The following is a 72,089-nucleotide window of genomic DNA, read 5'->3' as shown; positions in this document are numbered from 1 at the left end:
AAGTCGAAAGAGTAATGCGTCCTCAATTGTAAACATAAGCAGTACAGTCCTCACTTACAGGCTTTCTACACAAATTTTGAGCTGTATAAACAAGAATTCCTAATATTTGAAAGCAAATTCAAGTGAAAACGCTCCCTAAAGTGCCCGGAGTTGTAAATATTATCAGTTTGCTGGTCATTTCACGGCTTTCCACTGGTAATGTCTGTGATTACAAACGGCAGGAAATGTAGGAAGAATCAATTTACTTTAATTTCAAGGGGTTCTTCCAACTTTTCAATCATTTCTGGAAACTCTAATTGCGTATTTTAAGAGTTTCACCACAACTAGAGAGTTTTCTTACAAATATGTACTGGAACCGTCAGGATTTTAACAGAGTCATACAAAAGTCGCCAGAGTAATGCGGCCTCAATTGTAAATATAAGCAGTACAGTCCTCACAGGCTTTCTACACAAATTTTGAGCTGTATAAACAAGAATTCCTAATATTTGAAGCAAATTCAAGTGAAAACGCGCGCTAAAGTGCCCGGAGTTGTAAATGTTATCAGTTTGCTGGTCATTTCACGGCTTTCCACTGGTAATGTCTGTGATTACAAACGGCAGGAAATGTAGGAAGAATCAATTTACTTTAATTTCAAGGGGTTCTTCCAAGTTTTTAATCATTTCTGGAAACTCTAATTGCGTATTTTAAGAGTTTTACCACAACCAGAGAGTTTTCTTACAAATATGTACTGGAACCGTCAGGATTTTAACAGAGTCATACAAAAGTCGCCAGAGTAATGCGGCCTCAATTGTAAACATAAGCAGTACAGTCCTCACTTACAGGCTTTCTACACAAATTTTGAGCTGTATAAACAAGAATTCCTAATATTTGAAAGCAAATTCAAGTGAAAACGCTCGCTAAAGTGCCCGGAGTTGTAAATGTTATCAGTTTCCTGGTCATTTCACGGCTTTCCACTGGTATTGTCTGTGATTACAAACGGCAGGAAATGTAGGAAGAATCTATTTACTTTTATTTCAAGGGGTTCTTCCAACTTTTTAATCATTTCTGGAAACTCTAATAACGTATTTTAAGAGTTTTACCACAACTAGAGAGTTTTCTTACAAATATGCACTGGAACCGTCAGGATTTTAACAGAGTCATACAAAAGTCGCCAGAGTAATACGGCCTCAATTGTAAACATAAGCAGTACAGTCCTCACTTACAGGCTTTCTACACAAATTTTGAGCTGTATAAACAAGAATTCCTAATATTTGAAAGCAAATTCAAGTGAAAACGCTCCCTAAAGTGCCCGGAGTTGTAAATGTTATCAGTTTGCTGGTCATTTCACGGCTTTCCACTGGTAATGTCTGTGATTACAAACGGCAGGAAATGTAGGAAGAATCAATTTACTTTAATTTCAAGGGGTTCTTCCAACTTTTTAATCATTTCTGGAAACTCTAATTACGTATTTTAAGAGTTTTACCACAACTAGAGAATTTTCTTACAAAAATGTACTGGAACCGTCAGGATTTTAACAGAGTCATATAAAAGTCGCCAGAGTAATACGGCCTCAATTGTAAACATAAGCAGTACTTCTCACTTACAGGCTTTCTACACAAATTTTGAGCTGTATAAACAAGAATTCCTAATATTTGAAAGCAAATTCAAGTGAAAATGCTCCCTAAAGTGTCCCGAGTTGTAAATATTATCAGTTTGCTGGTCATTTCACGGCTTTCCACTGGTAATGTCTGTGATTGCAAACGGCAGGAAATGTAGGAAGAATCAATTTACTTTAATTTCAAGGGGTTCTTCCAAGTTTTTAATCATTTCTGGAAACTCTAATTGCGTATTTTAAGAGTTTTACCACAACCAGAGAGTTTTCTTACAAATATGTACTGGAACTGTCAGGATTTTAACAGAGTCATACAAAAGTTGCCAGAGTAATACGGCCTCAATTGTAAACATAAGCAGTACAGTCCTCAGTTACAGGCTTTCTACACAAATTTTGAGCTGTATAAACAAGAATTCCTAATATTTGAAAGCAAATTCAAGTGAAAACGCTCCCTAAAGTGCCCGGAGTTGTAAATGTTACCAGTTTGCTGGTCATTTCACGGCCTTCCACTGGTAATGTCTGTGATTACAAACGGCAGGAAATGTAGGAAGAATCAATTTACTTTAATTTCAAGGGGTTCTTCCAAGTTTTTAATCATTTCTGGGAACTCTAATTCCGTATTTTAAGAGTTTTACCACAACTAGATAGTTTTCTTACAAATATGTACTGGAACCGTCACGGTTTTAACAGAGTCATACAAAAGTCGCCAGAGTAATGCGGCCTCCATTGTAAACATAAGCAGTACAGTCCTCACTTACAGGCTTTCTACACAAATTTTGAGCTGTATAAACAAGAATTCCTAATATTTGAAAGCAAATTCAAGTGAAAACGCTCGCTAAAGTGCCCGGAGTTGTAAATGTTATCAGTTTGCTGGTCATTTCACGGCTTTCCACTGGTAATGTCTGTGATTACAAACGGCAGGAAATGTAGGAAGAATCAATTTACTTTAATTTCAAGGGGTTCTTCCAAGTGTTTAATCATTTCTGGAAACTCTAATTGCGTATTTTAAGAGTTTTACCACAACCAGAGAGTTTTCTTACAAATATGTACTGGAACCGTCAGGATTTTAACAGAGTCATACAAAAGTCGCCAGAGTAATGCGGCCTCAATTGTAAACATAAGCAGTACAGTCCTCACTTACAGGCTTTCTACACAAATTTTGAGCTGTATAAACAAGAATTCCTAATATTTAAAAGCAAATTCAAGTGAAAACGCTCGCTAAAGTGCCCGGAGTTGTAAATGTTATCAGTTTCCTGGTCATTTCACGGCTTTCCACTGGTATTGTCTGTGATTACAAACGGCAGGAAATGTAGGAAGAATCTATTTACTTTTATTTCAAGGGGTTCTTCCAACTTTTTAATCATTTCTGGAAACTCTAATAACGTATTTTAAGAGTTTTACCACAACTAGAGAGTTTTCTTACAAAAATGTACTGGAACCGTCAGGATTTTAACAGAGTCATACAAAAGTCGAAAGAGTAATGCGTCCTCAATTGTAAACATAAGCAGTACAGTCCTCACTTACAGGCTTTCTACACAAATTTTGAGCTGTATAAACAAGAATTCCTAATATTTGAAAGCAAATTCAAGTGAAAACGCTCCCTAAAGTGCCCGGAGTTGTAAATATTATCAGTTTGCTGGTCATTTCACGGCTTTCCACTGGTAATGTCTGTGATTACAAACGGCAGGAAATGTAGGAAGAATCAATTTACTTTAATTTCAAGGGGTTCTTCCAAGTGTTTAATCATTTCTGGAAACTCTAATTGCGTATTTTAAGAGTTTTACCACAACTAGAGAGTTTTCTTACAAATATGCACTGGAACCGTCAGGATTTTAACAGAGTCATACAAAAGTCGCCAGAGTAATACGGCCTCAATTGTAAACATAAGCAGTACAGTCCTCACTTACAGGCTTTCTACACAAATTTTGAGCTGTATAAACAAGAATTCCTAATATTTGAAAGCAAATTCAAGTGAAAACGCTCCCTAAAGTGCCCGGAGTTGTAAATGTTATCAGTTTGCTGGTCATTTCACGGCTTTCCACTGGTAATGTCTGTGATTACAAACGGCAGGAAATGTAGGAAGAATCAATTTACTTTAATTTCAAGGGGTTCTTCCAACTTTTTAATCATTTCTGGAAACTCTAATTACGTATTTTAAGAGTTTTACCACAACTAGAGAATTTTCTTACAAAAATGTACTGGAACCGTCAGGATTTTAACAGAGTCATACAAAAGTCGCCAGAGTAATACGGCCTCAATTGTAAACATAAGCAGTACTTCTCACTTACAGGCTTTCTACACAAATTTTGAGCTGTATAAACAAGAATTCCTAATATTTGAAAGCAAATTCAAGTGAAAACGCTCCCTAAAGTGTCCCGAGTTGTAAATATTATCAGTTTGCTGGTCATTTCACGGCTTTCCACTGGTAATGTCTGTGATTGCAAACGGCAGGAAATGTAGGAAGAATCAATTTACTTTAATTTCAAGGGGTTCTTCCAAGTTTTTAATCATTTCTGGAAACTCTAATTGCGTATTTTAAGAGTTTTACCACAACTTGAGAGAGTTCTTACAAATATGTACTGGAACCGTCAGGATTTTAACAGAGTCATACAAAAGTCGCCAGAGTAATAAGGCCTCAATTGTAAACATAAGCAGTACAGTCCTCACTTACAGGCTTTCTACACAAATTTTGAGCTGTATAAACAAGAATTCCTAATATTTGAAAGCAAATTCAAGTGAAAACGCTCGCTAAAGTGCCCGGAGTTGTAAATGTTATCAGTTTGCTGGTCATTTCACGGCTTTCCACTGGTAATGTCTGTGATTACAAACGGCAGGAAATGTAGGAAGAATCAATTTACTTTAATTTCAAGGGGTTCTTCCAACTTTTTAATCATTTCTGGAAACTCTAATTACGTATTTTAAGAGTTTTACCACAACTAGAGAGTTTTCTTACAAAAATGTACTGGAACCGTCAGGATTTTAACAGAGTCATACAAAAGTCGCCAGAGTAATACGGCCTCAATTGTAAACATAAGCAGTACAATCCTCACTTACAGGCTTTCTACACAAATTTTGAGCTGTATAAACAAGAATTCCTAATATTTGAAAGCAAATTCAAGTGAAAACGCTCCCTAAAGTGCCCGGAGTTGTAAATATTATCAGTTTGCTGGTCATTTCACGGCTTTCCACTGGTAATGTCTGTGATTACAAACGGCAGGAAATGTAGGAAGAATCAATTTACTTTAATTTCAAGGGGTTCTTCCAACTTTTTAATCATTTCTGGAAACTCTAATTGCGTATTTTAAGAGTTTTACCACAACTAGAGAGTTTTCTTACAAATATGTACTGGAACCGTCAGGATTTTAACAGAGTCATACAAAAGTCGCCAGAGTAATGCGGCCTCAATTGTAAACATAAGCAGTACAGTCCTCACTTACAGGCTTTCTACACAAATTTTGAGCTGTATAAACAAGAATTCCTAATATTTGAAAGCAAATTCAAGTGAAAACGCTCGCTAAAGTGCCCGGAGTTGTAAATATTATCAGTTTGCTGGTCATTTCACGGCTTTCCACTGGTAATGTCTGTGATTACAAACGGCAGGAAATGTAGGAAGAATCAATTTACTTTAATTTCAAGGGGTTCTTCCAAGTTTTTAATCATTTCTGGAAACTCTAATTGCGTATTTTAAGAGTTTTACCACCACTAGAGAGTTTTCTTACAAAAATGTACTGGAACCGTCAGGATTTTAACAGAGTTATACAAAAGTCGCCAGAGTAATGCGGCCTCAATTGTAAACATAAGCAGTACAGTCCTCACTTACAGGCTTTCTACACAAATTTTGAGCTGTACAAACAAGAATTCCTAATATTTGAAAGCAAATTCAAGTGAAAACGCTCGCTAAAGTGCCCGGAGTTGTAAATGTTATCAGTTTGCTGGTCATTTCACGGCTTTCCACTGGTAATGTCTGTGATTACAAACGGCAGGAAATGTAGGAAGAATCAATTTACTTTAATTTCAAGGGGTTCTTCCAAGTGTTTAATCATTTCTGGAAACTCTAATTGCGTATTTTAAGAGTTTTACCACAACCAGAGAGTTTTCTTACAAATATGTACTGGAACCGTCAGGATTTTAACAGAGTCATACAAAAGTCGCCAGAGTAATGCGGCCTCAATTGTAAACATAAGCAGTACAGTCCTCACTTACAGGCTTTCTACACAAATTTTGAGCTGTATAAACAAGAATTCCTAATATTTAAAAGCAAATTCAAGTGAAAACGCTCGCTAAAGTGCCCGGAGTTGTAAATGTTATCAGTTTGCTGGTCATTTCACGGCTTTCCACTGGTATTGTCTGTGATTACAAACGGCAGGAAATGTAGGAAGAATCTATTTACTTTTATTTCAAGGGGTTCTTCCAACTTTTTAATCATTTCTGGAAACTCTAATAACGTATTTTAAGAGTTTTACCACAACTAGAGAGTTTTCTTACAAAAATGTACTGGAACCGTCAGGATTTTAACAGAGTCATACAAAAGTCGAAAGAGTAATGCGTCCTCAATTGTAAACATAAGCAGTACAGTCCTCACTTACAGGCTTTCTACACAAATTTTGAGCTGTATAAACAAGAATTCCTAATATTTGAAAGCAAATTCAAGTGAAAACGCTCCCTAAAGTGCCCGGAGTTGTAAATATTATCAGTTTGCTGGTCATTTCACGGCTTTCCACTGGTAATGTCTGTGATTACAAACGGCAGGAAATGTAGGAAGAATCAATTTACTTTAATTTCAAGGGGTTCTTCCAAGTGTTTAATCATTTCTGGAAACTCTAATTGCGTATTTTAAGAGTTTCACCACAACTAGAGAGTTTTCTTACAAATATGTACTGGAACCGTCAGGATTTTAACAGAGTCATACAAAAGTCGCCAGAGTAATGCGGCCTCAATTGTAAATATAAGCAGTACAGTCCTCACAGGCTTTCTACACAAATTTTGAGCTGTATAAACAAGAATTCCTAATATTTGAAGCAAATTCAAGTGAAAACGCGCGCTAAAGTGCCCGGAGTTGTAAATGTTATCAGTTTGCTGGTCATTTCACGGCTTTCCACTGGTAATGTCTGTGATTACAAACGGCAGGAAATGTAGGAAGAATCAATTTACTTTAATTTCAAGGGGTTCTTCCAAGTTTTTAATCATTTCTGGAAACTCTAATTGCGTATTTTAAGAGTTTTACCACAACCAGAGAGTTTTCTTACAAATATGTACTGGAACCGTCAGGATTTTAACAGAGTCATACAAAAGTCGCCAGAGTAATGCGGCCTCAATTGTAAACATAAGCAGTACAGTCCTCACTTACAGGCTTTCTACACAAATTTTGAGCTGTATAAACAAGAATTCCTAATATTTGAAAGCAAATTCAAGTGAAAACGCTCGCTAAAGTGCCCGGAGTTGTAAATGTTATCAGTTTCCTGGTCATTTCACGGCTTTCCACTGGTATTGTCTGTGATTACAAACGGCAGGAAATGTAGGAAGAATCTATTTACTTTTATTTCAAGGGGTTCTTCCAACTTTTTAATCATTTCTGGAAACTCTAATAACGTATTTTAAGAGTTTTACCACAACTAGAGAGTTTTCTTACAAAAATGTACTGGAACCGTCAGGATTTTAACAGAGTCATACAAAAGTCGAAAGAGTAATGCGTCCTCAATTGTAAACATAAGCAGTACAGTCCTCACTTACAGGCTTTCTACACAAATTTTGAGCTGTATAAACAAGAATTCCTAATATTTGAAAGCAAATTCAAGTGAAAACGCTCCCTAAAGTGCCCGGAGTTGTAAATATTATCAGTTTGCTGGTCATTTCACGGCTTTCCACTGGTAATGTCTGTGATTACAAACGGCAGGAAATGTAGGAAGAATCAATTTACTTTAATTTCAAGGGGTTCTTCCAAGTGTTTAATCATTTCTGGAAACTCTAATTGCGTATTTTAAGAGTTTTACCACAACTAGAGAGTTTTCTTACAAATATGCACTGGAACCGTCAGGATTTTAACAGAGTCATACAAAAGTCGCCAGAGTAATACGGCCTCAATTGTAAACATAAGCAGTACAGTCCTCACTTACAGGCTTTCTACACAAATTTTGAGCTGTATAAACAAGAATTCCTAATATTTGAAAGCAAATTCAAGTGAAAACGCTCCCTAAAGTGCCCGGAGTTGTAAATGTTATCAGTTTGCTGGTCATTTCACGGCTTTCCACTGGTAATGTCTGTGATTACAAACGGCAGGAAATGTAGGAAGAATCAATTTACTTTAATTTCAAGGGGTTCTTCCAACTTTTTAATCATTTCTGGAAACTCTAATTACGTATTTTAAGAGTTTTACCACAACTAGAGAATTTTCTTACAAAAATGTACTGGAACCGTCAGGATTTTAACAGAGTCATATAAAAGTCGCCAGAGTAATACGGCCTCAATTGTAAACATAAGCAGTACTTCTCACTTACAGGCTTTCTACACAAATTTTGAGCTGTATAAACAAGAATTCCTAATATTTGAAAGCAAATTCAAGTGAAAACGCTCCCTAAAGTGTCCCGAGTTGTAAATATTATCAGTTTGCTGGTCATTTCACGGCTTTCCACTGGTAATGTCTGTGATTGCAAACGGCAGGAAATGTAGGAAGAATCAATTTACTTTAATTTCAAGGGGTTCTTCCAAGTTTTTAATCATTTCTGGAAACTCTAATTGCGTATTTTAAGAGTTTTACCACAACTTGAGAGAGTTCTTACAAATATGTACTGGAACCGTCAGGATTTTAACAGAGTCATACAAAAGTCGCCAGAGTAATAAGGCCTCAATTGTAAACATAAGCAGTACAGTCCTCACTTACAGGCTTTCTACACAAATTTTGAGCTGTATAAACAAGAATTCCTAATATTTGAAAGCAAATTCAAGTGAAAACGCTCGCTAAAGTGCCCGGAGTTGTAAATGTTATCAGTTTGCTGGTCATTTCACGGCTTTCCACTGGTAATGTCTGTGATTACAAACGGCAGGAAATGTAGGAAGAATCAATTTACTTTAATTTCAAGGGGTTCTTCCAACTTTTTAATCATTTCTGGAAACTCTAATTACGTATTTTAAGAGTTTTACCACAACTAGAGAGTTTTCTTACAAAAATGTACTGGAACCGTCAGGATTTTAACAGAGTCATACAAAAGTCGCCAGAGTAATACGGCCTCAATTGTAAACATAAGCAGTACAATCCTCACTTACAGGCTTTCTACACAAATTTTGAGCTGTATAAACAAGAATTCCTAATATTTGAAAGCAAATTCAAGTGAAAACGCTCCCTAAAGTGCCCGGAGTTGTAAATATTATCAGTTTGCTGGTCATTTCACGGCTTTCCACTGGTAATGTCTGTGATTACAAACGGCAGGAAATGTAGGAAGAATCAATTTACTTTAATTTCAAGGGGTTCTTCCAACTTTTTAATCATTTCTGGAAACTCTAATTGCGTATTTTAAGAGTTTTACCACAACTAGAGAGTTTTCTTACAAATATGTACTGGAACCGTCAGGATTTTAACAGAGTCATACAAAAGTCGCCAGAGTAATGCGGCCTCAATTGTAAACATAAGCAGTACAGTCCTCACTTACAGGCTTTCTACACAAATTTTGAGCTGTATAAACAAGAATTCCTAATATTTGAAAGCAAATTCAAGTGAAAACGCTCGCTAAAGTGCCCGGAGTTGTAAATATTATCAGTTTGCTGGTCATTTCACGGCTTTCCACTGGTAATGTCTGTGATTACAAACGGCAGGAAATGTAGGAAGAATCAATTTACTTTAATTTCAAGGGGTTCTTCCAAGTTTTTAATCATTTCTGGAAACTCTAATTGCGTATTTTAAGAGTTTTACCACCACTAGAGAGTTTTCTTACAAAAATGTACTGGAACCGTCAGGATTTTAACAGAGTTATACAAAAGTCGCCAGAGTAATGCGGCCTCAATTGTAAACATAAGCAGTACAGTCCTCACTTACAGGCTTTCTACACAAATTTTGAGCTGTACAAACAAGAATTCCTAATATTTGAAAGCAAATTCAAGTGAAAACGCTCGCTAAAGTGCCCGGAGTTGTAAATGTTATCAGTTTGCTGGTCATTTCACGGCTTTCCACTGGTAATGTCTGTGATTACAAACGGCAGGAAATGTAGGAAGAATCAATTTACTTTAATTTCAAGGGGTTCTTCCAAGTGTTTAATCATTTCTGGAAACTCTAATTGCGTATTTTAAGAGTTTTACCACAACCAGAGAGTTTTCTTACAAATATGTACTGGAACCGTCAGGATTTTAACAGAGTCATACAAAAGTCGCCAGAGTAATGCGGCCTCAATTGTAAACATAAGCAGTACAGTCCTCACTTACAGGCTTTCTACACAAATTTTGAGCTGTATAAACAAGAATTCCTAATATTTAAAAGCAAATTCAAGTGAAAACGCTCGCTAAAGTGCCCGGAGTTGTAAATGTTATCAGTTTGCTGGTCATTTCACGGCTTTCCACTGGTATTGTCTGTGATTACAAACGGCAGGAAATGTAGGAAGAATCTATTTACTTTTATTTCAAGGGGTTCTTCCAACTTTTTAATCATTTCTGGAAACTCTAATAACGTATTTTAAGAGTTTTACCACAACTAGAGAGTTTTCTTACAAAAATGTACTGGAACCGTCAGGATTTTAACAGAGTCATACAAAAGTCGAAAGAGTAATGCGTCCTCAATTGTAAACATAAGCAGTACAGTCCTCACTTACAGGCTTTCTACACAAATTTTGAGCTGTATAAACAAGAATTCCTAATATTTGAAAGCAAATTCAAGTGAAAACGCTCCCTAAAGTGCCCGGAGTTGTAAATATTATCAGTTTGCTGGTCATTTCACGGCTTTCCACTGGTAATGTCTGTGATTACAAACGGCAGGAAATGTAGGAAGAATCAATTTACTTTAATTTCAAGGGGTTCTTCCAAGTGTTTAATCATTTCTGGAAACTCTAATTGCGTATTTTAAGAGTTTCACCACAACTAGAGAGTTTTCTTACAAATATGTACTGGAACCGTCAGGATTTTAACAGAGTCATACAAAAGTCGCCAGAGTAATGCGGCCTCAATTGTAAATATAAGCAGTACAGTCCTCACAGGCTTTCTACACAAATTTTGAGCTGTATAAACAAGAATTCCTAATATTTGAAGCAAATTCAAGTGAAAACGCGCGCTAAAGTGCCCGGAGTTGTAAATGTTATCAGTTTGCTGGTCATTTCACGGCTTTCCACTGGTAATGTCTGTGATTACAAACGGCAGGAAATGTAGGAAGAATCAATTTACTTTAATTTCAAGGGGTTCTTCCAAGTTTTTAATCATTTCTGGAAACTCTAATTGCGTATTTTAAGAGTTTTACCACAACCAGAGAGTTTTCTTACAAATATGTACTGGAACCGTCAGGATTTTAACAGAGTCATACAAAAGTCGCCAGAGTAATGCGGCCTCAATTGTAAACATAAGCAGTACAGTCCTCACTTACAGGCTTTCTACACAAATTTTGAGCTGTATAAACAAGAATTCCTAATATTTGAAAGCAAATTCAAGTGAAAACGCTCGCTAAAGTGCCCGGAGTTGTAAATGTTATCAGTTTCCTGGTCATTTCACGGCTTTCCACTGGTATTGTCTGTGATTACAAACGGCAGGAAATGTAGGAAGAATCTATTTACTTTTATTTCAAGGGGTTCTTCCAACTTTTTAATCATTTCTGGAAACTCTAATAACGTATTTTAAGAGTTTTACCACAACTAGAGAGTTTTCTTACAAAAATGTACTGGAACCGTCAGGATTTTAACAGAGTCATACAAAAGTCGAAAGAGTAATGCGTCCTCAATTGTAAACATAAGCAGTACAGTCCTCACTTACAGGCTTTCTACACAAATTTTGAGCTGTATAAACAAGAATTCCTAATATTTGAAAGCAAATTCAAGTGAAAACGCTCCCTAAAGTGCCCGGAGTTGTAAATATTATCAGTTTGCTGGTCATTTCACGGCTTTCCACTGGTAATGTCTGTGATTACAAACGGCAGGAAATGTAGGAAGAATCAATTTACTTTAATTTCAAGGGGTTCTTCCAAGTGTTTAATCATTTCTGGAAACTCTAATTGCGTATTTTAAGAGTTTTACCACAACTAGAGAGTTTTCTTACAAATATGCACTGGAACCGTCAGGATTTTAACAGAGTCATACAAAAGTCGCCAGAGTAATACGGCCTCAATTGTAAACATAAGCAGTACAGTCCTCACTTACAGGCTTTCTACACAAATTTTGAGCTGTATAAACAAGAATTCCTAATATTTGAAAGCAAATTCAAGTGAAAACGCTCCCTAAAGTGCCCGGAGTTGTAAATGTTATCAGTTTGCTGGTCATTTCACGGCTTTCCACTGGTAATGTCTGTGATTACAAACGGCAGGAAATGTAGGAAGAATCAATTTACTTTAATTTCAAGGGGTTCTTCCAACTTTTTAATCATTTCTGGAAACTCTAATTACGTATTTTAAGAGTTTTACCACAACTAGAGAATTTTCTTACAAAAATGTACTGGAACAGTCAGGATTTTAACAGAGTCATATAAAAGTCGCCAGAGTAATACGGCCTCAATTGTAAACATAAGCAGTACTTCTCACTTACAGGCTTTCTACACAAATTTTGAGCTGTATAAACAAGAATTCCTAATATTTGAAAGCAAATTCAAGTGAAAACGCTCCCTAAAGTGTCCCGAGTTGTAAATATTATCAGTTTGCTGGTCATTTCACGGCTTTCCACTGGTAATGTCTGTGATTGCAAACGGCAGGAAATGTAGGAAGAATCAATTTACTTTAATTTCAAGGGGTTCTTCCAAGTTTTTAATCATTTCTGGAAACTCTAATTGCGTATTTTAAGAGTTTTACCACAACTTGAGAGAGTTCTTACAAATATGTACTGGAACCGTCAGGATTTTAACAGAGTCATACAAAAGTCGCCAGAGTAATAAGGCCTCAATTGTAAACATAAGCAGTACAGTCCTCACTTACAGGCTTTCTACACAAATTTTGAGCTGTATAAACAAGAATTCCTAATATTTGAAAGCAAATTCAAGTGAAAACGCTCGCTAAAGTGCCCGGAGTTGTAAATGTTATCAGTTTGCTGGTCATTTCACGGCTTTCCACTGGTAATGTCTGTGATTACAAACGGCAGGAAATGTAGGAAGAATCAATTTACTTTAATTTCAAGGGGTTCTTCCAACTTTTTAATCATTTCTGGAAACTCTAATTACGTATTTTAAGAGTTTTACCACAACTAGAGAGTTTTCTTACAAAAATGTACTGGAACCGTCAGGATTTTAACAGAGTCATACAAAAGTCGCCAGAGTAATACGGCCTCAATTGTAAACATAAGCAGTACAATCCTCACTTACAGGCTTTCTACACAAATTTTGAGCTGTATAAACAAGAATTCCTAATATTTGAAAGCAAATTCAAGTGAAAACGCTCCCTAAAGTGCCCGGAGTTGTAAATATTATCAGTTTGCTGGTCATTTCACGGCTTTCCACTGGTAATGTCTGTGATTACAAACGGCAGGAAATGTAGGAAGAATCAATTTACTTTAATTTCAAGGGGTTCTTCCAACTTTTTAATCATTTCTGGAAACTCTAATTGCGTATTTTAAGAGTTTTACCACAACTAGAGAGTTTTCTTACAAATATGTACTGGAACCGTCAGGATTTTAACAGAGTCATACAAAAGTCGCCAGAGTAATGCGGCCTCAATTGTAAACATAAGCAGTACAGTCCTCACTTACAGGCTTTCTACACAAATTTTGAGCTGTATAAACAAGAATTCCTAATATTTGAAAGCAAATTCAAGTGAAAACGCTCGCTAAAGTGCCCGGAGTTGTAAATATTATCAGTTTGCTGGTCATTTCACGGCTTTCCACTGGTAATGTCTGTGATTACAAACGGCAGGAAATGTAGGAAGAATCAATTTACTTTAATTTCAAGGGGTTCTTCCAAGTTTTTAATCATTTCTGGAAACTCTAATTGCGTATTTTAAGAGTTTTACCACCACTAGAGAGTTTTCTTACAAAAATGTACTGGAACCGTCAGGATTTTAACAGAGTTATACAAAAGTCGCCAGAGTAATGCGGCCTCAATTGTAAACATAAGCAGTACAGTCCTCACTTACAGGCTTTCTACACAAATTTTGAGCTGTACAAACAAGAATTCCTAATATTTGAAAGCAAATTCAAGTGAAAACGCTCGCTAAAGTGCCCGGAGTTGTAAATGTTATCAGTTTGCTGGTCATTTCACGTCTTTCCACTGGTAATGTCTGTGATTACAAACGGCAGGAAATGTAGGAAGAATCTATTTACTTTAATTTCAAGGGGTTCTTCCAAGTTTTTAATCATTTCTGGAAACTCTAATTGCGTATTTTAAGAGTTTTACCACAACCAGAGAGTTTTCTTACAAATATGTACTGGAACTGTCAGGATTTTAACAGAGTCATACAAAAGTCGCCAGAGTAATACGGCCTCAATTGTAAACATAAGCAGTACAGTCCTCAGTTACAGGCTTTCTACACAAATTTTGAGCTGTATAAACAAGAATTCCTAATATTTGAAAGCAAATTCAAGTGAAAACGCTCCCTAAAGTGCCCGGAGTTGTAAATATTATCAGATTGCTGGTCATTTCACGGATTTCCACTGGTAATGTCTGTGATTACAAACGGCAGGAAATGTAGGAAGAATCAATTTACTTTAATTTCAAGGGGTTCTTCCAAGTTTTTAATCATTTCTGGGAACTCTAATTCCGTATTTTAAGAGTTTTACCACAACTAGATAGTTTTCTTACAAATATGTACTGGAACCGTCACGGTTTTAACAGAGTCATACAAAAGTCGCCAGAGTAATGCGGCCTCAATTGTAAACATAAGCAGTACAGTCCTCACTTACAGGCTTTCTACACAAATTTTGAGCTGTATAAACAAGAATTCCTAATATTTGAAAGCAAATTCAAGTGAAAACGCTCGCTAAAGTGCCCGGAGTTGTAAATATTATCAGTTTGCTGGTCATTTCACGGCTTTCCACTGGTAATGTCTGTGATTACAAACGGCAGGAAATGTAGGAAGAATCAATTTACTTTAATGTCAAGGGGTTCTTCCAAGTTTTTAATCATTTCTGGAAACTCTAATTGCGTATTTTAAGAGTTTTACCACAACCAGAGAGTTTTCTTACAAATATGTACTGGAACCGTCAGGATTTTAACAGAGTCATACAAAAGTCGCCAGAGTAATGCGGCCTCAATTGTAAACATAAGCAGTACAGTCCTCACTTACAGGCTTTCTACACAAATTTTGAGCTGTATAAACAAGAATTCCTAATATTTGAAAGCAAATTCAAGTGAAAACGCTCGCTAAAGTGCCCGGAGTTGTAAATGTTTTCAATTTGCTGGTCATTTCACGGCTTTCCACTGGTAATGTCTGTGATTACAAACGGCAGGAAATGTAGGAAGAATCAATTTACTTTAATTTCAAGGGGTTCTTCCAACTTTTCAATCATTTCTGGAAACTCTAATTGCGTATTTTAAGAGTTTTACCACAACTAGAGAGTTTTCTTACAAATATGTACTGGAACTGTCAGGATTTTAACAGAGTCATACAAAAGTCGCCAGAGTAATGCGGCCTCAATTGTAAACATAAGCAGTACAGTCCTCACTTACAGGCTTTCTACACAAATTTTGAGCTGTATAAACAAGAATTCCTAATATTTGAAAGCAAATTCAAGTGAAAACGCTCCCTAAAGTTCCCGGAGTTGTAAATGTTATCAGTTTGCTGGTCATTTCACGGTTTTCCACTGGTAATGTCTGTGATTACAAACGGCAGGAAATGTAGGAAGAATCTATTTACTTTAATTTCAAGGGGTTCTTCCAAGTTTTTAATCATTTCTGGAAACTCTAATTACGTATTTTAAGAGTTTTACCACAACTAGAGAGTTTTCTTACAAAAATGTACTGGAACCGTCAGGATTTTAACAGAGTCATACAAAAGTCGCCAGAGTAATACGGCCTCAATTGTAAACATAAGCAGTACAGTCCTCACTTACAGGCTTTCTACACAAATTTTGAGATGTATAAACAAGAATTCCTAATATTTGAAGGCAAATTCAAGTGAAAACGCTCCCTAAAGTGCACGGAGTTGTAAATATTATCAGTTTGCTGGTCATTTCACGGCTTTCCACTGGTAATGTCTGTGATTACAAACGGCAGGAAATGTAGGAAGAATCAATTTACTTTAATTTCAAGGGGTTCTTCCAAGTGTTTAATCATTTCTGGAAACTCTAATTGCGTATTTTAAGAGTTTCACCACAACTAGAGAGTTTTCTTACAAATATGTACTGGAACCGTCAGGATTTTAACAGAGTCATACAAAAGTCGCCAGAGTAATGCGGCCTCAATTGTAAACATAAGCAGTACAGTCCTCACTTACAGGCTTTCTACACAAATTTTGAGCTGTATAAACAAGAATTCCTAATATTTGAAAGCAAATTCAAGTGAAAACACTCCCTAAAGTGCCCGGAGTTGTAAATGTTATCAGTTTGCTGGTCATTTCACGGCTTTCCACTGGTAATGTCTGTGATTACAAACGGCAGGAAATGTAGGAAGAATCAATTTACTTTAATTTCAAGGGGTTCTTCCAAGTGTTTAATCATTTCTGGAAACTCTAATTGCGTATTTTAAGAGTTTCACCACAACTAGAGAGTTTTCTTACAAATATGTACTGGAACCGTCAGGATTTTAACAGAGTCATACAAAAGTCGCCAGAGTAATGCGGCCTCAATTGTAAATATAAGCAGTACAGTCCTCACAGGCTTTCTACACAAATTTTGAGCTGTATAAACAAGAATTCCTAATATTTGAAAGCAAATTCAAGTGAAAACGCGCGCTAAAGTGCCCGGAGTTGTAAATGTTATCAGTTTGCTGGTCATTTCACGGCTTTCCACTGGTAATGTCTGTGATTACAAACGGCAGGAAATGTAGGAAGAATCAATTTACTTTAATTTCAAGGGGTTCTTCCAAGTTTTTAATCATTTCTGGAAACTCTAATTGCGTATTTTAAGAGTTTTACCACAACCAGAGAGTTTTCTTACAAATATGTACTGGAACCGTCAGGATTTTAACAGAGTCATACAAAAGTCGCCAGAGTAATGCGGCCTCAATTGTAAACATAAGCAGTACAGTCCTCACTTACAGGCTTTCTACACAAATTTTGAGCTGTATAAACAAGAATTCCTAATATTTGAAAGCAAATTCAAGTGAAAACGCTCGCTAAAGTGCCCGGAGTTGTAAATGTTATCAGTTTGCTGGTCATTTCACGGCTTTCCACTGGTATTGTCTGTGATTACAAACGGCAGGAAATGTAGGAAGAATCTATTTACTTTTATTTCAAGGGGTTCTTCCAACTTTTTAATCATTTCTGGAAACTCTAATAACGTATTTTAAGAGTTTTACCACAACTAGAGAGTTTTCTTACAAAAATGTACTGGAACCGTCAGGATTTTAACAGAGTCATACAAAAGTCGAAAGAGTAATGCGTCCTCAATTGTAAACATAAGCAGTACAGTCCTCACTTACAGGCTTTCTACACCAATTTTGAGCTGTATAAACAAGAATTCCTAATATTTGAAAGCAAATTCAAGTGAAAACGCTCCCTAAAGTGCCCGGAGTTGTAAATATTATCAGTTTGCTGGTCATTTCACGGCTTTCCACTGGTAATGTCTGTGATTACAAACGGCAGGAAATGTAGGAAGAATCAATTTACTTTAATTTCAAGGGGTTCTTCCAAGTGTTTAATCATTTCTGGAAACTCTAATTGCGTATTTTAAGAGTTTTACCACAACTAGAGAGTTTTCTTACAAATATGCACTGGAACCGTCAGGATTTTAACAGAGTCATACAAAAGTCGCCAGAGTAATACGGCCTCAATTGTAAACATAAGCAGTACAGTCCTCACTTACAGGCTTTCTACACAAATTTTGAGCTGTATAAACAAGAATTCCTAATATTTGAAAGCAAATTCAAGTGAAAACGCTCCCTAAAGTGCCCGGAGTTGTAAATGTTATCAGTTTGCTGGTCATTTCACGGCTTTCCACTGGTAATGTCTGTGATTACAAACGGCAGGAAATGTAGGAAGAATCAATTTACTTTAATTTCAAGGGGTTCTTCCAACTTTTTAATCATTTCTGGAAACTCTAATTACGTATTTTAAGAGTTTTACCACAACTAGAGAATTTTCTTACAAAAATGTACTGGAACCGTCAGGATTTTAACAGAGTCATATATAAGTCCCCAGAGTAATACGGCCTCAATTGTAAACATAAGCAGTACTTCTCACTTACAGGCTTTCTACACAAATTTTGAGCTGTATAAACAAGAATTCCTAATATTTGAAAGCAAATTCAAGTGAAAACGCTCCCTAAAGTGTCCCGAGTTGTAAATATTATCAGTTTGCTGGTCATTTCACGGCTTTCCACTGGTAATGTCTGTGATTGCAAACGGCAGGAAATGTAGGAAGAATCAATTTACTTTAATTTCAAGGGGTTCTTCCAAGTTTTTAATCATTTCTGGAAACTCTAATTGCGTATTTTAAGAGTTTTACCACAACTTGAGAGAGTTCTTTCAAATATGTACTGGAACCGTCAGGATTTTAACAGAGTCATACAAAAGTCGCCAGAGTAATAAGGCCTCAATTGTAAACATAAGCAGTACAGTCCTCACTTACAGGCTTTCTACACAAATTTTGAGCTGTATAAACAAGAATTCCTAATATTTGAAAGCAAATTCAAGTGAAAACGCTCGCTAAAGTGCCCGGAGTTGTAAATGTTATCAGTTTGCTGGTCATTTCACGGCTTTCCACTGGTAATGTCTGTGATTACAAACGGCAGGAAATGTAGGAAGAATCAATTTACTTTAATTTCAAGGGGTTCTTCCAACTTTTTAATCATTTCTGGAAACTCTAATTACGTATTTTAAGAGTTTTACCACAACTAGAGAGTTTTCTTACAAAAATGTACTGGAACCGTCAGGATTTTAACAGAGTCATACAAAAGTCGCCAGAGTAATACGGCCTCAATTGTAAACATAAGCAGTACAATCCTCACTTTCAGGCTTTCTACACAAATTTTGAGCTGTATAAACAAGAATTCCTAATATTTGAAAGCAAATTCAAGTGAAAACGCTCCCTAAAGTGCCCGGAGTTGTAAATATTATCAGTTTGCTGGTCATTTCACGGCTTTCCACTGGTAATGTCTGTGATTACAAACGGCAGGAAATGTAGGAAGAATCAATTTACTTTAATTTCAAGGGGTTCTTCCAACTTTTTAATCATTTCTGGAAACTCTAATTGCGTATTTTAAGAGTTTTACCACAACTAGAGAGTTTTCTTACAAATATGTACTGGAACCGTCAGGATTTTAACAGAGTCATACAAAAGTCGCCAGAGTAATGCGGCCTCAATTGTAAACATAAGCAGTACAGTCCTCACTTACAGGCTTTCTACACAAATTTTGAGCTGTATAAACAAGAATTCCTAATATTTGAAAGCAAATTCAAGTGAAAACGCTCGCTAAAGTGCCCGGAGTTGTAAATATTATCAGTTTGCTGGTCATTTCACGGCTTTCCACTGGTAATGTCTGTGATTACAAACGGCAGGAAATGTAGGAAGAATCAATTTACTTTAATTTCAAGGGGTTCTTCCAAGTTTTTAATCATTTCTGGAAACTCTAATTGCGTATTTTAAGAGTTTTACCACAACTAGAGAGTTTTCTTACAAAAATGTACTGGAACCGTCAGGATTTTAACAGAGTTATACAAAAGTCGCCAGAGTAATGCGGCCTCAATTGTAAACATAAGCAGTACAGTCCTCACTTACAGGCTTTCTACACAAATTTTGAGCTGTACAAACAAGAATTCCTAATATTTGAAAGCAAATTCAAGTGAAAACGCTCGCTAAAGTGCCCGGAGTTGTAAATGTTATCAGTTTGCTGGTCATTTCACGTCTTTCCACTGGTAATGTCTGTGATTACAAACGGCAGGAAATGTAGGAAGAATCTATTTACTTTAATTTCAAGGGGTTCTTCCAAGTTTTTAATCATTTCTGGAAACTCTAATTGCGTATTTTAAGAGTTTTACCACAACCAGAGAGTTTTCTTACAAATATGTACTGGAACTGTCAGGATTTTAACAGAGTCATACAAAAGTCGCCAGAGTAATACGGCCTCAATTGTAAACATAAGCAGTACAGTCCTCAGTTACAGGCTTTCTACACAAATTTTGAGCTGTATAAACAAGAATTCCTAATATTTGAAAGCAAATTCAAGTGAAAACGCTCCCTAAAGTGCCCGGAGTTGTAAATGTTACCAGTTTGCTGGTCATTTCACGGCTTTCCACTGGTAATGTCTGTGATTACAAACGGCAGGAAATGTAGGAAGAATCAATTTACTTTAATTTCAAGGGGTTCTTCCAACTTTTCAATCATTTCTGGAAACTCTAATTGCGTATTTTAAGAGTTTTACCACAACTAGAGAGTTTTCTTACAAATATGTACTGGAACTGTCAGGATTTTAACAGAGTCATACAAAAGTCGCCAGAGTAATGCGGCCTCAATTGTAAACATAAGCAGTACAGTCCTCACTTACAGGCTTTCTACACAAATTTTGAGCTGTATAAACAAGAATTCCTAATATTTGAAAGCAAATTCAAGTGAAAACGCTCCCTAAAGTGCCCGGAGTTGTAAATGTTATCAGTTTGCTGGTCATTTCACGGTTTTCCACTGGTAATGTCTGTGATTACAAACGGCAGGAAATGTAGGAAGAATCTATTTACTTTAATTTCAAGGGGTTCTTCCAAGTTTTTAATCATTTCTGGAAACTCTAATTACGTATTTTAAGAGTTTTACCACAACTAGAGAGTTTTCTTACAAAAATGTACTGGAACCGTCAGGATTTTAACAGAGTCATACAAAAGTCGCCAGAGTAATACGGCCTCAATTGTAAACATAAGCAGGACAGTCCTCACTTACAGGCTTTCTACACAAATTTTGAGATGTATAAACAAGAATTCCTAATATTTGAAGGCAAATTCAAGTGAAAACGCTCCCTAAAGTGCCCCGAGTTGTAAATATTATCAGTTTGCTGGTCATTTCACGGCTTTCCACTGGTAATGTCTGTGATTACAAACGGCAGGAAATGTAGGAAGAATCAATTTACTTTAATTTCAAGGGGTTCTTCCAAGTGTTTAATCATTTCTGGAAACTCTAATTGCGTATTTTAAGAGTTTCACCACAACTAGAGAGTTTTCTTACAAATATGTACTGGAACCGTCAGGATTTTAACAGAGTCATACAAAAGTCGCCAGAGTAATGCGGCCTCAATTGTAAACATAAGCAGTACAGTCCTCACTTACAGGCTTTCTACACAAATTTTGAGCTGTATAAACAAGAATTCCTAATATTTGAAAGCAAATTCAAGTGAAAACGCTCGCTAAAGTGCCCGGAGTTGTAAATGTTATCAGTTTGCTGGTCATTTCACGGCTTTCCACTGGTAATGTCTGTGATTACAAACGGCAGGAAATGTAGGAAGAATCAATTTACTTTAATTTCAAGGGGTTCTTCCAAGTGTTTAATCATTTCTGGAAACTCTAATTGCGTATTTTAAGAGTTTCACCACAACTAGAGAGTTTTCTTACAAATATGTACTGGAACCGTCAGGATTTTAACAGAGTCATACAAAAGTCGCCAGAGTAATGCGGCCTCAATTGTAAATATAAGCAGTACAGTCCTCACAGGCTTTCTACACAAATTTTGAGCTGTATAAACAAGAATTCCTAATATTTGAAAGCAAATTCAAGTGAAAACGTGCGCTAAAGTGCCCGGAGTTGTAAATGTTATCAGTTTGCTGGTCATTTCACGGCTTTCCACTGGTAATGTCTGTGATTACAAACGGCAGGAAATGTAGGAAGAATCAATTTACTTTTATTTCAAGGGGTTCTTCCAACTTTTTAATCATTTCTGGAAACTCTAATAACGTATTTTAAGAGTTTTACCACAACTAGAGAGTTTTCTTACAAAAATGTACTGGAACCGTCAGGATTTTAACAGAGTCATACAAAAGTCGAAAGAGTAATGCGTCCTCAATTGTAAACATAAGCAGTACAGTCCTCACTTACAGGCTTTCTACACAAATTTTGAGCTGTATAAACAAGAATTCCTAATATTTGAAAGCAAATTCAAGTGAAAACGCTCCCTAAAGTGCCCGGAGTTGTAAATATTATCAGTTTGCTGGTCATTTCACGGCTTTCCACTGGTACTGTCTGTGATTACAAACGGCAGGAAATGTAGGAAGAATCAATTTACTTTAATTTCAAGGGGTTCTTCCAAGTGTTTAATCATTTCTGGAAACTCTAATTGCGTATTTTAAGAGTTTTACCACAACTAGAGAGTTTTCTTACAAATATGCACTGGAACCGTCAGGATTTTAACAGAGTCATACAAAAGTCGCCAGAGTAATACGGCCTCAATTGTAAACATAAGCAGTACAGTCCTCACTTACAGGCTTTCTACACAAATTTTGAGCTGTATAAACAAGAATTCCTAATATTTGAAAGCAAATTCAAGTGAAAACGCTCCCTAAAGTGCCCGGAGTTGTAAATGTTATCAGTTTGCTGGTCATTTCACGGCTTTCCACTGGTAATGTCTGTGATTACAAACGGCAGGAAATGTAGGAAGAATCAATTTACTTTAATTTCAAGGGGTTCTTCCAACTTTTTAATCATTTCTGGAAACTCTAATTACGTATTTTAAGAGTTTTACCACAACTAGAGAGTTTTCTTACAAAAATGTACTGGAACCGTCAGGATTTTAACAGAGTCATACAAAAGTCGCCAGAGTAATACGGCCTCAATTGTAAACATAAGCAGTACAATCCTCACTTACAGGCTTTCTACACAAATTTTGAGCTGTATAAACAAGAATTCCTAATATTTGAAAGCAAATTCAAGTGAAAACGCTCCCTAAAGTGCCCGGAGTTGTAAATATTATCAGTTTGCTGGTCATTTCACGGCTTTCCACTGGTAATGTCTGTGATTACAAACGGCAGGAAATGTAGGAAGAATCAATTTACTTTAATTTCAAGGGGTTCTTCCAACTTTTTAATCATTTCTGGAAACTCTAATTGCGTATTTTAAGAGTTTTACCACAACTAGAGAGTTTTCTTACAAATATGTACTGGAACCGTCAGGATTTTAACAGAGTCATACAAAAGTCGCCAGAGTAATGCGGCCTCAATTGTAAACATAAGCAGTACAGTCCTCACTTACAGGCTTTCTACACAAATTTTGAGCTGTATAAACAAGAATTCCTAATATTTGAAAGCAAATTCAAGTGAAAACGCTCGCTAAAGTGCCCGGAGTTGTAAATATTATCAGTTTGCTGGTCATTTCACGGCTTTCCACTGGTAATGTCTGTGATTACAAACGGCAGGAAATGTAGGAAGAATCAATTTACTTTAATTTCAAGGGGTTCTTCCAAGTTTTTAATCATTTCTGGAAACTCTAATTGCGTATTTTAAGAGTTTTACCACAACTAGAGAGTTTTCTTACAAAAATGTACTGGAACCGTCAGGATTTTAACAGAGTTATACAAAAGTCGCCAGAGTAATACGGCCTCAATTGTAAACATAAGCAGTACAGTCCTCACTTACAGGCTTTCTACACAAATTTTGAGCTGTACAAACAAGAATTCCTAATATTTGAAAGCAAATTCAAGTGAAAACGCTCGCTAAAGTGCCCGGAGTTGTAAATGTTATCAGTTTGCTGGTCATTTCACGTCTTTCCACTGGTAATGTCTGTGATTACAAACGGCAGGAAATGTAGGAAGAATCTATTTACTTTAATTTCAAGTTGTTCTTCCAAGTTTTTAATCATTTCTGGAAACTCTAATTGCGTATTTTAAGAGTTTTACCACAACCAGAGAGTTTTCTTACAAATATTCTGGAACTGTCAGGATTTTAACAGAGTCATACAAAAGTCGCCAGAGTAATACGGCCTCAATTGTAAACATAAGCAGTACAGTCCTCAGTTACAGGCTTTCTACACAAATTTTGAGCTGTATAAACAAGAATTCCTAATATTTGAAAGCAAATTCAAGTGAAAACGCTCCCTAAAGTGCCCGGAGTTGTAAATGTTACCAGTTTGCTGGTCATTTCACGGCCTTCCACTGGTAATGTCTGTGATTACAAACGGCAGGAAATGTAGGAAGAATCAATTTACTTTAATTTCAAGGGGTTCTTCCAAGTTTTTAATCATTTCTGGGAACTCTAATTCCGTATTTTAAGAGTTTTACCACAACTAGATAGTTTTCTTACAAATATGTACTGGAACCGTCACGGTTTTAACAGAGTCATACAAAAGTCGCCAGAGTAATGCGGCCTCAATTGTAAACATAAGCAGTACAGTCCTCACTTACAGGCTTTCTACACAAATTTTGAGCTGTATAAACAAGAATTCCTAATATTTGAAAGCAAATTCAAGTGAAAACGCTCGCTAAAGTGCCCGGAGTTGTAAATATTATCAGTTTGCTGGTCATTTCACGGCTTTCCACTGGTAATGTCTGTGATTACAAACGGCAGGAAATGTAGGAAGAATCAATTTACTTTAATTTCAAGGGGTTCTTCCAAGTTTTTAATCATTTCTGGAAACTCTAATTGCGTATTTTAAGAGTTTTACCACAACCAGAGAGTTTTCTTACAAATATGTACTGGAACCGTCAGGATTTTAACAGAGTCATACAAAAGTCGCCAGAGTAATGCGGCCTCAATTGTAAACATAAGCAGTACAGTCCTCACTTACAGGCTTTCTACACAAATTTTGAGCTGTATAAACAAGAATTCCTAATATTTGAAAGCAAATTCAAGTGAAAACGCTCGCTAAAGTGCCCGGAGTTGTAAATGTTATCAGTATGCTGGTCATTTCACGGCTTTCCACTGGTAATGTCTGTGATTACAAACGGCAGGAAATGTAGGAAGAATCAATTTACTTTAATTTCAAGGGGTTCTTCCAACTTTTCAATCATTTCTGGAAACTCTAATTGCGTATTTTAAGAGTTTTACCACAACTAGAGAGTTTTCTTACAAATATGTACTGGAACTGTCAGGATTTTAACAGAGTCATACAAAAGTCGCCAGAGTAATGCGGCCTCAATTGTAAACATAAGCAGTACAGTCCTCACTTACAGGCTTTCTACACAAATTTTGAGCTGTATAAACAAGAATTCCTAATATTTGAAAGCAAATTCAAGTGAAAACGCTCCCTAAAGTGCCCGGAGTTGTAAATGTTATCAGTTTGCTGGTCATTTCACGGTTTTCCACTGGTAATGTCTGTGATTACAAACGGCAGGAAATGTAGGAAGAATCTATTTACTTTAATTTCAAGGGGTTCTTCCAAGTTTTTAATCATTTCTGGAAACTCTAATTACGTATTTTAAGAGTTTTACCACAACTAGAGAGTTTTCTTACAAAAATGTACTGGAACCGTCAGGATTTTAACAGAGTCATACAAAAGTCGCCAGAGTAATACGGCCTCAATTGTAAACATAAGCAGTACAGTCCTCACTTACAGGCTTTCTACACAAATTTTGAGATGTATAAACAAGAATTCCTAATATTTGAAGGCAAATTCAAGTGAAAACGCTCCCTAAAGTGCCCCGAGTTGTAAATATTATCAGTTTGCTGGTCATTTCACGGCTTTCCACTGGTAATGTCTGTGATTACAAACGGCAGGAAATGTAGGAAGAATCAATTTACTTTAATTTCAAGGGGTTCTTCCAAGTGTTTAATCATTTCTGGAAACTCTAATTGCGTATTTTAAGAGTTTCACCACAACTAGAGAGTTTTCTTACAAATATGTACTGGAACCGTCAGGATTTTAACAGAGTCATACAAAAGTCGCCAGAGTAATGCGGCCTCAATTGTAAACATAAGCAGTACAGTCCTCACTTACAGGCTTTCTACACAAATTTTGAGCTGTATAAACAAGAATTCCTAATATTTGAAAGCAAATTCAAGTGAAAACGCTCGCTAAAGTGCCCGGAGTTGTAAATGTTATCAGTTTGCTGGTCATTTCACGGCTTTCCACTGGTAATGTCTGTGATTACAAACGGCAGGAAATGTAGGAAGAATCAATTTACTTTAATTTCAAGGGGTTCTTCCAAGTGTTTAATCATTTCTGGAAACTCTAATTGCGTATTTTAAGAGTTTCACCACAACTAGAGAGTTTTCTTACAAATATGTACTGGAACCGTCAGGATTTTAACAGAGTCATACAAAAGTCGCCAGAGTAATGCGGCCTCAATTGTAAATATAAGCAGTACAGTCCTCACTTACAGGCTTTCTACACAAATTTTGAGCTGTATAAACAAGAATTCCTAATATTTGAAAGCAAATTCAAGTGAAAACGCTCCCTAAAGTGCCCGGAGTTGTAAATGTTATCAGTTTGCTGGTCATTTCACGGCTTTCCACTGGTAATGTCTGTGATTACAAACGGCAGCAAATGTAGGAAGAATCAATTTACTTTAATTTCAAGGGGTTCTTCCAACTTTTTAATCATTTCTGGAAACTCTAATTACGTATTTTAAGAGTTTTACCACAACTAGAGAATTTTCTTACAAAAATGTACTGGAACCGTCAGGATTTTAACAGAGTCATATAAAAGTCGCCAGAGTAATACGGCCTCAATTGTAAACATAAGCAGTACTTCTCACTTACAGGCTTTCTACACAAATTTTGAGCTGTATAAACAAGAATTCCTAATATTTGAAAGCAAATTCAAGTGAAAACGCTCCCTAAAGTGTCCCGAGTTGTAAATATTATCAGTTTGCTGGTCATTTCACGGCTTTCCACTGGTAATGTCTGTGATTGCAAACGGCAGGAAATGTAGGAAGAATCAATTTACTTTAATTTCAAGGGGTTCTTCCAAGTTTTTAATCATTTCTGGAAACTCTAATTGCGTATTTTAAGAGTTTTACCACAACTAGAGAGTTTTCTTACAAAAATGTACTGGAACCGTCAGGATTTTAACAGAGTCATACAAAAGTCGCCAGAGTAATACGGCCTCAATTGTAAACATAAGCAGTACAGTCCTCACAGGCTTTCTACACAAATTTTGAGCTGTATAAACAAGAATTCCTAATATTTGAAAGCAAATTCAAGTGAAAACGCTCGCTAAAGTGCCCGGAGTTGTAAATGTTATCAGTTTGCTGGTCATTTCACGGCTTTCCACTGGTAATGTCTGTGATTACAAACGGCAGGAAATGTAGGAAGAATCAATTTACTTTAATTTCAAGGGGTTCTTCCAACTTTTTAATCATTTCTGGAAACTCTAATTACGTATTTTAAGAGTTTTACCACAACTAGAGAGTTTTCTTACAAAAATGTACTGGAACCGTCAGGATTTTAACAGAGTCATACAAAAGTCGCCAGAGTAATACGGCCTCAATTGTAAACATAAGCAGTACAATCCTCACTTACAGGCTTTCTACACAAATTTTGAGCTGTATAAACAAGAATTCCTAATATTTGAAAGCAAATTCAAGTGAAAACGCTCCCTAAAGTGCCCGGAGTTGTAAATATTATCAGTTTGCTGGTCATTTCACGGCTTTCCACTGGTAATGTCTGTGATTACAAACGGCAGGAAATGTAGGAAGAATCAATTTACTTTAATTTCAAGGGGTTCTTCCAACTTTTTAATCATTTCTGGAAACTCTAATTGCGTATTTTAAGAGTTTTACCACAACTAGAGAGTTTTCTTACAAAAATGTACTGGAACCGTCAGGATTTTAACAGAGTTATACAAAAGTCGCCAGAGTAATGCGGCCTCAATTGTAAACATAAGCAGTACAGTCCTCACTTACAGGCTTTCTACACAAATTTTGAGCTGTACAAACAAGAATTCCTAATATTTGAAAGCAAATTCAAGTGAAAACGCTCGCTAAAGTGCCCGGAGTTGTAAATGTTATCAGTTTGCTGGTCATTTCACGTCTTTCCACTGGTAATGTCTGTGATTACAAACGGCAGGAAATGTAGGAAGAATCTATTTACTTTAATTTCAAGGGGTTCTTCCAAGTTTTTAATCATTTCTGGAAACTCTAATTGCGTATTTTAAGAGTTTTACCACAACCAGAGAGTTTTCTTACAAATATGTACTGGAACTGTCAGGATTTTAACAGAGTCATACAAAAGTCGCCAGAGTAATACGGCCTCAATTGTAAACATAAGCAGTACAGTCCTCAGTTACAGGCTTTCTACACAAATTTTGAGCTGTATAAACAAGAATTCCTAATATTTGAAAGCAAATTCAAGTGAAAACGCTCCCTAAAGTGCCCGGAGTTGTAAATGTTACCAGTTTGCTGGTCATTTCACGGCCTTCCACTGGTAATGTCTGTGATTACAAACGGCAGGAAATGTAGGAAGAATCAATTTACTTTAATTTCAAGGGGTTCTTCCAAGTTTTTAATCATTTCTGGGAACTCTAATTCCGTATTTTAAGAGTTTTACCACAACTAGATAGTTTTCTTACAAATATGTACTGGAACCGTCACGGTTTTAACAGAGTCATACAAAAGTCGCCAGAGTAATGCGGCCTCAATTGTAAACATAAGCAGTACAGTCCTCACTTACAGGCTTTCTACACAAATTTTGAGCTGTATAAACAAGAATTCCTAATATTTGAAAGCAAATTCAAGTGAAAACGCTCGCTAAAGTGCCCGGAGTTGTAAATATTATCAGTTTGCTGGTCATTTCACGGCTTTCCACTGGTAATGTCTGTGATTACAAACGGCAGGAAATGTAGGAAGAATCAATTTACTTTAATTTCAAGGGGTTCTTCCAAGTTTTTAATCATTTCTGGAAACTCTAATTGCGTATTTTAAGAGTTTTACCACAACCAGAGAGTTTTCTTACAAATATGTACTGGAACCGTCAGGATTTTAACAGAGTCATACAAAAGTCGCCAGAGTAATGCGGCCTCAATTGTAAACATAAGCAGTACAGTCCTCACTTACAGGCTTTCTACACAAATTTTGAGCTGTATAAACAAGAATTCCTAATATTTGAAAGCAAATTCAAGTGAAAACGCTCGCTAAAGTGCCCGGAGTTGTAAATGTTTTCAATTTGCTGGTCATTTCACGGCTTTCCACTGGTAATGTCTGTGATTACAAACGGCAGGAAATGTAGGAAGAATCAATTTACTTTAATTTCAAGGGGTTCTTCCAACTTTTCAATCATTTCTGGAAACTCTAATTGCGTATTTTAAGAGTTTTACCACAACTAGAGAGTTTTCTTACAAATATGTACTGGAACTGTCAGGATTTTAACAGAGTCATACAAAAGTCGCCAGAGTAATGCGGCCTCAATTGTAAACATAAGCAGTACAGTCCTCACTTACAGGCTTTCTACACAAATTTTGAGCTCTATAAACAAGAATTCCTAATATTTGAAAGCAAATTCAAGTGAAAACGCTCCCTAAAGTGCCCGGAGTTGTAAATGTTATCAGTTTGCTGGTCATTTCACGGTTTTCCACTGGTAATGTCTGTGATTACAAACGGCAGGAAATGTAGGAAGAATCTATTTACTTTAATTTCAAGGGGTTCTTCCAAGTTTTTAATCATTTCTGGAAACTCTAATTACGTATTTTAAGAGTTTTACCACAACTAGAGAGTTTTCTTACAAAAATGTACTGGAACCGTCAGGATTTTAACAGAGTCATACAAAAGTCGCCAGAGTAATACGGCCTCAATTGTAAACATAAGCAGTACAGTCCTCACTTACAGGCTTTCTACACAAATTTTGAGATGTATAAACAAGAATTCCTAATATTTGAAAGCAAATTCAAGTGAAAACGCTCCCTAAAGTGCCCCGAGTTGTAAATATTATCAGTTTGCTGGTCATTTCACGGCTTTCCACTGGTAATGTCTGTGATTACAAACGGCAGGAAATGTAGGAAGAATCAATTTACTTTAATTTCAAGGGGTTCTTCCAAGTGTTTAATCATTTCTGGAAACTCTAATTGCGTATTTTAAGAGTTTCACCACAACTAGAGAGTTTTCTTACAAATATGTACTGGAACCGTCAGGATTTTAACAGAGTCATACAAAAGTCGCCAGAGTAATGCGGCCTCAATTGTAAATATAAGCAGTACAGTCCTCACAGGCTTTCTACACAAATTTTGAGCTGTATAAACAAGAATTCCTAATATTTGAAAGCAAATTCAAGTGAAAACGTGCGCTAAAGTGCCCGGAGTTGTAAATGTTATCAGTTTGCTGGTCATTTCACGGCTTTCCACTGGTAATGTCTGTGATTACAAACGGCAGGAAATGTAGGAAGAATCAATTTACTTTTATTTCAAGGGGTTCTTCCAACTTTTTAATCATTTCTGGAAACTCTAATAACGTATTTTAAGAGTTTTACCACAACTAGAGAGTTTTCTTACAAAAATGTACTGGAACCGTCAGGATTTTAACAGAGTCATACAAAAGTCGAAAGAGTAATGCGTCCTCAATTGTAAACATAAGCAGTACAGTCCTCACTTACAGGCTTTCTACACAAATTTTGAGCTGTATAAACAAGAATTCCTAATATTTGAAAGCAAATTCAAGTGAAAACGCTCCCTAAAGTGCCCGGAGTTGTAAATATTATCAGTTTGCTGGTCATTTCACGGCTTTCCACTGGTACTGTCTGTGATTACAAACGGCAGGAAATGTAGGAAGAATCAATTTACTTTAATTTCAAGGGGTTCTTCCAAGTGTTTAATCATTTCTGGAAACTCTAATTGCGTATTTTAAGAGTTTTACCACAACTAGAGAGTTTTCTTACAAATATGCACTGGAACCGTCAGGATTTTAACAGAGTCATACAAAAGTCGCCAGAGTAATACGGCCTCAATTGTAAACATAAGCAGTACAGTCCTCACTTACAGGCTTTCTACACAAATTTTGAGCTGTATAAACAAGAATTCCTAATATTTGAAAGCAAATTCAAGTGAAAACGCTCCCTAAAGTGCCCGGAGTTGTAAATGTTATCAGTTTGCTGGTCATTTCACGGCTTTCCACTGGTAATGTCTGTGATTACAAACGGCAGGAAATGTAGGAAGAATCAATTTACTTTAATTTCAAGGGGTTCTTCCAACTTTTTAATCATTTCTGGAAACTCTAATTACGTATTTTAAGAGTTTTACCACAACTAGAGAATTTTCTTACAAAAATGTACTGGAACCGTCAGGATTTTAACAGAGTCATATAAAAGTCGCCAGAGTAATACGGCCTCAATTGTAAACATAAGCAGTACTTCTCACTTACAGGCTTTCTACACAAATTTTGAGCTGTATAAACAAGAATTCCTAATATTTGAAAGCAAATTCAAGTGAAAACGCTCCCTAAAGTGTCCCGAGTTGTAAATATTATCAGTTTGCTGGTCATTTCACAGCTTTCCACTGGTAATGTCTGTGATTGCAAACGGCAGGAAATGTAGGAAGAATCAATTTACTTTAATTTCAAGGGGTTCTTCCAAGTTTTTAATCATTTCTGGAAACTCTAATTGCGTATTTTAAGAGTTTTACCACAACTTGAGAGAGTTCTTACAAATATGTACTGGAACCGTCAGGATTTTAACAGAGTCATACAAAAGTCGCCAGAGTAATAAGGCCTCAATTGTAAACATAAGCAGTACAGTCCTCACTTACAGGCTTTCTACACAAATTTTGAGCTGTATAAACAAGAATTCCTAATATTTGAAAGCAAATTCAAGTGAAAACGCTCGCTAAAGTGCCCGGAGTTGTAAATGTTATCAGTTTGCTGGTCATTTCACGGCTTTCCACTGGTAATGTCTGTGATTACAAACGGCAGGAAATGTAGGAAGAATCAATTTACTTTAATTTCAAGGGGTTCTTCCAACTTTTTAATCATTTCTGGAAACTCTAATTACGTATTTTAAGAGTTTTACCACAACTAGAGAGTTTTCTTACAAAAATGTACTGGAACCGTCAGGATTTTAACAGAGTCATACAAAAGTCGCCAGAGTAATACGGCCTCAATTGTAAACATAAGCAGTACAATCCTCACTTACAGGCTTTCTACACAAATTTTGAGCTGTATAAACAAGAATTCCTAATATTTGAAAGCAAATTCAAGTGAAAACGCTCCCTAAAGTGCCCGGAGTTGTAAATATTATCAGTTTGCTGGTCATTTCACGGCTTTCCACTGGTAATGTCTGTGATTACAAACGGCAGGAAATGTAGGAAGAATCAATTTACTTTAATTTCAAGGGGTTCTTCCAACTTTTTAATCATTTCTGGAAACTCTAATTGCGTATTTTAAGAGTTTTACCACAACTAGAGAGTTTTCTTACAAATATGTACTGGAACCGTCACGGTTTTAACAGAGTCATACAAAAGTCGCCAGAGTAATGCGGCCTCAATTGTAAACATAAGCAGTACAGTCCTCACTTACAGGCTTTCTACACAAATTTTGAGCTGTATAAACAAGAATTCCTAATATTTGAAAGCAAATTCAAGTGAAAACGCTCGCTAAAGTGCCCGGAGTTGTAAATATTATCAGTTTGCTGGTCATTTCACGGCTTTCCACTGGTAATGTCTGTGATTACAAACGGCAGGAAATGTAGGAAGAATCAATTTACTTTAATTTCAAGGGGTTCTTCCAAGTTTTTAATCATTTCTGGAAACTCTAATTGCGTATTTTAAGAGTTTTACCACAACTAGAGAGTTTTCTTACAAAAATGTACTGGAACCGTCAGGATTTTAACAGAGTTATACAAAAGTCGCCAGAGTAATGCGGCCTCAATTGTAAACATAAGCAGTACAGTCCTCACTTACAGGCTTTCTACACAAATTTTGAGCTGTACAAACAAGAATTCCTAATATTTGAAAGCAAATTCAAGTGAAAACGCTCGCTAAAGTGCCCGGAGTTGTAAATGTTATCAGTTTGCTGGTCATTTCACGTCTTTCCACTGGTAATGTCTGTGATTACAAACGGCAGGAAATGTAGGAAGAATCTATTTACTTTAATTTCAAGTTGTTCTTCCAAGTTTTTAATCATTTCTGGAAACTCTAATTGCGTATTTTAAGAGTTTTACCACAACCAGAGAGTTTTCTTACAAATATGTACTGGAACTGTCAGGATTTTAACAGAGTCATACAAAAGTCGCCAGAGTAATACGGCCTCAATTGTAAACATAAGCAGTACAGTCCTCAGTTACAGGCTTTCTACACAAATTTTGAGCTGTATAAACAAGAATTCCTAATATTTGAAAGTAAATTCAAGTGAAAACGCTCCCTAAAGTGCCCGGAGTTGTAAATGTTACCAGTTTGCTGGTCATTTCACGGCCTTCCACTGGTAATGTCTGTGATTACAAACGGCAGGAAATGTAGGAAGAATCAATTTACTTTAATTTCAAGGGGTTCTTCCAAGTTTTTAATCATTTCTGGGAACTCTAATTCCGTATTTTAAGAGTTTTACCACAACTAGATAGTTTTCTTACAAATATGTACTGGAACCGTCACGGTTTTAACAGAGTCATACAAAAGTCGCCAGAGTAATGCGGCCTCAATTGTAAACATAAGCAGTACAGTCCTCACTTACAGGCTTTCTACACAAATTTTGAGCTGTATAAACAAGAATTCCTAATATTTGAAAGCAAATTCAAGTGAAAACGCTCGCTAAAGTGCCCGGAGTTGTAAATATTATCAGTTTGCTGGTCATTTCACGGCTTTCCACTGGTAATGTCTGTGATTACAAACGGCAGGAAATGTAGGAAGAATCAATTTACTTTAATTTCAAGGGGTTCTTCCAAGTTTTTAATCATTTCTGGAAACTCTAATTGCGTATTTTAAGAGTTTTACCACAACCAGAGAGTTTTCTTACAAATATGTACTGGAACCGTCAGGATTTTAACAGAGTCATACAAAAGTCGCCAGAGTAATGCGGCCTCAATTGTAAACATAAGCAGTACAGTCCTCACTTACAGGCTTTCTACACAAATTTTGAGCTGTATAAACAAGAATTCCTAATATTTGAAAGCAAATTCAAGTGAAAACGCTCGCTAAAGTGCCCGGAGTTGTAAATGTTATCAGTATGCTGGTCATTTCACGGCTTTCCACTGGTAATGTCTGTGATTACAAACGGCAGGAAATGTAGGAAGAATCAATTTACTTTAATTTCAAGGGGTTCTTCCAACTTTTCAATCATTTCTGGAAACTCTAATTGCGTATTTTAAGAGTTTTACCACAACTAGAGAGTTTTCTTACAAATATGTACTGGAACTGTCAGGATTTTAACAGAGTCATACAAAAGTCGCCAGAGTAATGCGGCCTCAATTGTAAACATAAGCAGTACAGTCCTCACTTACAGGCTTTCTACACAAATTTTGAGCTGTATAAACAAGAATTCCTAATATTTGAAAGCAAATTCAAGTGAAAACGCTCCCTAAAGTGCCCGGAGTTGTAAATGTTATCAGTTTGCTGGTCATTTCACGGTTTTCCACTGGTAATGTCTGTGATTACAAACGGCAGGAAATGTAGGAAGAATCTATTTACTTTAATTTCAAGGGGTTCTTCCAAGTTTTTAATCATTTCTGGAAACTCTAATTACGTATTTTAAGAGTTTTACCACAACTAGAGAGTTTTCTTACAAAAATGTACTGGAACCGTCAGGATTTTAACAGAGTCATACAAAAGTCGCCAGAGTAATACGGCCTCAATTGTAAACATAAGCAGTACAGTCCTCACTTACAGGCTTTCTACACAAATTTTGAGATGTATAAACAAGAATTCCTAATATTTGAAGGCAAATTCAAGTGAAAACGCTCCCTAAAGTGCCCCGAGTTGTAAATATTATCAGTTTGCTGGTCATTTCACGGCTTTCCACTGGTAATGTCTGTGATTACAAACGGCAGGAAATGTAGGAAGAATCAATTTACTTTAATTTCAAGGGGTTCTTCCAAGTGTTTAATCATTTCTGGAAACTCTAATTGCGTATTTTAAGAGTTTCACCACAACTAGAGAGTTTTCTTACAAATATGTACTGGAACCGTCAGGATTTTAACAGAGTCATACAAAAGTCGCCAGAGTAATGCGGCCTCAATTGTAAACATAAGCAGTACAGTCCTCACTTACAGGCTTTCTACACAAATTTTGAGCTGTATAAACAAGAATTCCTAATATTTGAAAGCAAATTCAAGTGAAAACGCTCGCTAAAGTGCCCGGAGTTGTAAATGTTATCAGTTTGCTGGTCATTTCACGGCTTTCCACTGGTAATGTCTGTGATTACAAACGGCAGGAAATGTAGGAAGAATCAATTTACTTTAATTTCAAGGGGTTCTTCCAAGTGTTTAATCATTTCTGGAAACTCTAATTGCGTATTTTAAGAGTTTCACCACAACTAGAGAGTTTTCTTACAAATATGTACTGGAACCGTCAGGATTTTAACAGAGTCATACAAAAGTCGCCAGAGTAATGCGGCCTCAATTGTAAATATAAGCAGTACAGTCCTCACTTACAGGCTTTCTACACAAATTTTGAGCTGTATAAACAAGAATTCCTAATATTTGAAAGCAAATTCAAGTGAAAACGCTCCCTAAAGTGCCCGGAGTTGTAAATGTTATCAGTTTGCTGGTCATTTCACGGCTTTCCACTGGTAATGTCTGTGATTACAAACGGCAGCAAATGTAGGAAGAATCAATTTACTTTAATTTCAAGGGGTTCTTCCAACTTTTTAATCATTTCTGGAAACTCTAATTACGTATTTTAAGAGTTTTACCACAACTAGAGAATTTTCTTACAAAAATGTACTGGAACCGTCAGGATTTTAACAGAGTCATATAAAAGTCGCCAGAGTAATACGGCCTCAATTGTAAACATAAGCAGTACTTCTCACTTACAGGCTTTCTACACAAATTTTGAGCTGTATAAACAAGAATTCCTAATATTTGAAAGCAAATTCAAGTGAAAACGCTCCCTAAAGTGTCCCGAGTTGTAAATATTATCAGTTTGCTGGTCATTTCACGGCTTTCCACTGGTAATGTCTGTGATTGCAAACGGCAGGAAATGTAGGAAGAATCAATTTACTTTAATTTCAAGGGGTTCTTCCAAGTTTTTAATCATTTCTGGAAACTCTAATTGCGTATTTTAAGAGTTTTACCACAACTAGAGAGTTTTCTTACAAAAATGTACTGGAACCGTCAGGATTTTAACAGAGTCATACAAAAGTCGCCAGAGTAATACGGCCTCAATTGTAAACATAAGCAGTACAGTCCTCACTTACAGGCTTTCTACACAAATTTTGAGCTGTATAAACAAGAATTCCTAATATTTGAAAGCAAATTCAAGTGAAAACGCTCGCTAAAGTGCCCGGAGTTGTAAATGTTATCAGTTTGCTGGTCATTTCACGGCTTTCCACTGGTAATGTCTGTGATTACAAACGGCAGGAAATGTAGGAAGAATCAATTTACTTTAATTTCAAGGGGTTCTTCCAACTTTTTAATCATTTCTGGAAACTCTAATTACGTATTTTAAGAGTTTTACCACAACTAGAGAGTTTTCTTACAAAAATGTACTGGAACCGTCAGGATTTTAACAGAGTCATACAAAAGTCGCCAGAGTAATACGGCCTCAATTGTAAACATAAGCAGTACAATCCTCACTTACAGGCTTTCTACACAAATTTTGAGCTGTATAAGCAAGAATTCCTAATATTTGAAAGCAAATTCAAGTGAAAACGCTCCCTAAAGTGCCCGGAGTTGTAAATATTATCAGTTTGCTGGTCATTTCACGGCTTTCCACTGGTAATGTCTGTGATTACAAACGGCAGGAAATGTAGGAAGAATCAATTTACTTTAATTTCAAGGGGTTCTTCCAACTTTTTAATCATTTCTGGAAACTCTAATTGCGTATTTTAAGAGTTTTACCACAACTAGAGAGTTTTCTTACAAAAATGTACTGGAACCGTCAGGATTTTAACAGAGTTATACAAAAGTCGCCAGAGTAATGCGGCCTCAATTGTAAACATAAGCAGTACAGTCCTCACTTACAGGCTTTCTACACAAATTTTGAGCTGTACAAACAAGAATTCCTAATATTTGAAAGCAAATTCAAGTGAAAACGCTCGCTAAAGTGCCCGGAGTTGTAAATGTTATCAGTTTGCTGGTCATTTCACGTCTTTCCACTGGTAATGTCTGTGATTACAAACGGCAGGAAATGTAGGAAGAATCTATTTACTTTAATTTCAAGGGGTTCTTCCAAGTTTTTAATCATTTCTGGAAACTCTAATTGCGTATTTTAAGAGTTTTACCACAACCAGAGAGTTTTCTTACAAATATGTACTGGAACTGTCAGGATTTTAACAGAGTCATACAAAAGTCGCCAGAGTAATACGGCCTCAATTGTAAACATAAGCAGTACAGTCCTCAGTTACAGGCTTTCTACACAAATTTTGAGCTGTATAAACAAGAATTCCTAATATTTGAAAGCAAATTCAAGTGAAAACGCTCCCTAAAGTGCCCGGAGTTGTAAATGTTACCAGTTTGCTGGTCATTTCACGGCCTTCCACTGGTAATGTCTGTGATTACAAACGGCAGGAAATGTAGGAAGAATCAATTTACTTTAATTTCAAGGGGTTCTTCCAAGTTTTTAATCATTTCTGGGAACTCTAATTCCGTATTTTAAGAGTTTTACCACAACTAGATAGTTTTCTTACAAATATGTACTGGAACCGTCACGGTTTTAACAGAGTCATACAAAAGTCGCCAGAGTAATGCGGCCTCAATTGTAAACATAAGCAGTACAGTCCTCACTTACAGGCTTTCTACACAAATTTTGAGCTGTATAAACAAGAATTCCTAATATTTGAAAGCAAATTCAAGTGAAAACGCTCGCTAAAGTGCCCGGAGTTGTAAATATTATCAGTTTGCTGGTCATTTCACGGCTTTCCACTGGTAATGTCTGTGATTACAAACGGCAGGAAATGTAGGAAGAATCAATTTACTTTAATTTCAAGGGGTTCTTCCAAGTTTTTAATCATTTCTGGAAACTCTAATTGCGTATTTTAAGAGTTTTACCACAACCAGAGAGTTTTCTTACAAATATGTACTGGAACCGTCAGGATTTTAACAGAGTCATACAAAAGTCGCCAGAGTAATGCGGCCTCAATTGTAAACATAAGCAGTACAGTCCTCACTTACAGGCTTTCTACACAAATTTTGAGCTGTATAAACAAGAATTCCTAATATTTGAAAGCAAATTCAAGTGAAAACGCTCGCTAAAGTGCCCGGAGTTGTAAATGTTTTCAATTTGCTGGTCATTTCACGGCTTTCCACTGGTAATGTCTGTGATTACAAACGGCAGGAAATGTAGGAAGAATCAATTTACTTTAATTTCAAGGGGTTCTTCCAACTTTTCAATCATTTCTGGAAACTCTAATTGCGTATTTTAAGAGTTTTACCACAACTAGAGAGTTTTCTTACAAATATGTACTGGAACTGTCAGGATTTTAACAGAGTCATACAAAAGTCGCCAGAGTAATGCGGCCTCAATTGTAAACATAAGCAGTACAGTCCTCACTTACAGGCTTTCTACACAAATTTTGAGCTGTATAAACAAGAATTCCTAATATTTGAAAGCAAATTCAAGTGAAAACGCTCCCTAAAGTGCCCGGAGTTGTAAATGTTATCAGTTTGCTGGTCATTTCACGGTTTTCCACTGGTAATGTCTGTGATTACAAACGGCAGGAAATGTAGGAAGAATCTATTTACTTTAATTTCAAGGGGTTCTTCCAAGTTTTTAATCATTTCTGGAAACTCTAATTACGTATTTTAAGAGTTTTACCACAACTAGAGAGTTTTCTTACAAAAATGTACTGGAACCGTCAGGATTTTAACAGAGTCATACAAAAGTCGCCAGAGTAATACGGCCTCAATTGTAAACATAAGCAGTACAGTCCTCACTTACAGGCTTTCTACACAAATTTTGAGATGTATAAACAAGAATTCCTAATATTTGAAAGCAAATTCAAGTGAAAACGCTCGCTAAAGTGCCCGGAGTTGTAAATGTTATCAGTTTGCTGGTCATTTCACGGCTTTCCACTGGTATTGTCTGTGATTACAAACGGCAGGAAATGTAGGAAGAATCTATTTACTTTTATTTCAAGGGGTTCTTCCAACTTTTTAATCATTTCTGGAAACTCTAATAACGTATTTTAAGAGTTTTACCACAACTAGAGAGTTTTCTTACAAAAATGTACTGGAACCGTCAGGATTTTAACAGAGTCATACAAAAGTCGAAAGAGTAATGCGTCCTCAATTGTAAACATAAGCAGTACAGTCCTCACTTACAGGCTTTCTACACAAATTTTGAGCTGTATAAACAAGAATTCCTAATATTTGAAAGCAAATTCAAGTGAAAACGCTCCCTAAAGTGCCCGGAGTTGTAAATATTATCAGTTTGCTGGTCATTTCACGGCTTTCCACTGGTAATGTCTGTGATTACAAACGGCAGGAAATGTAGGAAGAATCAATTTACTTTAATTTCAAGGGGTTCTTCCAAGTGTTTAATCATTTCTGGAAACTCTAATTGCGTATTTTAAGAGTTTCACCACAACTAGAGAGTTTTCTTACAAATATGTACTGGAACCGTCAGGATTTTAACAGAGTCATACAAAAGTCGCCAGAGTAATGCGGCCTCAATTGTAAATATAAGCAGTACAGTCCTCACAGGCTTTCTACACAAATTTTGAGCTGTATAAACAAGAATTCCTAATATTTGAAAGCAAATTCAAGTGAAAACGCGCGCTAAAGTGCCCGGAGTTGTAAATGTTATCAGTTTGCTGGTCATTTCACGGCTTTCCACTGGTAATGTCTGTGATTACAAACGGCAGGAAATGTAGGAAGAATCAATTTACTTTAATTTCAAGGGGTTCTTCCAAGTTTTTAATCATTTCTGGAAACTCTAATTGCGTATTTTAAGAGTTTTACCACAACCAGAGAGTTTTCTTACAAATATGTACTGGAACCGTCAGGATTTTAACAGAGTCATACAAAAGTCGCCAGAGTAATGCGGCCTCAATTGTAAACATAAGCAGTACAGTCCTCACAGGCTTTCTACACAAATTTTGAGCTGTATAAACAAGAATTCCTAATATTTGAAAGCAAATTCAAGTGAAAACGCTCGCTAAAGTGCCCGGAGTTGTAAATGTTATCAGTTTCCTGGTCATTTCACGGCTTTCCACTGGTATTGTCTGTGATTACAAACGGCAGGAAATGTAGGAAGAATCTATTTACTTTTATTTCAAGGGGTTCTTCCAACTTTTTAATCATTTCTGGAAACTCTAATAACGTATTTTAAGAGTTTTACCACAACTAGAGAGTTTTCTTACAAAAATGTACTGGAACCGTCAGGATTTTAACAGAGTCATACAAAAGTCGAAAGAGTAATGCGTCCTCAATTGTAAACATAAGCAGTACAGTCCTCACTTACAGGCTTTCTACACAAATTTTGAGCTGTATAAACAAGAATTCCTAATATTTGAAAGCAAATTCAAGTGAAAACGCTCCCTAAAGTGCCAGGAGTTGTAAATATTATCAGTTTGCTGGTCATTTCACGGCTTTCCACTGGTAATGTCTGTGATTACAAACGGCAGGAAATGTAGGAAGAATCAATTTACTTTAATTTCAAGGGGTTCTTCCAAGTGTTTAATCATTTCTGGAAACTCTAATTGCGTATTTTAAGAGTTTTACCACAACTAGAGAGTTTTCTTACAAATATGCACTGGAACCGTCAGGATTTTAACAGAGTCATACAAAAGTCGCCAGAGTAATACGGCCTCAATTGTAAACATAAGCAGTACAGTCCTCACTTACAGGCTTTCTACACAAATTTTGAGCTGTATAAACAAGAATTCCTAATATTTGAAAGCAAATTCAAGTGAAAACGCTCCCTAAAGTGCCCGGAGTTGTAAATGTTATCAGTTTGCTGGTCATTTCACGGCTTTCCACTGGTAATGTCTGTGATTACAAACGGCAGGAAATGTAGGAAGAATCAATTTACTTTAATTTCAAGGGGTTCTTCCAACTTTTTAATCATTTCTGGAAACTCTAATTACGTATTTTAAGAGTTTTACCACAACTAGAGAATTTTCTTACAAAAATGTACTGGAACCGTCAGGATTTTAACAGAGTCATATAAAAGTCGCCAGAGTAATACGGCCTCAATTGTAAACATAAGCAGTACTTCTCACTTACAGGCTTTCTACACAAATTTTGAGCTGTATAAACAAGAATTCCTAATATTTGAAAGCAAATTCAAGTGAAAACGCTCGCTAAAGTGCCCGGAGTTGTAAATGTTATCAGTTTGCTGGTCATTTCACGGCTTTCCACTGGTAATGTCTGTGATTACAAACGGCAGGAAATGTAGGAAGAATCAATTTACTTTAATTTCAAGGGGTTCTTCCAACTTTTTAATCATTTCTGGAAACTCTAATTACGTATTTTAAGAGTTTTACCACAACTAGAGAGTTTTCTTACAAAAATGTACTGGAACCGTCAGGATTTTAACAGAGTCATACAAAAGTCGCCAGAGTAATACGGCCTCAATTGTAAACATAAGCAGTACAATCCTCACTTACAGGCTTTCTACACAAATTTTGAGCTGTATAAACAAGAATTCCTAATATTTGAAAGCAAATTCAAGTGAAAACGCTCCCTAAAGTGCCCGGAGTTGTAAATATTATCAGTTTGCTGGTCATTTCACGGCTTTCCACTGGTAATGTCTGTGATTACAAACGGCAGGAAATGTAGGAAGAATCAATTTACTTTAATTTCAAGGGGTTCTTCCAACTTTTTAATCATTTCTGGAAACTCTAATTGCGTATTTTAAGAGTTTCACCACAACTAGAGAGTTTTCTTACAAATATGTACTGGAACCGTCAGGATTTTAACAGAGTCATACAAAAGTCGCCAGAGTAATGCGGCCTCAATTGTAAACATAAGCAGTACAGTCCTCACTTACAGGCTTTCTACACAAATTTTGAGCTGTATAAACAAGAATTCCTAATATTTGAAAGCAAATTCAAGTGAAAACGCTCGCTAAAGTGCCCGGAGTTGTAAATGTTTTCAATTTGCTGGTCATTTCACGGCTTTCCACTGGTAATGTCTGTGATTACAAACGGCAGGAAATGTAGGAAGAATCAATTTACTTTAATTTCAAGGGGTTCTTCCAACTTTTCAATCATTTCTGGAAACTCTAATTGCGTATTTTAAGAGTTTTACCACAACTAGAGAGTTTTCTTACAAATATGTACTGGAACTGTCAGGATTTTAACAGAGTCATACAAAAGTCGCCAGAGTAATGCGGCCTCAATTGTAAACATAAGCAGTACAGTCCTCACTTACAGGCTTTCTACACAAATTTTGAGCTGTATAAACAAGAATTCCTAATATTTGAAAGCAAATTCAAGTGAAAACGCTCCCTAAAGTGCCCGGAGTTGTAAATGTTATCAGTTTGCTGGTCATTTCACGGTTTTCCACTGGTAATGTCTGTGATTACAAACGGCAGGAAATGTAGGAAGAATCTATTTACTTTAATTTCAAGGGGTTCTTCCAAGTTTTTAATCATTTCTGGAAACTCTAATTACGTATTTTAAGAGTTTTACCACAACTAGAGAGTTTTCTTACAAAAATGTACTGGAACCGTCAGGATTTTAACAGAGTCATACAAAAGTCGCCAGAGTAATACGGCCTCAATTGTAAACATAAGCAGTACAGTCCTCACTTACAGGCTTTCTACACAAATTTTGAGATGTATAAACAAGAATTCCTAATATTTGAAGGCAAATTCAAGTGAAAACGCTCCCTAAAGTGCCCCGAGTTGTAAATATTATCAGTTTGCTGGTCATTTCACGGCTTTCCACTGGTAATGTCTGTGATTACAAACGGCAGGAAATGTAGGAAGAATCAATTTACTTTAATTTCAAGGGGTTCTTCCAAGTGTTTAATCATTTCTGGAAACTCTAATTGCGTATTTTAAGAGTTTCACCACAACTAGAGAGTTTTCTTACAAATATGTACTGGAACCGTCAGGATTTTAACAGAGTCATACAAAAGTCGCCAGAGTAATGCGGCCTCAATTGTAAACATAAGCAGTACAGTCCTCACTTACAGGCTTTCTACACAAATTTTGAGCTGTATAAACAAGAATTCCTAATATTTGAAAGCAAATTCAAGTGAAAACGCTCGCTAAAGTGCCCGGAGTTGTAAATGTTATCAGTTTGCTGGTCATTTCACGGCTTTCCACTGGTAATGTCTGTGATTACAAACGGCAGGAAATGTAGGAAGAATCAATTTACTTTAATTTCAAGGGGTTCTTCCAAGTGTTTAATCATTTCTGGAAACTCTAATTGCGTATTTTAAGAGTTTCACCACAACTAGAGAGTTTTCTTACAAATATGTACTGGAACCGTCAGGATTTTAACAGAGTCATACAAAAGTCGCCAGAGTAATGCGGCCTCAATTGTAAATATAAGCAGTACAGTCCTCACAGGCTTTCTACACAAATTTTGAGCTGTATAAACAAGAATTCCTAATATTTGAAAGCAAATTCAAGTGAAAACGCGCGCTAAAGTGCCCGGAGTTGTAAATGTTATCAGTTTGCTGGTCATTTCACGGCTTTCCACTGGTAATGTCTGTGATTACAAACGGCAGGAAATGTAGGAAGAATCAATTTACTTTAATTTCAAGGGGTTCTTCCAAGTTTTTAATCATTTCTGGAAACTCTAATTGCGTATTTTAAGAGTTTTACCACAACCAGAGAGTTTTCTTACAAATATGTACTGGAACCGTCAGGATTTTAACAGAGTCATACAAAAGTCGCCAGAGTAATGCGGCCTCAATTGTAAACATAAGCAGTACAGTCCTCACTTACAGGCTTTCTACACAAATTTTGAGCTGTATAAACAAGAATTCCTAATATTTGAAAGCAAATTCAAGTGAAAACGCTCGCTAAAGTGCCCGGAGTTGTAAATGTTATCAGTTTGCTGGTCATTTCACGGCTTTCCACTGGTATTGTCTGTGATTACAAACGGCAGGAAATGTAGGAAGAATCTATTTACTTTTATTTCAAGGGGTTCTTCCAACTTTTTAATCATTTCTGGAAACTCTAATAACGTATTTTAAGAGTTTTACCACAACTAGAGAGTTTTCTTACAAAAATGTACTGGAACCGTCAGGATTTTAACAGAGTCATACAAAAGTCGAAAGAGTAATGCGTCCTCAATTGTAAACATAAGCAGTACAGTCCTCACTTACAGGCTTTCTACACAAATTTTGAGCTGTATAAACAAGAATTCCTAATATTTGAAAGCAAATTCAAGTGAAAACGCTCCCTAAAGTGCCCGGATTTGTAAATATTATCAGTTTGCTGGTCATTTCACGGCTTTCCACTGGTAATGTCTGTGATTACAAACGGCAGGAAATGTAGGAAGAATCAATTTACTTTAATTTCAAGGGGTTCTTCCAAGTGTTTAATCATTTCTGGAAACTCTAATTGCGTATTTTAAGAGTTTTACCACAACTAGAGAGTTTTCTTACAAATATGCACTGGAACCGTCAGGATTTTAACAGAGTCATACAAAAGTCGCCAGAGTAATACGGCCTCAATTGTAAACATAAGCAGTACAGTCCTCACTTACAGGCTTTCTACACAAATTTTGAGCTGTATAAACAAGAATTCCTAATATTTGAAAGCAAATTCAAGTGAAAACGCTCCCTAAAGTGCCCGGAGTTGTAAATGTTATCAGTTTGCTGGTCATTTCACGGCTTTCCACTGGTAATGTCTGTGATTACAAACGGCAGGAAATGTAGGAAGAATCAATTTACTTTAATTTCAAGGGGTTCTTCCAACTTTTTAATCATTTCTGGAAACTCTAATTACGTATTTTAAGAGTTTTACCACAACTAGAGAATTTTCTTACAAAAATGTACTGGAACCGTCAGGATTTTAACAGAGTCATATATAAGTCCCCAGAGTAATACGGCCTCAATTGTAAACATAAGCAGTACTTCTCACTTACAGGCTTTCTACACAAATTTTGAGCTGTATAAACAAGAATTCCTAATATTTGAAAGCAAATTCAAGTGAAAACGCTCCCTAAAGTGTCCCGAGTTGTAAATATTATCAGTTTGCTGGTCATTTCACGGCTTTCCACTGGTAATGTCTGTGATTGCAAACGGCAGGAAATGTAGGAAGAATCAATTTACTTTCATTTCAAGGGGTTCTTCCAAGTTTTTAATCATTTCTGGAAACTCTAATTGCGTATTTTAAGAGTTTAACCACAACTTGAGAGAGTTCTTACAAATATGTACTGGAACCGTCAGGATTTTAACAGAGTCATACAAAAGTCGCCAGAGTAATAAGGCCTCAATTGTAAACATAAGCAGTACAGTCCTCACTTACAGGCTTTCTACACAAATTTTGAGCTGTATAAACAAGAATTCCTAATATTTGAAAGCAAATTCAAGTGAAAACGCTCGCTAAAGTGCCCGGAGTTGTAAATGTTTTCAATTTGCTGGTCATTTCACGGCTTTCCACTGGTAATGTCTGTGATTACAAACGGCAGGAAATGTAGGAAGAATCAATTTACTTTAATTTCAAGGGGTTCTTCCAACTTTTCAATCATTTCTGGAAACTCTAATTGCGTATTTTAAGAGTTTTACCACAACTAGAGAGTTTTCTTACAAATATGTACTGGAACTGTCAGGATTTTAACAGAGTCATACAAAAGTCGCCAGAGTAATGCGGCCTCAATTGTAAACATAAGCAGTACAGTCCTCACTTACAGGCTTTCTACACAAATTTTGAGCTGTATAAACAAGAATTCCTAATATTTGAAAGCAAATTCAAGTGAAAACGCTCCCTAAAGTGCCCGGAGTTGTAAATGTTATCAGTTTGCTGGTCATTTCACGGTTTTCCACTGGTAATGTCTGTGATTACAAACGGCAGGAAATGTAGGAAGAATCTATTTACTTTAATTTCAAGGGGTTCTTCCAAGTTTTTAATCATTTCTGGAAACTCTAATTACGTATTTTAAGAGTTTTACCACAACTAGAGAGTTTTCTTACAAAAATGTACTGGAACCGTCAGGATTTTAACAGAGTCATACAAAAGTCGCCAGAGTAATACGGCCTCAATTGTAAACATAAGCAGTACAGTCCTCACTTACAGGCTTTCTACACAAATTTTGAGATGTATAAACAAGAATTCCTAATATTTGAAAGCAAATTCAAGTGAAAACGCTCCCTAAAGTGCCCCGAGTTGTAAATATTATCAGTTTGCTGGTCATTTCACGGCTTTCCACTGGTAATGTCTGTGATTACAAACGGCAGGAAATGTAGGAAGAATCAATTTACTTTAATTTCAAGGGGTTCTTCCAAGTGTTTAATCATTTCTGGAAACTCTAATTGCGTATTTTAAGAGTTTCACCACAACTAGAGAGTTTTCTTACAAATATGTACTGGAACCGTCAGGATTTTAACAGAGTCATACAAAAGTCGCCAGAGTAATGCGGCCTCAATTGTAAATATAAGCAGTACAGTCCTCACAGGCTTTCTACACAAATTTTGAGCTGTATAAACAAGAATTCCTAATATTTGAAAGCAAATTCAAGTGAAAACGTGCGCTAAAGTGCCCGGAGTTGTAAATGTTATCAGTTTGCTGGTCATTTCACGGCTTTCCACTGGTAATGTCTGTGATTACAAACGGCAGGAAATGTAGGAAGAATCAATTTACTTTTATTTCAAGGGGTTCTTCCAACTTTTTAATCATTTCTGGAAACTCTAATAACGTATTTTAAGAGTTTTACCACAACTAGAGAGTTTTCTTACAAAAATGTACTGGAACCGTCAGGATTTTAACAGAGTCATACAAAAGTCGAAAGAGTAATGCGTCCTCAATTGTAAACATAAGCAGTACAGTCCTCACTTACAGGCTTTCTACACAAATTTTGAGCTGTATAAACAAGAATTCCTAATATTTGAAAGCAAATTCAAGTGAAAACGCTCCCTAAAGTGCCCGGAGTTGTAAATATTATCAGTTTGCTGGTCATTTCACGGCTTTCCACTGGTACTGTCTGTGATTACAAACGGCAGGAAATGTAGGAAGAATCAATTTACTTTAATTTCAAGGGGTTCTTCCAAGTGTTTAATCATTTCTGGAAACTCTAATTGCGTATTTTAAGAGTTTTACCACAACTAGAGAGTTTTCTTACAAATATGCACTGGAACCGTCAGGATTTTAACAGAGTCATACAAAAGTCGCCAGAGTAATACGGCCTCAATTGTAAACATAAGCAGTACAGTCCTCACTTACAGGCTTTCTACACAAATTTTGAGCTGTATAAACAAGAATTCCTAATATTTGAAAGCAAATTCAAGTGAAAACGCTCCCTAAAGTGCCCGGAGTTGTAAATGTTATCAGTTTGCTGGTCATTTCACGGCTTTCCACTGGTAATGTCTGTGATTACAAACGGCAGCAAATGTAGGAAGAATCAATTTACTTTAATTTCAAGGGGTTCTTCCAACTTTTTAATCATTTCTGGAAACTCTAATTACGTATTTTAAGAGTTTTACCACAACTAGAGAATTTTCTTACAAAAATGTACTGGAACCGTCAGGATTTTAACAGAGTCATATAAAAGTCGCCAGAGTAATACGGCCTCAATTGTAAACATAAGCAGTACTTCTCACTTACAGGCTTTCTACACAAATTTTGAGCTGTATAAACAAGAATTCCTAATATTTGAAAGCAAATTCAAGTGAAAACGCTCCCTAAAGTGTCCCGAGTTGTAAATATTATCAGTTTGCTGGTCATTTCACAGCTTTCCACTGGTAATGTCTGTGATTGCAAACGGCAGGAAATGTAGGAAGAATCAATTTACTTTAATTTCAAGGGGTTCTTCCAAGTTTTTAATCATTTCTGGAAACTCTAATTGCGTATTTTAAGAGTTTTACCACAACTTGAGAGAGTTCTTACAAATATGTACTGGAACCGTCAGGATTTTAACAGAGTCATACAAAAGTCGCCAGAGTAATAAGGCCTCAATTGTAAACATAAGCAGTACAGTCCTCACTTACAGGCTTTCTACACAAATTTTGAGCTGTATAAACAAGAATTCCTAATATTTGAAAGCAAATTCAAGTGAAAACGCTCGCTAAAGTGCCCGGAGTTGTAAATGTTATCAGTTTGCTGGTCATTTCACGGCTTTCCACTGGTAATGTCTGTGATTACAAACGGCAGGAAATGTAGGAAGAATCAATTTACTTTAATTTCAAGGGGTTCTTCCAACTTTTTAATCATTTCTGGAAACTCTAATTACGTATTTTAAGAGTTTTACCACAACTAGAGAGTTTTCTTACAAAAATGTACTGGAACCGTCAGGATTTTAACAGAGTCATACAAAAGTCGCCAGAGTAATACGGCCTCAATTGTAAACATAAGCAGTACAATCCTCACTTACAGGCTTTCTACACAAATTTTGAGCTGTATAAACAAGAATTCCTAATATTTGAAAGCAAATTCAAGTGAAAACGCTCCCTAAAGTGCCCGGAGTTGTAAATATTATCAGTTTGCTGGTCATTTCACGGCTTTCCACTGGTAATGTCTGTGATTACAAACGGCAGGAAATGTAGGAAGAATCAATTTACTTTAATTTCAAGGGGTTCTTCCAACTTTTTAATCATTTCTGGAAACTCTAATTGCGTATTTTAAGAGTTTTACCACAACTAGAGAGTTTTCTTACAAATATGTACTGGAACCGTCACGGTTTTAACAGAGTCATACAAAAGTCGCCAGAGTAATGCGGCCTCAATTGTAAACATAAGCAGTACAGTCCTCACTTACAGGCTTTCTACACAAATTTTGAGCTGTATAAACAAGAATTCCTAATATTTGAAAGCAAATTCAAGTGAAAACGCTCGCTAAAGTGCCCGGAGTTGTAAATATTATCAGTTTGCTGGTCATTTCACGGCTTTCCACTGGTAATGTCTGTGATTACAAACGGCAGGAAATGTAGGAAGAATCAATTTACTTTAATTTCAAGGGGTTCTTCCAAGTTTTTAATCATTTCTGGAAACTCTAATTGCGTATTTTAAGAGTTTTACCACAACTAGAGAGTTTTCTTACAAAAATGTACTGGAACCGTCAGGATTTTAACAGAGTTATACAAAAGTCGCCAGAGTAATGCGGCCTCAATTGTAAACATAAGCAGTACAGTCCTCACTTACAGGCTTTCTACACAAATTTTGAGCTGTACAAACAAGAATTCCTAATATTTGAAAGCAAATTCAAGTGAAAACGCTCGCTAAAGTGCCCGGAGTTGTAAATGTTATCAGTTTGCTGGTCATTTCACGTCTTTCCACTGGTAATGTCTGTGATTACAAACGGCAGGAAATGTAGGAAGAATCTATTTACTTTAATTTCAAGTTGTTCTTCCAAGTTTTTAATCATTTCTGGAAACTCTAATTGCGTATTTTAAGAGTTTTACCACAACCAGAGAGTTTTCTTACAAATATGTACTGGAACTGTCAGGATTTTAACAGAGTCATACAAAAGTCGCCAGAGTAATACGGCCTCAATTGTAAACATAAGCAGTACAGTCCTCAGTTACAGGCTTTCTACACAAATTTTGAGCTGTATAAACAAGAATTCCTAATATTTGAAAGTAAATTCAAGTGAAAACGCTCCCTAAAGTGCCCGGAGTTGTAAATGTTACCAGTTTGCTGGTCATTTCACGGCCTTCCACTGGTAATGTCTGTGATTACAAACGGCAGGAAATGTAGGAAGAATCAATTTACTTTAATTTCAAGGGGTTCTTCCAAGTTTTTAATCATTTCTGGGAACTCTAATTCCGTATTTTAAGAGTTTTACCACAACTAGATAGTTTTCTTACAAATATGTACTGGAACCGTCACGGTTTTAACAGAGTCATACAAAAGTCGCCAGAGTAATGCGGCCTCAATTGTAAACATAAGCAGTACAGTCCTCACTTACAGGCTTTCTACACAAATTTTGAGCTGTATAAACAAGAATTCCTAATATTTGAAAGCAAATTCAAGTGAAAACGCTCGCTAAAGTGCCCGGAGTTGTAAATATTATCAGTTTGCTGGTCATTTCACGGCTTTCCACTGGTAATGTCTGTGATTACAAACGGCAGGAAATGTAGGAAGAATCAATTTACTTTAATTTCAAGGGGTTCTTCCAAGTTTTTAATCATTTCTGGAAACTCTAATTGCGTATTTTAAGAGTTTTACCACAACCAGAGAGTTTTCTTACAAATATGTACTGGAACCGTCAGGATTTTAACAGAGTCATACAAAAGTCGCCAGAGTAATGCGGCCTCAATTGTAAACATAAGCAGTACAGTCCTCACTTACAGGCTTTCTACACAAATTTTGAGCTGTATAAACAAGAATTCCTAATATTTGAAAGGAAATTCAAGTGAAAACGCTCGCTAAAGTGCCCGGAGTTGTAAATGTTATCAGTATGCTGGTCATTTCACGGCTTTCCACTGGTAATGTCTGTGATTACAAACGGCAGGAAATGTAGGAAGAATCAATTTACTTTAATTTCAAGGGGTTCTTCCAACTTTTCAATCATTTCTGGAAACTCTAATTGCGTATTTTAAGAGTTTTACCACAACTAGAGAGTTTTCTTACAAATATGTACTGGAACTGTCAGGATTTTAACAGAGTCATACAAAAGTCGCCAGAGTAATGCGGCCTCAATTGTAAACATAAGCAGTACAGTCCTCACTTACAGGCTTTCTACACAAATTTTGAGCTGTATAAACAAGAATTCCTAATATTTGAAAGCAAATTCAAGTGAAAACGCTCCCTAAAGTGCCCGGAGTTGTAAATGTTATCAGTTTGCTGGTCATTTCACGGTTTTCCACTGGTAATGTCTGTGATTACAAACGGCAGGAAATGTAGGAAGAATCTATTTACTTTAATTTCAAGGGGTTCTTCCAAGTTTTTAATCATTTCTGGAAACTCTAATTACGTATTTTAAGAGTTTTACCACAACTAGAGAGTTTTCTTACAAAAATGTACTGGAACCGTCAGGATTTTAACAGAGTCATACAAAAGTCGCCAGAGTAATACGGCCTCAATTGTAAACATAAGCAGTACAGTCCTCACTTACAGGCTTTCTACACAAATTTTGAGATGTATAAACAAGAATTCCTAATATTTGAAGGCAAATTCAAGTGAAAACGCTCCCTAAAGTGCCCCGAGTTGTAAATATTATCAGTTTGCTGGTCATTTCACGGCTTTCCACTGGTAATGTCTGTGATTACAAACGGCAGGAAATGTAGGAAGAATCAATTTACTTTAATTTCAAGGGGTTCTTCCAAGTGTTTAATCATTTCTGGAAACTCTAATTGCGTATTTTAAGAGTTTCACCACAACTAGAGAGTTTTCTTACAAATATGTACTGGAACCGTCAGGATTTTAACAGAGTCATACAAAAGTCGCCAGAGTAATGCGGCCTCAATTGTAAATATAAGCAGTACAGTCCTCACTTACAGGCTTTCTACACAAATTTTGAGCTGTATAAACAAGAATTCCTAATATTTGAAAGCAAATTCAAGTGAAAACGCTCCCTAAAGTGCCCGGAGTTGTAAATGTTATCAGTTTGCTGGTCATTTCACGGCTTTCCACTGGTAATGTCTGTGATTACAAACGGCAGCAAATGTAGGAAGAATCAATTTACTTTAATTTCAAGGGGTTCTTCCAACTTTTTAATCATTTCTGGAAACTCTAATTACGTATTTTAAGAGTTTTACCACAACTAGAGAATTTTCTTACAAAAATGTACTGGAACCGTCAGGATTTTAACAGAGTCATATAAAAGTCGCCAGAGTAATACGGCCTCAATTGTAAACATAAGCAGTACTTCTCACTTACAGGCTTTCTACACAAATTTTGAGCTGTATAAACAAGAATTCCTAATATTTGAAAGCAAATTCAAGTGAAAACGCTCCCTAAAGTGTCCCGAGTTGTAAATATTATCAGTTTGCTGGTCATTTCACGGCTTTCCACTGGTAATGTCTGTGATTGCAAACGGCAGGAAATGTAGGAAGAATCAATTTACTTTAATTTCAAGGGGTTCTTCCAAGTTTTTAATCATTTCTGGAAACTCTAATTGCGTATTTTAAGAGTTTTACCACAACTAGAGAGTTTTCTTACAAAAATGTACTGGAACCGTCAGGATTTTAACAGAGTCATACAAAAGTCGCCAGAGTAATACGGCCTCAATTGTAAACATAAGCAGTACAGTCCTCACTTACAGGCTTTCTACACAAATTTTGAGCTGTATAAACAAGAATTCCTAATATTTGAAAGCAAATTCAAGTGAAAACGCTCGCTAAAGTGCCCGGAGTTGTAAATGTTATCAGTTTGCTGGTCATTTCACGGCTTTCCACTGGTAATGTCTGTGATTACAAACGGCAGGAAATGTAGGAAGAATCAATTTACTTTAATTTCAAGGGGTTCTTCCAACTTTTTAATCATTTCTGGAAACTCTAATTACGTATTTTAAGAGTTTTACCACAACTAGAGAGTTTTCTTACAAAAATGTACTGGAACCGTCAGGATTTTAACAGAGTCATACAAAAGTCGCCAGAGTAATACGGCCTCAATTGTAAACATAAGCAGTACAATCCTCACTTACAGGCTTTCTACACAAATTTTGAGCTGTATAAACAAGAATTCCTAATATTTGAAAGCAAATTCAAGTGAAAACGCTCCCTAAAGTGCCCGGAGTTGTAAATATTATCAGTTTGCTGGTCATTTCACGGCTTTCCACTGGTAATGTCTGTGATTACAAACGGCAGGAAATGTAGGAAGAATCAATTTACTTTAATTTCAAGGGGTTCTTCCAACTTTTTAATCATTTCTGGAAACTCTAATTGCGTATTTTAAGAGTTTTACCACAACTAGAGAGTTTTCTTACAAAAATGTACTGGAACCGTCAGGATTTTAACAGAGTTATACAAAAGTCGCCAGAGTAATGCGGCCTCAATTGTAAACATAAGCAGTACAGTCCTCACTTACAGGCTTTCTACACAAATTTTGAGCTGTACAAACAAGAATTCCTAATATTTGAAAGCAAATTCAAGTGAAAACGCTCGCTAAAGTGCCCGGAGTTGTAAATGTTATCAGTTTGCTGGTCATTTCACGTCTTTCCACTGGTAATGTCTGTGATTACAAACGGCAGGAAATGTAGGAAGAATCTATTTACTTTAATTTCAAGGGGTTCTTCCAAGTTTTTAATCATTTCTGGAAACTCTAATTGCGTATTTTAAGAGTTTTACCACAACCAGAGAGTTTTCTTACAAATATGTACTGGAACTGTCAGGATTTTAACAGAGTCATACAAAAGTCGCCAGAGTAATACGGCCTCAATTGTAAACATAAGCAGTACAGTCCTCAGTTACAGGCTTTCTACACAAATTTTGAGCTGTATAAACAAGAATTCCTAATATTTGAAAGCAAATTCAAGTGAAAACGCTCCCTAAAGTGCCCGGAGTTGTAAATGTTACCAGTTTGCTGGTCATTTCACGGCCTTCCACTGGTAATGTCTGTGATTACAAACGGCAGGAAATGTAGGAAGAATCAATTTACTTTAATTTCAAGGGGTTCTTCCAAGTTTTTAATCATTTCTGGGAACTCTAATTCCGTATTTTAAGAGTTTTACCACAACTAGATAGTTTTCTTACAAATATGTACTGGAACCGTCACGGTTTTAACAGAGTCATACAAAAGTCGCCAGAGTAATGCGGCCTCAATTGTAAACATAAGCAGTACAGTCCTCACTTACAGGCTTTCTACACAAATTTTGAGCTGTATAAACAAGAATTCCTAATATTTGAAAGCAAATTCAAGTGAAAACGCTCGCTAAAGTGCCCGGAGTTGTAAATATTATCAGTTTGCTGGTCATTTCACGGCTTTCCACTGGTAATGTCTGTGATTACAAACGGCAGGAAATGTAGGAAGAATCAATTTACTTTAATTTCAAGGGGTTCTTCCAAGTTTTTAATCATTTCTGGAAACTCTAATTGCGTATTTTAAGAGTTTTACCACAACCAGAGAGTTTTCTTACAAATATGTACTGGAACCGTCAGGATTTTAACAGAGTCATACAAAAGTCGCCAGAGTAATGCGGCCTCAATTGTAAACATAAGCAGTACAGTCCTCACTTACAGGCTTTCTACACAAATTTTGAGCTGTATAAACAAGAATTCCTAATATTTGAAAGCAAATTCAAGTGAAAACGCTCGCTAAAGTGCCCGGAGTTGTAAATGTTTTCAATTTGCTGGTCATTTCACGGCTTTCCACTGGTAATGTCTGTGATTACAAACGGCAGGAAATGTAGGAAGAATCAATTTACTTTAATTTCAAGGGGTTCTTCCAACTTTTCAATCATTTCTGGAAACTCTAATTGCGTATTTTAAGAGTTTTACCACAACTAGAGAGTTTTCTTACAAATATGTACTGGAACTGTCAGGATTTTAACAGAGTCATACAAAAGTCGCCAGAGTAATGCGGCCTCAATTGTAAACATAAGCAGTACAGTCCTCACTTACAGGCTTTCTACACAAATTTTGAGCTGTATAAACAAGAATTCCTAATATTTGAAAGCAAATTCAAGTGAAAACGCTCCCTAAAGTGCCCGGAGTTGTAAATGTTATCAGTTTGCTGGTCATTTCACGGTTTTCCACTGGTAATGTCTGTGATTACAAACGGCAGGAAATGTAGGAAGAATCTATTTACTTTAATTTCAAGGGGTTCTTCCAAGTTTTTAATCATTTCTGGAAACTCTAATTACGTATTTTAAGAGTTTTACCACAACTAGAGAGTTTTCTTACAAAAATGTACTGGAACCGTCAGGATTTTAACAGAGTCATACAAAAGTCGCCAGAGTAATACGGCCTCAATTGTAAACATAAGCAGTACAGTCCTCACTTACAGGCTTTCTACACAAATTTTGAGATGTATAAACAAGAATTCCTAATATTTGAAAGCAAATTCAAGTGAAAACGCTCGCTAAAGTGCCCGGAGTTGTAAATGTTATCAGTTTGCTGGTCATTTCACGGCTTTCCACTGGTATTGTCTGTGATTACAAACGGCAGGAAATGTAGGAAGAATCAATTTACTTTAATTTCAAGGGGTTCTTCCAAGTGTTTAATCATTTCTGGAAACTCTAATTGCGTATTTTAAGAGTTTCACCACAACTAGAGAGTTTTCTTACAAATATGTACTGGAACCGTCAGGATTTTAACAGAGTCATACAAAAGTCGCCAGAGTAATGCGGCCTCAATTGTAAATATAAGCAGTACAGTCCTCACAGGCTTTCTACACAAATTTTGAGCTGTATAAACAAGAATTCCTAATATTTGAAAGCAAATTCAAGTGAAAACGCGCGCTAAAGTGCCCGGAGTTGTAAATGTTATCAGTTTGCTGGTCATTTCACGGCTTTCCACTGGTAATGTCTGTGATTACAAACGGCAGGAAATGTAGGAAGAATCAATTTACTTTAATTTCAAGGGGTTCTTCCAAGTTTTTAATCATTTCTGGAAACTCTAATTGCGTATTTTAAGAGTTTTACCACAACCAGAGAGTTTTCTTACAAATATGTACTGGAACCGTCAGGATTTTAACAGAGTCATACAAAAGTCGCCAGAGTAATGCGGCCTCAATTGTAAACATAAGCAGTACAGTCCTCACAGGCTTTCTACACAAATTTTGAGCTGTATAAACAAGAATTCCTAATATTTGAAAGCAAATTCAAGTGAAAACGCTCGCTAAAGTGCCCGGAGTTGTAAATGTTATCAGTTTCCTGGTCATTTCACGGCTTTCCACTGGTATTGTCTGTGATTACAAACGGCAGGAAATGTAGGAAGAATCTATTTACTTTTATTTCAAGGGGTTCTTCCAACTTTTTAATCATTTCTGGAAACTCTAATAACGTATTTTAAGAGTTTTACCACAACTAGAGAGTTTTCTTACAAAAATGTACTGGAACCGTCAGGATTTTAACAGAGTCATACAAAAGTCGAAAGAGTAATGCGTCCTCAATTGTAAACATAAGCAGTACAGTCCTCACTTACAGGCTTTCTACACAAATTTTGAGCTGTATAAACAAGAATTCCTAATATTTGAAAGCAAATTCAAGTGAAAACGCTCCCTAAAGTGCCAGGAGTTGTAAATATTATCAGTTTGCTGGTCATTTCACGGCTTTCCACTGGTAATGTCTGTGATTACAAACGGCAGGAAATGTAGGAAGAATCAATTTACTTTAATTTCAAGGGGTTCTTCCAAGTGTTTAATCATTTCTGGAAACTCTAATTGCGTATTTTAAGAGTTTTACCACAACTAGAGAGTTTTCTTACAAATATGCACTGGAACCGTCAGGATTTTAACAGAGTCATACAAAAGTCGCCAGAGTAATACGGCCTCAATTGTAAACATAAGCAGTACAGTCCTCACTTACAGGCTTTCTACACAAATTTTGAGCTGTATAAACAAGAATTCCTAATATTTGAAAGCAAATTCAAGTGAAAACGCTCCCTAAAGTGCCCGGAGTTGTAAATGTTATCAGTTTGCTGGTCATTTCACGGCTTTCCACTGGTAATGTCTGTGATTACAAACGGCAGGAAATGTAGGAAGAATCAATTTACTTTAATTTCAAGGGGTTCTTCCAACTTTTTAATCATTTCTGGAAACTCTAATTACGTATTTTAAGAGTTTTACCACAACTAGAGAATTTTCTTACAAAAATGTACTGGAACCGTCAGGATTTTAACAGAGTCATATAAAAGTCGCCAGAGTAATACGGCCTCAATTGTAAACATAAGCAGTACTTCTCACTTACAGGCTTTCTACACAAATTTTGAGCTGTATAAACAAGAATTCCTAATATTTGAAAGCAAATTCAAGTGAAAACGCTCGCTAAAGTGCCCGGAGTTGTAAATGTTATCAGTTTGCTGGTCATTTCACGGCTTTCCACTGGTAATGTCTGTGATTACAAACGGCAGGAAATGTAGGAAGAATCAATTTACTTTAATTTCAAGGGGTTCTTCCAACTTTTTAATCATTTCTGGAAACTCTAATTACGTATTTTAAGAGTTTTACCACAACTAGAGAGTTTTCTTACAAAAATGTACTGGAACCGTCAGGATTTTAACAGAGTCATACAAAAGTCGCCAGAGTAATACGGCCTCAATTGTAAACATAAGCAGTACAATCCTCACTTACAGGCTTTCTACACAAATTTTGAGCTGTATAAACAAGAATTCCTAATATTTGAAAGCAAATTCAAGTGAAAACGCTCCCTAAAGTGCCCGGAGTTGTAAATATTATCAGTTTGCTGGTCATTTCACGGCTTTCCACTGGTAATGTCTGTGATTACAAACGGCAGGAAATGTAGGAAGAATCAATTTACTTTAATTTCAAGGGGTTCTTCCAACTTTTTAATCATTTCTGGAAACTCTAATTGCGTATTTTAAGAGTTTCACCACAACTAGAGAGTTTTCTTACAAATATGTACTGGAACCGTCAGGATTTTAACAGAGTCATACAAAAGTCGCCAGAGTAATGCGGCCTCAATTGTAAACATAAGCAGTACAGTCCTCACTTACAGGCTTTCTACACAAATTTTGAGCTGTATAAACAAGAATTCCTAATATTTGAAAGCAAATTCAAGTGAAAACGCTCGCTAAAGTGCCCGGAGTTGTAAATGTTTTCAATTTGCTGGTCATTTCACGGCTTTCCACTGGTAATGTCTGTGATTACAAACGGCAGGAAATGTAGGAAGAATCAATTTACTTTAATTTCAAGGGGTTCTTCCAACTTTTCAATCATTTCTGGAAACTCTAATTGCGTATTTTAAGAGTTTTACCACAACTAGAGAGTTTTCTTACAAATATGTACTGGAACTGTCAGGATTTTAACAGAGTCATACAAAAGTCGCCAGAGTAATGCGGCCTCAATTGTAAACATAAGCAGTACAGTCCTCACTTACAGGCTTTCTACACAAATTTTGAGCTGTATAAACAAGAATTCCTAATATTTGAAAGCAAATTCAAGTGAAAACGCTCCCTAAAGTGCCCGGAGTTGTAAATGTTATCAGTTTGCTGGTCATTTCACGGTTTTCCACTGGTAATGTCTGTGATTACAAACGGCAGGAAATGTAGGAAGAATCTATTTACTTTAATTTCAAGGGGTTCTTCCAAGTTTTTAATCATTTCTGGAAACTCTAATTACGTATTTTAAGAGTTTTACCACAACTAGAGAGTTTTCTTACAAAAATGTACTGGAACCGTCAGGATTTTAACAGAGTCATACAAAAGTCGCCAGAGTAATACGGCCTCAATTGTAAACATAAGCAGTACAGTCCTCACTTACAGGCTTTCTACACAAATTTTGAGATGTATAAACAAGAATTCCTAATATTTGAAGGCAAATTCAAGTGAAAACGCTCCCTAAAGTGCCCCGAGTTGTAAATATTATCAGTTTGCTGGTCATTTCACGGCTTTCCACTGGTAATGTCTGTGATTACAAACGGCAGGAAATGTAGGAAGAATCAATTTACTTTAATTTCAAGGGGTTCTTCCAAGTGTTTAATCATTTCTGGAAACTCTAATTGCGTATTTTAAGAGTTTCACCACAACTAGAGAGTTTTCTTACAAATATGTACTGGAACCGTCAGGATTTTAACAGAGTCATACAAAAGTCGCCAGAGTAATGCGGCCTCAATTGTAAACATAAGCAGTACAGTCCTCACTTACAGGCTTTCTACACAAATTTTGAGCTGTATAAACAAGAATTCCTAATATTTGAAAGCAAATTCAAGTGAAAACGCTCGCTAAAGTGCCCGGAGTTGTAAATGTTATCAGTTTGCTGGTCATTTCACGGCTTTCCACTGGTAATGTCTGTGATTACAAACGGCAGGAAATGTAGGAAGAATCAATTTACTTTAATTTCAAGGGGTTCTTCCAAGTGTTTAATCATTTCTGGAAACTCTAATTGCGTATTTTAAGAGTTTCACCACAACTAGAGAGTTTTCTTACAAATATGTACTGGAACCGTCAGGATTTTAACAGAGTCATACAAAAGTCGCCAGAGTAATGCGGCCTCAATTGTAAATATAAGCAGTACAGTCCTCACAGGCTTTCTACACAAATTTTGAGCTGTATAAACAAGAATTCCTAATATTTGAAAGCAAATTCAAGTGAAAACGCGCGCTAAAGTGCCCGGAGTTGTAAATGTTATCAGTTTGCTGGTCATTTCACGGCTTTCCACTGGTAATGTCTGTGATTACAAACGGCAGGAAATGTAGGAAGAATCAATTTACTTTAATTTCAAGGGGTTCTTCCAAGTTTTTAATCATTTCTGGAAACTCTAATTGCGTATTTTAAGAGTTTTACCACAACCAGAGAGTTTTCTTACAAATATGTACTGGAACCGTCAGGATTTTAACAGAGTCATACAAAAGTCGCCAGAGTAATGCGGCCTCAATTGTAAACATAAGCAGTACAGTCCTCACTTACAGGCTTTCTACACAAATTTTGAGCTGTATAAACAAGAATTCCTAATATTTGAAAGCAAATTCAAGTGAAAACGCTCGCTAAAGTGCCCGGAGTTGTAAATGTTATCAGTTTGCTGGTCATTTCACGGCTTTCCACTGGTATTGTCTGTGATTACAAACGGCAGGAAATGTAGGAAGAATCTATTTACTTTTATTTCAAGGGGTTCTTCCAACTTTTTAATCATTTCTGGAAACTCTAATAACGTATTTTAAGAGTTTTACCACAACTAGAGAGTTTTCTTACAAAAATGTACTGGAACCGTCAGGATTTTAACAGAGTCATACAAAAGTCGAAAGAGTAATGCGTCCTCAATTGTAAACATAAGCAGTACAGTCCTCACTTACAGGCTTTCTACACAAATTTTGAGCTGTATAAACAAGAATTCCTAATATTTGAAAGCAAATTCAAGTGAAAACGCTCCCTAAAGTGCCCGGATTTGTAAATATTATCAGTTTGCTGGTCATTTCACGGCTTTCCACTGGTAATGTCTGTGATTACAAACGGCAGGAAATGTAGGAAGAATCAATTTACTTTAATTTCAAGGGGTTCTTCCAAGTGTTTAATCATTTCTGGAAACTCTAATTGCGTATTTTAAGAGTTTTACCACAACTAGAGAGTTTTCTTACAAATATGCACTGGAACCGTCAGGATTTTAACAGAGTCATACAAAAGTCGCCAGAGTAATACGGCCTCAATTGTAAACATAAGCAGTACAGTCCTCACTTACAGGCTTTCTACACAAATTTTGAGCTGTATAAACAAGAATTCCTAATATTTGAAAGCAAATTCAAGTGAAAACGCTCCCTAAAGTGCCCGGAGTTGTAAATGTTATCAGTTTGCTGGTCATTTCACGGCTTTCCACTGGTAATGTCTGTGATTACAAACGGCAGGAAATGTAGGAAGAATCAATTTACTTTAATTTCAAGGGGTTCTTCCAACTTTTTAATCATTTCTGGAAACTCTAATTACGTATTTTAAGAGTTTTACCACAACTAGAGAATTTTCTTACAAAAATGTACTGGAACCGTCAGGATTTTAACAGAGTCATATATAAGTCCCCAGAGTAATACGGCCTCAATTGTAAACATAAGCAGTACTTCTCACTTACAGGCTTTCTACACAAATTTTGAGCTGTATAAACAAGAATTCCTAATATTTGAAAGCAAATTCAAGTGAAAACGCTCCCTAAAGTGTCCCGAGTTGTAAATATTATCAGTTTGCTGGTCATTTCACGGCTTTCCACTGGTAATGTCTGTGATTGCAAACGGCAGGAAATGTAGGAAGAATCAATTTACTTTAATTTCAAGGGGTTCTTCCAAGTTTTTAATCATTTCTGGAAACTCTAATTGCGTATTTTAAGAGTTTAACCACAACTTGAGAGAGTTCTTACAAATATGTACTGGAACCGTCAGGATTTTAACAGAGTCATACAAAAGTCGCCAGAGTAATAAGGCCTCAATTGTAAACATAAGCAGTACAGTCCTCACTTACAGGCTTTCTACACAAATTTTGAGCTGTATAAACAAGAATTCCTAATATTTGAAAGCAAATTCAAGTGAAAACGCTCGCTAAAGTGCCCGGAGTTGTAAATGTTATCAGTTTGCTGGTCATTTCACGGCTTTCCACTGGTAATGTCTGTGATTACAAACGGCAGGAAATGTAGGAAGAATCAATTTACTTTAATTTCAAGGGGTTCTTCCAACTTTTTAATCATTTCTGGAAACTCTAATTACGTATTTTAAGAGTTTTACCACAACTAGAGAGTTTTCTTACAAAAATGTACTGGAACCGTCAGGATTTTAACAGAGTCATACAAAAGTCGCCAGAGTAATACGGCCTCAATTGTAAACATAAGCAGTACAATCCTCACTTTCAGGCTTTCTACACAAATTTTGAGCTGTATAAACAAGAATTCCTAATATTTGAAAGCAAATTCAAGTGAAAACGCTCCCTAAAGTGCCCGGAGTTGTAAATATTATCAGTTTGCTGGTCATTTCACGGCTTTCCACTGGTAATGTCTGTGATTACAAACGGCAGGAAATGTAGGAAGAATCAATTTACTTTAATTTCAAGGGGTTCTTCCAACTTTTTAATCATTTCTGGAAACTCTAATTGCGTATTTTAAGAGTTTTACCACAACTAGAGAGTTTTCTTACAAATATGTACTGGAACCGTCAGGATTTTAACAGAGTCATACAAAAGTCGCCAGAGTAATGCGGCCTCAATTGTAAACATAAGCAGTACAGTCCTCACTTACAGGCTTTCTACACAAATTTTGAGCTGTATAAACAAGAATTCCTAATATTTGAAAGCAAATTCAAGTGAAAACGCTCGCTAAAGTGCCCGGAGTTGTAAATATTATCAGTTTGCTGGTCATTTCACGGCTTTCCACTGGTAATGTCTGTGATTACAAACGGCAGGAAATGTAGGAAGAATCAATTTACTTTAATTTCAAGGGGTTCTTCCAAGTTTTTAATCATTTCTGGAAACTCTAATTGCGTATTTTAAGAGTTTTACCACAACTAGAGAGTTTTCTTACAAAAATGTACTGGAACCGTCAGGATTTTAACAGAGTTATACAAAAGTCGCCAGAGTAATGCGGCCTCAATTGTAAACATAAGCAGTACAGTCCACACTTACAGGCTTTCTACACAAATTTTGAGCTGTACAAACAAGAATTCCTAATATTTGAAAGCAAATTCAAGTGAAAACGCTCGCTAAAGTGCCCGGAGTTGTAAATGTTATCAGTTTGCTGGTCATTTCACGTCTTTCCACTGGTAATGTCTGTGATTACAAACGGCAGGAAATGTAGGAAGAATCTATTTACTTTAATTTCAAGGGGTTCTTCCAAGTTTTTAATCATTTCTGGAAACTCTAATTGCGTATTTTAAGAGTTTTACCACAACCAGAGAGTTTTCTTACAAATATGTACTGGAACTGTCAGGATTTTAACAGAGTCATACAAAAGTCGCCAGAGTAATACGGCCTCAATTGTAAACATAAGCAGTACAGTCCTCAGTTACAGGCTTTCTACACAAATTTTGAGCTGTATAAACAAGAATTCCTAATATTTGAAAGCAAATTCAAGTGAAAACGCTCCCTAAAGTGCCCGGAGTTGTAAATGTTACCAGTTTGCTGGTCATTTCACGGCTTTCCACTGGTAATGTCTGTGATTACAAACGGCAGGAAATGTAGGAAGAATCAATTTACTTTAATTTCAAGGGGTTCTTCCAAGTTTTTAATCATTTCTGGGAACTCTAATTCCGTATTTTAAGAGTTTTACCACAACTAGATAGTTTTCTTACAAATATGTACTGGAACCGTCACGGTTTTAACAGAGTCATACAAAAGTCGCCAGAGTAATGCGGCCTCAATTGTAAACATAAGCAGTACAGTCCTCACTTACAGGCTTTCTACACAAATTTTGAGCTGTATAAACAAGAATTCCTAATATTTGAAAGCAAATTCAAGTGAAAACGCTCGCTAAAGTGCCCGGAGTTGTAAATATTATCAGTTTGCTGGTCATTTCACGGCTTTCCACTGGTAATGTCTGTGATTACAAACGGCAGGAAATGTAGGAAGAATCAATTTACTTTAATTTCAAGGGGTTCTTCCAAGTTTTTAATCATTTCTGGAAACTCTAATTGCGTATTTTAAGAGTTTTACCACAACCAGAGAGTTTTCTTACAAATATGTACTGGAACCGTCAGGATTTTAACAGAGTCATACAAAAGTCGCCAGAGTAATGCGGCCTCAATTGTAAACATAAGCAGTACAGTCCTCACTTACAGGCTTTCTACACAAATTTTGAGCTGTATAAACAAGAATTCCTAATATTTGAAAGCAAATTCAAGTGAAAACGCTCGCTAAAGTGCCCGGAGTTGTAAATGTTTTCATTTTGCTGGTCATTTCACGGCTTTCCACTGGTAATGTCTGTGATTACAAACGGCAGGAAATGTAGGAAGAATCAATTTACTTTAATTTCAAGGGGTTCTTCCAACTTTTCAATCATTTCTGGAAACTCTAATTGCGTATTTTAAGAGTTTTACCACAACTAGAGAGTTTTCTTACAAATATGTACTGGAACTGTCAGGATTTTAACAGAGTCATACAAAAGTCGCCAGAGTAATGCGGCCTCAATTGTAAACATAAGCAGTACAGTCCTCACTTACAGGCTTTCTACACAAATTTTGAGCTGTATAAACAAGAATTCCTAATATTTGAAAGCAAATTCAAGTGAAAACGCTCCCTAAAGTGCCCGGAGTTGTAAATGTTATCAGTTTGCTGGTCATTTCACGGTTTTCCACTGGTAATGTCTGTGATTACAAACGGCAGGAAATGTAGGAAGAATCTATTTACTTTAATTTCAAGGGGTTCTTCCAACATTTTAATCATTTCTGGAAACTCTAATTACGTATTTTAAGAGTTTTACCACAACTAGAGAGTTTTCTTACAAAAATGTACTGGAACCGTCAGGATTTTAACAGAGTCATACAAAAGTCGCCAGAGTAATACGGCCTCAATTGTAAACATAAGCAGTACAGTCCTCACTTACAGGCTTTCTACACAAATTTTGAGATGTATAAACAAGAATTCCTAATATTTGAAGGCAAATTCAAGTGAAAACGCTCCCTAAAGTGCCCCGAGTTGTAAATATTATCAGTTTGCTGGTCATTTCACGGCTTTCCACTGGTAATGTCTGTGATTACAAACGGCAGGAAATGTAGGAAGAATCAATTTACTTTAATTTCAAGGGGTTCTTCCAAGTGTTTAATCATTTCTGGAAACTCTAATTGCGTATTTTAAGAGTTTCACCACAACTAGAGAGTTTTCTTACAAATATGTACTGGAACCGTCAGGATTTTAACAGAGTCATACAAAAGTCGCCAGAGTAATGCGGCCTCAATTGTAAACATAAGCAGTACAGTCCTCACTTACAGGCTTTCTACACAAATTTTGAGCTGTATAAACAAGAATTCCTAATATTTGAAAGCAAATTCAAGTGAAAACGCTCGCTAAAGTGCCCGGAGTTGTAAATGTTATCAGTTTGCTGGTCATTTCACGGCTTTCCACTGGTAATGTCTGTGATTACAAACGGCAGGAAATGTAGGAAGAATCAATTTACTTTAATTTCAAGGGGTTCTTCCAAGTGTTTAATCATTTCTGGAAACTCTAATTGCGTATTTTAAGAGTTTCACCACAACTAGAGAGTTTTCTTACAAATATGTACTGGAACCGTCAGGATTTTAACAGAGTCATACAAAAGTCGCCAGAGTAATGCGGCCTCAATTGTAAATATAAGCAGTACAGTCCTCACAGGCTTTCTACACAAATTTTGAGCTGTATAAACAAGAATTCCTAATATTTGAAAGCAAATTCAAGTGAAAACGTGCGCTAAAGTGCCCGGAGTTGTAAATGTTATCAGTTTGCTGGTCATTTCACGGCTTTCCACTGGTAATGTCTGTGATTACAAACGGCAGGAAATGTAGGAAGAATCAATTTACTTTAATTTCAAGGGGTTCTTCCAAGTTTTTAATTATTTCTGGAAACTCTAATTGCGTATTTTAAGAGTTTTACCACAGCAGAGAGTTTTCTTACAAATATGTACTGGAACCGTCAGGATTTTAACAGAGTCATACAAAAGTCGCCAGAGTAATGCGGCCTCAATTGTAAACATAAGCAGTACAGTCCTCACTTACAGGCTTTCTACACAAATTTTGAGCTGTATAAACAAGAATTCCTAATATTTGAAAGCAAATTCAAGTGAAAACGCTCGCTAAAGTGCCCGGAGTTGTAAATGTTATCAGTATGCTGGTCATTTCACGGCTTTCCACTGGTATTGTCTGTGATTACAAACGGCAGGAAATGTAGGAAGAATCTATTTACTTTTATTTCAAGGGGTTCTTCCAACTTTTTAATCATTTCTGGAAACTCTAATAACGTATTTTAAGAGTTTTACCACAACTAGAGAGTTTTCTTACAAAAATGTACTGGAACCGTCAGGATTTTAACAGAGTCATACAAAAGTCGAAAGAGTAATGCGTCCTCAATTGTAAACATAAGCAGTACAGTCCTCACTTACAGGCTTTCTACACAAATTTTGAGCTGTATAAACAAGAATTCCTAATATTTGAAAGCAAATTCAAGTGAAAACGCTCCCTAAAGTGCCCGGAGTTGTAAATATTATCAGTTTGCTGGTCATTTCACGGCTTTCCACTGGTAATGTCTGTGATTACAAACGGCAGGAAATGTAGGAAGAATCAATTTACTTTAATTTCAAGGGGTTCTTCCAAGTGTTTAATCATTTCTGGAAACTCTAATTGCGTATTTTAAGAGTTTTACCACAACTAGAGAGTTTTCTTACAAATATGCACTGGAACCGTCAGGATTTTAACAGAGTCATACAAAAGTCGCCAGAGTAATACGGCCTCAATTGTAAACATAAGCAGTACAGTCCTCACTTACAGGCTTTCTACACAAATTTTGAGCTGTATAAACAAGAATTCCTAATATTTGAAAGCAAATTCAAGTGAAAACGCTCCCTAAAGTGCCCGGAGTTGTAAATATTATCAGTTTGCTGGTCATTTCACGGCTTTCCACTGGTAATGTCTGTGATTACAAACGGCAGGAAATGTAGGAAGAATCAATTTACTTTAATTTCAAGGGGTTCTTCCAAGTGTTTAATCATTTCTGGAAACTCTAATTGCGCATTTTAAGAGTTTTACCACAACTAGAGAGTTTTCTTACAAATATGCACTGGAACCGTCAGGATTTTAACAGAGTCATACAAAAGTCGCCAGAGTAATACGGCCTCAATTGTAAACATAAGCAGTACAGTCCTCACTTACAGGCTTTCTACACAAATTTTGAGCTGTATAAACAAGAATTCCTAATATTTGAAAGCAAATTCAAGTGAAAACGCTCCCTAAAGTGCCCGGAGTTGTAAATGTTATCAGTTTGCTGGTCATTTCACGGCTTTCCACTGGTAATGTCTGTGATTACAAACGGCAGGAAATGTAGGAAGAATCAATTTACTTTAATTTCAAGGGGTTCTTCCAAGTTTTTAATCATTTCTGGAAACTCTAATTACGTATTTTAAGAGTTTTACCACAACTAGAGAATTTTCTTACAAAAATGTACTGGAACCGTCAGGATTTTAACAGAGTCATATAAAAGTCGCCAGAGTAATACGGCCTCAATTGTAAACATAAGCAGTACTTCTCACTTACAGGCTTTCTACACAAATTTTGAGCTGTATAAACAAGAATTCCTAATATTTGAAAGCAAATTCAAGTGAAAACGCTCGCTAAAGTGCCCGGAGTTGTAAATGTTATCAGTATGCTGGTCATTTCACGGCTTTCCACTGGTATTGTCTGTGATTACAAACGGCAGGAAATGTAGGAAGAATCTATTTACTTTTATTTCAAGGGGTTCTTCCAACTTTTTAATCATTTCTGGAAACTCTAATAACGTATTTTAAGAGTTTTACCACAACTAGAGAGTTTTCTTACAAAAATGTACTGGAACCGTCAGGATTTTAACAGAGTCATACAAAAGTCGAAAGAGTAATGCGTCCTCAATTGTAAACATAAGCAGTACAGTCCTCACTTACAGGCTTTCTACACAAATTTTGAGCTGTATAAACAAGAATTCCTAATATTTGAAAGCAAATTCAAGTGAAAACGCTCCCTAAAGTGCCCGGAGTTGTAAATATTATCAGTTTGCTGGTCATTTCACGGCTTTCCACTGGTAATGTCTGTGATTACAAACGGCAGGAAATGTAGGAAGAATCAATTTACTTTAATTTCAAGGGGTTCTTCCAAGTGTTTAATCATTTCTGGAAACTCTAATTGCGTATTTTAAGAGTTTTACCACAACTAGAGAGTTTTCTTACAAATATGCACTGGAACCGTCAGGATTTTAACAGAGTCATACAAAAGTCGCCAGAGTAATACGGCCTCAATTGTAAACATAAGCAGTACAGTCCTCACTTACAGGCTTTCTACACAAATTTTGAGCTGTATAAACAAGAATTCCTAATATTTGAAAGCAAATTCAAGTGAAAACGCTCGCTAAAGTGCCCGGAGTTGTAAATGTTATCAGTTTGCTGGTCATTTCACGGCTTTCCACTGGTAATGTCTGTGATTACAAACGGCAGGAAATGTAGGAAGAATCAATTTACTTTAATTTCAAGGGGTTCTTCCAACTTTTTAATCATTTCTGGAAACTCTAATTACGTATTTTAAGAGTTTTACCACAACTAGAGAGTTTTCTTACAAAAATGTACTGGAACCGTCAGGATTTTAACAGAGTCATACAAAAGTCGCCAGAGTAATACGGCCTCAATTGTAAACATAAGCAGTACAATCCTCACTTACAGGCTTTCTACACAAATTTTGAGCTGTATAAACAAGAATTCCTAATATTTGAAAGCAAATTCAAGTGAAAACGCTCCCTAAAGTGCCCGGAGTTGTAAATATTATCAGTTTGCTGGTCATTTCACGGCTTTCCACTGGTAATGTCTGTGATTACAAACGGCAGGAAATGTAGGAAGAATCAATTTACTTTAATTTCAAGGGGTTCTTCCAACTTTTTAATCATTTCTGGAAACTCTAATTGCGTATTTTAAGAGTTTTACCACAACTAGAGAGTTTTCTTACAAATATGTACTGGAACCGTCAGGATTTTAACAGAGTCATACAAAAGTCGCCAGAGTAATGCGGCCTCAATTGTAAACATAAGCAGTACAGTCCTCACTTACAGGCTTTCTACACAAATTTTGAGCTGTATAAACAAGAATTCCTAATATTTGAAAGCAAATTCAAGTGAAAACGCTCGCTAAAGTGCCCGGAGTTGTAAATATTATCAGTTTGCTGGTCATTTCACGGCTTTCCACTGGTAATGTCTGTGATTACAAACGGCAGGAAATGTAGGAAGAATCAATTTACTTTAATTTCAAGGGGTTCTTCCAAGTTTTTAATCATTTCTGGAAACTCTAATTGCGTATTTTAAGAGTTTTACCACAACTAGAGAGTTTTCTTACAAAAATGTACTGGAACCGTCAGGATTTTAACAGAGTTATACAAAAGTCGCCAGAGTAATGCGGCCTCAATTGTAAACATAAGCAGTACAGTCCTCACTTACAGGCTTTCTACACAAATTTTGAGCTGTACAAACAAGAATTCCTAATATTTGAAAGCAAATTCAAGTGAAAACGCTCGCTAAAGTGCCCGGAGTTGTAAATGTTATCAGTTTGCTGGTCATTTCACGTCTTTCCACTGGTAATGTCTGTGATTACAAACGGCAGGAAATGTAGGAAGAATCTATTTACTTTAATTTCAAGGGGTTCTTCCAAGTTTTTAATCATTTCTGGAAACTCTAATTGCGTATTTTAAGAGTTTTACCACAACCAGAGAGTTTTCTTACAAATATGTACTGGAACTGTCAGGATTTTAACAGAGTCATACAAAAGTCGCCAGAGTAATACGGCCTCAATTGTAAACATAAGCAGTACAGTCCTCAGTTACAGGCTTTCTACACAAATTTTGAGCTGTATAAACAAGAATTCCTAATATTTGAAAGCAAATTCAAGTGAAAACGCTCCCTAAAGTGCCCGGAGTTGTAAATGTTACCAGTTTGCTGGTCATTTCACGGCTTTCCACTGGTAATGTCTGTGATTACAAACGGCAGGAAATGTAGGAAGAATCAATTTACTTTAATTTCAAGGGGTTCTTCCAAGTTTTTAATCATTTCTGGGAACTCTAATTCCGTATTTTAAGAGTTTTACCACAACTAGATAGTTTTCTTACAAATATGTACTGGAACCGTCAGGATTTTAACAGAGTCATACAAAAGTCGCCAGAGTAATGCGGCCTCAATTGTAAACATAAGCAGTACAGTCCTCACTTACAGGCTTTCTACACAAATTTTGAGCTGTATAAACAAGAATTCCTAATATTTGAAAGCAAATTCAAGTGAAAACGCTCGCTAAAGTGCCCGGAGTTGTAAATGATTTCAATTTGCTGGTCATTTCACGGCTTTCCACTGGTAATGTCTGTGATTACAAACGGCAGGAAATGTAGGAAGAATCAATTTACTTTAATTTCAAGGGGTTCTTCCAACTTTTCAATCATTTCTGGAAACTCTAATTGCGTATTTTAAGAGTTTTACCACAACTAGAGAGTTTTCTTACAAATATGTACTGGAACTGTCAGGATTTTAACAGAGTCATACAAAAGTCGCCAGAGTAATGCGGCCTCAATTGTAAACATAAGCAGTACAGTCCTCACTTACAGGCTTTCTACACAAATTTTGAGCTGTATAAACAAGAATTCCTAATATTTGAAAGCAAATTCAAGTGAAAACGCTCCCTAAAGTGCCCGGAGTTGTAAATGTTATCAGTTTGCTGGTCATTTCACGGTTTTCCACTGGTAATGTCTGTGATTACAAACGGCAGGAAATGTAGGAAGAATCAATTTACTTTAATTTCAAGGGGTTCTTCCAAGTGTTTAATCATTTCTGGAAACTCTAATTGCGTATTTTAAGAGTTTCACCACAACTAGAGAGTTTTCTTACAAATATGTACTGGAACCGTCAGGATTTTAACAGAGTCATACAAAAGTCGCCAGAGTAATGCGGCCTCAATTGTAAACATAAGCAGTACAGTCCTCACTTACAGGCTTTCTACACAAATTTTGAGCTGTATAAACAAGAATTCCTAATATTTGAAAGCAAATTCAAGTGAAAACGCTCGCTAAAGTGCCCGGAGTTGTAAATGTTATCAGTTTGCTGGTCATTTCACGGCTTTCCACTGGTAATGTCTGTGATTACAAACGGCAGGAAATGTAGGAAGAATCAATTTACTTTAATTTCAAGGGGTTCTTCCAAGTTTTTAATCATTTCTGGAAACTCTAATTGCGTATTTTAAGAGTTTTACCACAACTAGAGAGTTTTCTTACAAAAATGTACTGGAACCGTCAGGATTTTAACAGAGTCATACAAAAGTCGCGAGAGTAATGCGGCCTCAATTGTAAACATAAGCAGTACAGTCCTCACTTACAGGCTTTCTACACAAATTTTGAGCTGTATAAACAAGAATTCCTAATATTTGAAAGCAAATTCAAGTGAAAACGCTCGCTAAAGTGCCCGGAGTTGTAAATGTTATCAGTTTGCTGGTCATTTCACGGCTTTCCACTGGTAATGTCTGTGATTACAAACGGCAGGAAATGTAGGAAGAATCAATTTACTTTAATTTCAAGGGGTTCTTCCAAGTTTTTAATCATTTCTGGGAACTCTAATTGCGTATTTTAAGAGTTTTACCACAACTAGATAGTTTTCTTACAAATATGTACTGGAACCGTCACGGTTTTAACAGAGTCATACAAAAGTCGCCAGAGTAATGCGGCCTCAATTGTAAACATAAGCAGTACAGTCCTCACTTACAGGCTTTCTACACAAATTTTGAGCTGTATAAACAAGAATTCCTAATATTTGAAAGCAAATTCAAGTGAAAACGCTCCCTAAAGTGCCCGGAGTTGTAAATATTATCAGTTTGCTGGTCATTTCACGGCTTTCCACTGGTAATGTCTGTGATTACAAACGGCAGGAAATGTAGGAAGAATCAATTTACTTTAATTTCAAGGGGTTCTTCCAAGTTTTTAATCATTTCTGGAAACTCTAATTGCGTATTTTAAGAGTTTTACCACAACTAGAGAGTTTTCTTACAAATATGTACTGGAACCGTCAGGATTTTAACAGAGTCATACAAAAGTCGCCAGAGTAATGCGGCCTCAATTGTAAACATAAGCAGTACAGTCCTCACTTACAGGCTTTCTACACAAATTTTGAGCTGTATAAACAAGAATTCCTAATATTTGAAAGCAAATTCAAGTGAAAACGCTCCCTAAAGTGCCCGGAGTTGTAAATGTTACCAGTTTGCTGGTCATTTCACGGCTTTCCACTGGTAATGTCTGTGATTACAAACGGCAGGAAATGTAGGAAGAATCTATTTACTTTAATTTCAAGGGGTTCTTCCAAGTTTTTAATCATTTCTGGAAACTCTAATTGCGTATTTTAAGAGTTTTACCACAACCAGAGAGTTTTCTTACAAATATGTACTGGAACTGTCAGGATTTTAACAGAGTCATACAAAAGTCGCCAGAGTAATACGGCCTCAATTGTAAACATAAGCAGTACAGTCCTCACTTACAGGCTTTCTACACAAATTTTGAGCTGTATAAACAAGAATTCCTAATATTTGAAAGCAAATTCAAGTGAAAACGCTCCCTAAAGTGCCCGGAGTTGTAAATGTTACCAGTTTGCTGGTCATTTCACGGCTTTCCACTGGTAATGTCTGTGATTACAAACGGCAGGAAATGTAGGAAGAATCAATTTACTTTAATTTCAAGGGGTTCTTCCAAGTTTTTAATCATTTCTGGGAACTCTAATTCCGTATTTTAAGAGTTTTACCACAACTAGATAGTTTTCTTACAAATATGTACTGGAACCGTCACGGTTTTAACAGAGTCATACAAAAGTCGCCAGAGTAATGCGGCCTCAATTGTAAACATAAGCAGTACAGTCCTCACTTACAGGCTTTCTACACAAATTTTGAGCTGTATAAACAAGAATTCCTAATATTTGAAAGCAAATTCAAGTGAAAACGCTCCCTAAAGTGCCGGGAGTTGTAAATATTATCAGTTTGCTGGTCATTTC

This window comes from Myotis nattereri (genome assembly GCF_964212035.1).
Source record: "Myotis nattereri genome assembly, chromosome: 9".
Taxonomy (NCBI): Eukaryota; Metazoa; Chordata; class Mammalia; order Chiroptera; family Vespertilionidae; genus Myotis; species Myotis nattereri.
This window is presented reverse-complemented; position numbering follows the sequence as displayed.